This window comes from Squalius cephalus, assembly GCF_949319135.1.
Source record: "Squalius cephalus genome assembly, chromosome: 18".
NCBI classification, from domain to species: Eukaryota; Metazoa; Chordata; class Actinopteri; order Cypriniformes; family Leuciscidae; genus Squalius; species Squalius cephalus.
In genome coordinates, this window is record NC_137139.1 from 9,923,339 (window position 1) to 9,993,455 (window position 70,117).

A 70,117-nucleotide genomic window follows, 5' to 3' on the forward strand; every position below is an offset into this window, starting at 1 on the left:
CTGTCTGTTTGCTCTCGTGAATCAATCGTAGTGTCTGGTAGATGTAACCAGTGAGAGATCTTGTGGCAGGTGCGATGCTATAGTGGCTGGAGCGACGCGGTGTAAGACCGAGCCACGAGACGCGCTCCAATTCGGGCAAAAAGAGCGAATAAAATATAAGATAATATGACAAAAAGGTAAATAAGAGCAGGATTGCACTGTCTGTTTGCTGTCGTGTATCAGTCGTAGTGTCTCGTAGATGTAAACAGTGAGAGATCTTGTGGCAGGTGCGACTCTTAGGTGCCGAGACTGGTTATATCCGTGACTGGTCGAGTGGCAGGCGCATATAAGGGTGACCGGTCGAGTGGCAGGCGCATATAAGGGTGACCGGTCGAGTGGCAGGCGCATATAAGGGTGACTGGTCGAGTGGCAGGCGCATTTAACGGTGACGGGTCGAGTGGCAGCTACCCCTAGCGGTGACGGGTTGAGTGACAGGTGGAGCGGCAGCTCCCCCTGCCACGCAGAGATTTTACTCCTACTGTGTTTTTGTCGTGATTCACCTGTCACTTCTGCACTACAGTTCTGTAAGCTCGCACTCGATCGGCCCAAAGTCCGGCATCCGACCAGCGAGGAAGGTCTTTACGTGTTACTGTCTTTTCTCGAGGCAAAGTATTTTTTTGATTAAATGCAATACATTTGAATATGTATTATCTCGTTATTTCATCTGACTCCATAAATGAAAAGGTTTTAATGATATCTGTGCATCATTAAATGTGAGCGAATGTTTGACTATTCCTTTTAACTCTTTAATGAAAATAATGTCAAAGTCAGTTAGAATAATCAAATGTAACAATGTATTATGTCAAGTAAATGTATCATGCCAATTTCATAATCAATTCAAAGATAATCGATACAAAACATCAAATTCTCTGGAATAAAGAGAAGAGATGCAAAACCAACATTAAGATACATGATGCTAAGAGTTTACTCTTAAGTAAGAGTCACTCTTAGCATCATGGGCCAACTTGAGTTACAAAAAGGCCCCGAGCCCTTTGCTGCATTCCATTATATAGACAGAACCTGTTTCACATGGAAACATGTACTAACAATGGAAATTTGCATTCAGAGGTTACACCTTTTGGGGGTATGAGACCATTTGCCAGGAGACCACCTTCCTTTGTGTGCCAGTTATCTCTAAACTCTTAAAAACCTTATTACCTTTTGTTTTACTTATTTGGAAATGAGACATTTGTACCAGTCGCACTGTGACATTTCAAATGATACCAAACATGTATAATACTCTGTGATAATCATTCATATTAAACTATATATTTTCTTGGGTGAATTCAGGTGATCTAAGCATGAGAGAGAGAGGGTGAGGGAAGAGGGAATGAAATGTAGATTAGGATGACTCGGAGGTGAGACTTTCGTCTCGATAGTGCACAAGGGGGAGTTCAAATGTTAATTTCCAGAGAGGTCCTTTGTCCTCCCAGGGCCTCAAGTAGACTGCCTGGCATTTATCTAATTTCTCAAGTCTTACAGTTCCCATCATCCTCCCTGGCTCCCACCTGCACACACTCCACAATCACCCGCACCTGCCAGCAATCACCCTCATCTGTTCCACAACATAAAAACATGCAACACACACATCATCACTGTCTGGTCTATGACTAGGACTCTGAAGTATTGGATTACCTACCTACCGGTGGGGATTTCTTTAAGACTGCAAGGGATGCTCGGCTTCCCCTATAATGTCAAAAAATAATAATAATGGACAAATATGTACTATTGTGTTAACATTTTATTAACTAAAAATGTGTTAGAACACGTTTATCTCAAAGACGAGTTCATTCAGAATCAGCTACATATAGCAGGTCGGCTGACTCGATTTCCTTCTCACACATTCACGTAGCGTCACAGTGCATTTCCCTGTTGAAGCCCAGCATCCATTGACTTCAATGGGGCTGCTTTGAAGAGTTTTTTTCAGTGCTTCGAAAGTAGACGGTCATTGGATAAATGCTGCGATTATGTTCCGCCCACGGACGCTCAGCGTCTCTGGGAGTGAATGAGGAGTGGGCTGGCCTGGACTCCGGGCTTCTGCGTGATGATTGGAGGGTCTGTCGAAAGGCTGCATCTCCTTTTGATTGACAGCGATTTCAAAACAATAAAAAGTCGCTGATGCTGAAGCTAATCGAGCTCAGTCCCATCGCGGATTTTTCTAGTATAGTCAAAAGACAAACTGCTGCAACCTATTTCTTGGTATTTGCTTGTCGAAATTGCTAGCCAATTTTCATAATACATTTCACACAATTATACATTTATATCTTTATTATATTATTACTTATTATATTTTTTAATTATTAGTAATAATTAAAAAATAATTATTAAAATAATTAAAAAATATATTATTATTAGTAGTATTATTATACTTTATTATATTATTATTTATACCTTTATTTTATTATTACATTTATACAATTATACCTAACTCTGCTGGCCATTGAGAGGACACTAGTCAAGTCACTGGAAAAGACGCCTAGTTGGTGCGTCAGGGTCACAGAGCATTTTCTTGAAAAGGAACGTAGGGCAGAATTTACGTATAAATAAATGGACAATTTTTATGATGTTGGCCGAAAATGAGCTTCCCTCCTTTGAAAGACCAACAGCCGCCACTGCTACCTACCCACCCACAATCACCCGCACCTGCCAGCAATCACCCTCATCTGTTCCACAACATAAAAGCATGCAACACACACATCATCACTGTCTAGTCTATGACTAGGACCATGAAGTATTGGATTACCTACCTACCGGTGGGGATTTCTTTAAGACTGCAAGGGATGCTCGGCTTCCCCTATAATGTAAAAAAAAGTAATGGTCAAATATGTACTATTGTGTTAGTAACAATAACATTTTATTGACTAAAAATGCGTTAGAACACGTTCATCTCAAAGACGAGTTCGTTCAGAATCAGCTACATATAGCAGGTCGGCTGACTCGATTTCCTTCTCACACATTCACGTAGCGTCACAGTGCATTTCCCTGTTGAAGCCCAGCATCCATTGACTTCAATGGGGCTGCTTTGAACAGTTTTTTTCAGTGCTTCGAAACTAGACGGTTATTGGATAAATGCTGCGATTATGTCCCGCCCACGGACGCTCAGCGTCTCTGGGAGTGAATGAGGAGTGGGCTGGCCTGGACTCTGGGCTTCTGCGTGATGATTGGAGGGTCTGTTGAAAGACTGCATCTCCTTTTGATTGACAGTGATTTCATACAATAAAAAGTCGCTGATGCTGAAGCTAATCGAGCTCAGTCCCATCGCGGATTTTTCAAGTATAGTCAAAAGACAAACTGCTGCAACCTATTTTTTGGTATTTGCTTGTCGAAATTGCTAGCCAATTTTCATAATACATTTCACACAATTATACATTTATATCTTTATTATATTATTACTTATTATGTTTTTTAATTATTAGTAATAATTAAAAAATAATTATTAAAATAATTAAAAAATATATTATTAGTAGTAATATTATTATACTTCATTATATTATTATTTATATCTTTATTATATTATTACATTTATACAATTATACCTAACTCTGCTGGCCATTGAGAGGACACTGGTCAAGTCACTGGAAAAGACGCCTAGTTGGTACGACAGGATCACAGAGCATTTTCTTGAAAAGGAACATAGGGCAGAATTTACGTATTTAAATGGAACATTTTTATGATGTAGGCCGAAAATGAGCTTTGAAAGACCAGCAGCATCCACTGCTACCTACCCACCCACCTACCTACCCACCTACCTAACCCACCTACCTAACCACCCACCTACCTACCCACCAACCAACCTACCCACCCACCCACCAATCCACCCACCTACACATAGATCTGGAGTGCTTTACTCCCTACCCGGACTGGTCCAAGATACGCCTTACAGTGAACAGTCCAGAGAGGATTTCACCGCATTGTGGAGTGGGTGCTGGTGAACAATGGATTCCCGTCTGCCCCGCATTCGTTGGATCCTGCCAGATCCTCTGCTCCTCCTTGGTTTACTTCACTCTGCTCCGCAGATCTGTCTTGGGTCTTCCAGTCACCAGCTCCACCTAATCAAGAGGATCCCCTGGCTCTGCCTCCAGCTGTAGGGTCCATTGCTCTGTCTCAGCTTGTCGACCTGTCGGCTTCACCTTGGCTCCACTCTCCCTCGGCTCCACCTAGGACCTATGTCCTTATGGCTCTACAGCAGGCATGGACAAACTTGGTCCAGGAGGGCCTCTGTCCTGCAGAGTTTAGCTCCAGCCCTGATTAAACTCACCTGCCTGTAGCCTTCTAGTAATCCTGAAGACATTGATTAGCTGTTTTAGGTGTGTTTGATTAGGGTTGGAGCTAAACTCTGCAGGACAGCTTCCCTCCATGCCTGCTCTACAGGGCTCTCTCATCCCACCGGCTCTGCCTCAGTCCTCAACCTCTACCCTGGCTCCACCTCGGACGCTCGTCGCTGCGGCTTCGCCTCATTCTCCAAAGCATTGATGTTGCGTGGGCTCATTGGCTCTTTTCAGCTCTACCTGAGTCTCCACCTCCACATCTCTCCATCTTCGTTCCTTTGTCCGGTATCATCCAAGAAGTTAATGTGGTTGTTTTATTTATTCTCCTGCTGTCTCCTGAGTGTTTCGTTGTTTGTTTATGTTATGTCCAGAGATGTATTCTTTATTGTTTATAGTAACCAAAAGTCCAAATTACAGTCTCTGCTGCACCAACTTAATTGATATAAATACTAGTGTAGAACATTGCATAGAAACTGTGTCTATTCCTCGTTTAGTGAGATCAAATAATAAATCTACTGCAGGATCTAGGAAAAATCTAATTGTTATTAAAACAGAAAATCTCGCTATTAGTGAACAAAAACAATTTCTAAAGCTAGGTCTTCTAAACATTAGATCACTCACACCTAAGGCAGTTATTGTAAATGAAATAGTCACAGATAATAGCATCGATGTACTTTGCCTTACTGAAACCTGGCTTAAACCAAATGATTATTTTGGTCTAAATGAGTCTACACCATCAGGATACTGTTATAAGCATGAGCCCCGTCTGATTGGTCGTGGCGGTGGTGTTGCAACAATCTATAGAGATATTCTTAATGTTACCCAGAAAACAGGTCACAGGTTTAATTCGTTTGAAGTACGTGTACTAAATGTTACGCTCTCAGATGTAAGAAAAAAATCCCTATTATATCTAGCTTTGGCTACCGTATATAGACCGCCAGGGCCTTACGCTGATTTCCTAAAAGAGATTGCAGATTTTCTCTCAGATCTATTGGTCAACGTCGATAAAGCATTAATTGTTGGAGATTTTAACATACACGTAGATAATTCAAATGATGCGTTAGGGACTGCGTTTACAGATTTATTAAACTCCTTTGGGGTCAAGCAAAACGTCACTGGTCCCACTCATCGTCCTAATAATACACTCGATTTAATTATATCATATGGAACCGATCCAACCGATATAGATATTATACCGCAAAGTGATGATGTTACTGACCATTACATGGTAACTTGCATATTACGTACTGCTGTAATATGTCATGCTGCACTGCGTTATCGACCAGGCAGAACAATCCTCCCATCCACCATAGATAATTTCTCAAATTGCTTATCCGATCTGTCTCAGCTGCTGCCTGAACCCAAACAAACAGATGAACTAGAAGAACTAACTAGCACTATGAGCACCATTTTCTCCAGAACATTGGATATTGTTGCACCCGTTAAATTAAAAAAGGTCAGAGAGAAAATTAAAGCACCATCATCATTTTTTTTTTTCTCCATTAGGTCACCTGATGGAGCTTCAGGTCACCATTAGGTCACTTGATGGAGTTTTTCGGTTCCTTGCCACTGTTGTCTTTGGCTTGCTCAGTTGGGGATATTTTGTGGATATTTAATTTTAATTTTATCAATCAATAAATCCCACTACAAACAAACCTTGTTGTATTATTTTAATTTAATATTGTGAGGCTGCTTTGATACAATCTGTATTGTGAAAAGCGCTATACAAATATACTTGACTTGACATGACTTGATTGTTATGGGCCATCAGAAGAGCTGTGTTTTCTTGCATTTGTGTTTTGTGTGCTTTTTCTGTGTTTCAAGCTTATTATATCAAGCTTATTAGCCTCCTTAATGATTGCTTATTTGGAAGTTGTAGGGAGGTGAGCGGCATTTTTCTTTAACTCTGTTTTTTCCTGTTTTGTGGCCAGGAAGAGAGTTAGGGTACAATTCTGTTCAATTTTATTTTCTTTGTAGTTAAGTTAGAGGTTTTACTCCCCCAGGCAGATCGCTTTTTGTTTGCTATTTTGGCCTTGCCCCCTCCTGAAGCCATTGCTTCCCTTTTAAATTGTGTTCTTTTTTTCTAAATGCATTGTTTTTGTTGAAGGTAATTTGTTTGTTTATTGTGCTATGGCAGGGCTCAGAACAACGCTCTTCAAAACCTTTTTTTTTGTTGCGTCGGCCTATACATAGTTCGTAAAGGCCAATTAATGTCACGTGACCTCCCCGGAGACGCCATTTTTGATGGCATAAGCTGCTGTGTTTACAAAGTTTTACTTGTTATTTTACTGTTATTTACAGTTATAATGTTACGAAAATCATGAAGAGACAAAGTGACAGAGATTATAAAGAGACTCAAGACAGAGAGAGGTACAATGCGAAAATTTCAGTCATAAATGGTGTGGATCCGTATGCGCTAACGAAGGAAGCACTGAGCACTGATTATGCAGCTTTGCCTCAGATACAGTATTATCATGTGTACCATTATCTGGTATTGGCTAGGAGTTTTTACACATGTGAGCAATTCCGAGCCTGGAAATCACTGGAGGCATACAATCAGTTTGCCGAGGGTGGGGTTGGTGACGTTTGCTCAAGTACAATCAATGGAAAAGTAGTCATCATAGCGAAGGTATGTAGCGTGATGCTAGACTATCTGTCTATTAAAAAGTCATAGCCTGCACAACTTAATTCCTATGTTCCCCTTAAAACAGTCATCGGTGCTTTCTGTAATATGCATGTACTTATTTGTACACTGAAGAATAGGGGTGGAACGGTACATGTATTCGTATTGAACCGAAATGGCACGGTTCGGTGCATGAATATACACGGTATAAAAATAAATAAAACTCGCGTGCAAATTAATTAATGTAATGCGGAACTACTTTATACGCGGGTTCTTTAGGGACATAATCTGAGATTGCAATGCTGGAATGTGTGTGCGTGCGTGCATGCGTGCGTGTGTGTGTGTGTGTGTGTGAGTGAGAGAGAGGCGCGGGCGCAATCGAACAGTGGAAACAATGTTGTTTTTGTATGTTTTTAATACCTCGTCATTTTGTTCATACAGGACATCATTCAAACTGCAAAGTGTTAACTTATATTTGTGTACACTCGCAATAAAACACAACATTGTGCTTTTGTCAAACTGTAAACTACAACTGTCACCCAATCAAAATCTCTCTCTCTCTCTTTTAAATGCAATCAGGTACAATTACCAAACATATCTCAAGGTCTTTTAGTCTTTTTATTAAATTAATTAATTATATAAAACTATTGTCAATGCACTACAAATAAACTGGTTCTATGCCTTTACTTTTTTAATAAAATTTATTTAAAAAAAAAATTTATTTACAAGGCTTAAGACATTTATTTTCCTTTGGTGGTACAGCCTGAGACAGGCACAATAAAAAAGAATTTGCCTTCTGCATTTTTGTTTTGCTTTTTCCTCCATTGTACCGAACTCGTACCGAACCGTGATGTCTGAGCCGAGGTATGAACCGAACCGTGACTTCTGTGTACCGTTCCACCCCTACTGAAGAATATAATTAGAATCTGCATATCAGTCCATGTACAACAAGTAACTTGTACATCATGCATATAATATACCAATGACATTATATACACCCATTTGTTTTAATTAACCCAAATAAGTTCTTGAACTAAATAAAAATGTTCTTTGTTTAGGTCAAACATTCCCAAAGTGTCAATGACAAGCCACTGCGCCCCTGGGTCATCTGCGAGCCTGATGGTGCTGTCAACTCTGCCCACTGTACCTGCATGGCTGGGCTTGGCGAGGTGTGCTCACATGTTGGTGCGCTTCTGTTCTACTGTGAGGCTGCTGCTCGACTGAGTGCATCAACAACTTGCACTCAACAAAAGGCAAAATGGGTACTCCCAACCATCAACAAGGTGGACTATGCAGAAACAAGACACATAGATTTTTCCACACCAGCTACTAAAAAGAAGAGAATTGATAGTGTCATTGCTGGAACACAACTGACAACCCGAACAGCTACAAAACTCCCAAATGTTCGAATACCATCAGAGGAAGATATCAGTGCCTTTATGGACAAGCTTCATAATACTGGTGTCAAATCGGTCATTCTTTCTGTTACTGAAAAATATCAAGATAGTTTCATTCCAACAATTTTTCAAGAAGGTAGCCTACCCATCGCCTTGATTACCCTCAAAGAGGATAAATATATTAACATGGACAGGGACTCATTATTGGCTGAAGCACCATCCGTATTTACTAAGCTGGCAGTAATTGATAAGCAAGTGAAAAATACTGAGGAACTAACCCGGCCTCAGCGTAAAAGCAAGGAGTGGCATGCGCTGAGATATGGAAGAATCACTGCTAGCAATATGAAGCTAGTCATCAGCGGTAACTGCCAACAGCCAGCTCCCTCAACAGTTGCGGCAATCTGTGAGAAAAGTCACTTCTCATCGGTTGCCACTGATTGGGGAAAAAGTCATGAAGACAAGGCTTATAACGACTTTGAGAAGTATGCCAAAGAAAAACATTACAACTTTTGTCTATGTAAATCTGGACTTTGGATTAACAAGAACTACCCTTATATTGGTGCCACTCCTGACGGCATCCAGGAGTGTATTTGCTGTGGTAAAGGCATTTTAGAAATAAAATGTCCATATAATGCCAGAGAAAGCACACTTAATGAATCTCAGTTGCCTTTTCTGAATGAGGATGGCACTTTGAAGATAACTGACAAATACTTTTATCAAGTTCAGACCCAGCTGCTCGTGACAGAAACTGACTATGGTGATATTGTCATTTGGACTCCACATGAAATGAGCATTCAGAAGATCACCCCTGATCCTGATGTTTTCCAGGAAATAATAAGTAAAGCAGAGGACTACTATTTGAAAGTGGTGTTGCCAGAAGTCATGGTAAACCTCATTACCAGAGAAATTGAAGAGGAGAAAAACAGAAAACATCAAGATAAGCCTGATGTTGGGGAAGTGGTATGCCACTGCCAAAAATCCCATGTTGCCACTGACACAGTCATAAAATGTACCAGTGAAATGTGTATGGTAAAGTGGTTCCATCTACAATGTGTGAAGTTGAAGAGGATACCGAAGGCATAAACATGTAAGAAATGTAAAGGCAAAGGCAATGCCAAGATCAAGAGTAGTAAGCTCTAGTGACCTTGAATAGTATTCTCATTTGAATTTCACTGCATGTTGTTTCTCTTGATTGTGTAGTGTTACATATTATGGAATATCAGAGTGGATGCTCTTCAGAAACAATTTATTTATAGAGAAAAAATGCAAATGTATATGTTGTCTTGTTTGATAGAAAGTTTGGACATTACATTAATTTGGTCATTACATATGTTTGGTCATTGGTTTGACATTACATTTGTACATTACATCCTGGACATTACATTTGCTCCTTGTTTCACCGTTTGTTCTTTGTTTTCTGGTTTGAATTCTGTAAAGTCCTGTGAAATGACTTGTTGTGCTATTGGGCTATACAAAAATTTAAATTGAATTGAAATATGGCACTAAAACCAGGATTTGCAGAAATTAACAAATATTTAAAGTTGAAAAAATAAAGGGTTTTACAATATGCATGGATAACAATGTTCAGTCTTTTTAAACACTTAGACAAATAGTTTGTACAAGACATATCTTGTTGCACTGAGCTTTCCAGTTTCAGATGTTTAACCTCTTAATTGAAAGGAACAACAGAAACACATAAATTTGACAGGCAACATGCAACTCATGCAATTTGTCGACAACAGGAAGTTCTTGAAGCGGTGTGTTTAGCTTCATATGAGACAGTGTCATGACTAATCGTTCAAATTTACCCAGATCACTAAGCCTTGTTGGTGGCAAGTCTGGCTCAATGTCATAGTAAATCATCTTTAAGACATCAAATGAAGGCAATCCAGTGTAGTATGTTACCAAGTCTTGTCTATCAGCTAGTGCTTCCTGTGTCATCCTGAATGTTTTCAGTTGTAGTTTGAGCGATATGTTTTCAAACAACAAACGTTGAAATTCACCTTGAACATCAGGTGTAAATGGTTTAAAATGATCTGCATCTGTGCGTTTTGGTTTACATGTTGGTGGTTCCATTTTCCCAAGTTTGAGAAAAGAACAGTTGGGTCCTGCAGCAACATCTGTGTCGTCTTCTAATTCAATATCGCTTATGGTGGTAGCATGCAGCTCCAAAAACGCACTTGCAGCAGAATGTTTTGCTTTAGATGCTTTCCTCTTTTCTGCCCGTATATATCTAGAAATGAAAAAATAATAGAAACATATTTATATATAAACGTATGTACATTTAAATCTATATACCTAATAAGACAAACTTGTTACTTAGGACATTTTTACAAATAGTTTGGTGAATTATTAAAAGATATAATTGGATATGACTGCCTATTTAATACGTAAAAGTGATTCAAAATTCTGTGATTATCAGTGTGTTGTTTACCTGTTTGTGCAGCCTGTGGCTTGTTTCAAGTTGCTTTCCGATTTCCTTGGTGTCAAACATCCAGCCAACTTAAGGGAAGGTGCCCAATCTGGATTGGTTTGGTCAAATAGGTCTGATGGTTTGCCTACATTAATCAAATGTGTAAATTTCTTAGAATGCACAAAGGAAATCATGTCCTAATAATATGTTAAATCTACAGTACAGTAACCTAATCATATTGTTGATGTGATAATTGAGTGTAGATCTTCAGGGTTTCTACAGGTAGCAATTTTAATGCCCAAAAGCTATACTTTTAATGGCTCAAATGCAGAACAATTGTGATATTTATTTCTAAAGATTTGAAAAACATTCCGTCAAACAGAGGAATGAGAATAAATGTAGATATACAAACGCAAATTGGACACAAGGGACAACTTTTGAGCAAATAATTGTATAATAATACAATGGCACCACAGTTCAACGTGCTTTTGACATGTTTTGCATATTTGATGAAATTATGCCGCAAAAATTAACAAGCAATGCCAACATTTCTCAAGAACTTTAGATTTAAATCCAGTTGGAACTCAATTTAATGCTTTTTAATTATATTAACACAGTGACAAATGAACAAATTATAAATAACAAATGAATTTTAATGCCGCACGGACACCCTGGATCGCTGTTGTTATTTCCGTGAGGTTTGGTAAATGGTGGGCAAACAGCTGATTTTTCCAGGCGTAAAGAGCCATTTATTTAAGTCACAGATCTTTTACAGTGCAGATCTTTTTACAGAAGCAATGCTCTGTTTGTGAACATTGTTTTGGCCCACCATAGAACTATTATTATCTATTTAATACATTTGCGTTGCCCACGAGAGCCTCGGACGTGACGACACCGATCCCCCTCGTAATAAAGTAATCTAAATAATGAAACTCACAAGTTACCAGCTACCAGCATACACAAGATAGTACTGAGTAAATTATGTCTGTCAACACATTATAAGATACGCACCTGACACAAAGTGCTCTGAGCAAATGTTTCTTGTGTGTTTTGAGGGAGTTTCTTTCCTGTTTATCCTCGCCAGCCATAACCTCCGTCGTTGTTCTGACAAAAGCTTAGTCTTCTCACATTCATGAAGTATAATGACGGGTATACTGTAAAATCCAAATTTAACTGAACCTCCGGCACGATTTGAACATCCATTGACCCAGCAGGAGATTTTTTATCTTTTATTTTTCACTTTTTATCACGAAATTAACTCGTTTCAGCTTCTTCTTCTTCTAATGTTCTGCCCACAGCATGCCCACAGAAATGGCGCCGGGTCGGCAAATGCCCGTATGTTGTGACGTCATGTAGGAACTATGTATACCCCCAGACTCACGCGGGACGTAACGTTTAATTTAGACTGTATAAAACAATAGTGAATTTATGAAATAAGAATATTAAATTATTAAATATAAGTATTTTAAAGGTAAACATGCGTTGAACTTACCATTGGTGAAAGGAAGTTGTCTTAAAGCGCGCTCTTTGAATTGTTTTGCAGATTACACCCGTCCATATTATCTGTGTGAGGATGAAACGGGGGGCATACGTATATCCGGTTATTCCACAGAACTGCATCTATAGAGTTGATAACATGAACTGAAGAAAAGATGACACTCTACTTGTGTATCAACATACGGTACACGAAGAGGCTCAAACAGTGCTAAAGGCACATATGAGGCGGTCTCTCTGCGTCTATCTGGTTAACGTCCACAGCGCACTCTTTGAAATGTTTTGCAGATTACACCCGTCCATAATGTCTTTGTGAAAACGAATTATTTTTTGAGAAATAAAAAGCATTGCAGATAAATAAAACATATAAAATAAATGAAATAAGATGTTAAATTATCAAGTATATGCATTTTAAAGGTAGTCTTAATCTTTTAAACATGCGTTGAACTTACCTGAGATGATATGAGGCTGTCTTTTTTGTCTTTATCTGGTTAAAATCACAGATCCATGAATTTCTGAGCAAAGATGTGTGCTGTGCTGCTGCTAAACTGAAAATGAAGATTGATTCCATCATGGCAGGGGCACCGGCCCTCCCCTTCCTCTCTGTGTTGTTGTTGTGTATTAGCATTTGCATTTTGTTTCAGGAAACAAATAAAATATAAATAAAATAAAAAGAATAAAAAGATAGGATAGTCGCCTATAAAGTTTTATTATTGAATGATCGTAAACACATACAACTGTCATAATTTCAGGTACATAATTACAGGATCCATATTGTTAACTTCACTAAAAATATTCAGAAATCCAATGCAATATTGTGAACTTTACCGATAGGAAAAACTGTGGAAATTCTCTACATATTCTAAAATACTACAGCGCAAAAACACACAAACACAGTCTTTGACTGACAAAGTACAAGGAAGCACAATCTCTTCCTCATTGCTTTAAACCCATAATTGCAACTTAAATTTTATTTTTTCGGTAACATGCAAACTGTAACGATTAGAGGCCTTTCACACAGAACACGTTTTCCATTCCATTGTTTTTCTATGTATACACACGCTAAATTGATGTGTTTTGACATTTTAGGCTGCGTGTTCACCGAAGTGTTTTTCAGCCACTGAAAGACGGCAGGTGCTCAGCTAAAGACGCCCGGCTGCAGGCGCTTGAGTGCTTCAGTAGCAGTGTTGCCAGATTGGGACGGTGATTTCCAGCCCAAAAGCTCAGCAAAACCCGTCCACTACAAGGAAAAACCGCCCAAAATTTTACTGCCAAAATAATGTGCTATAATTTCATTACCATGTCATTCAAGGTTGATAAGCACAATTTGTATCTCCTTAAAACAAAATAACGATGATAAAATTAAATAAAAAATAAATGAATTTTCCAGGAAAACAGATCAAAACAGGGCAATAATTAAGGAGAATTAGCCAATATGACTAAAATGTCCAGGTGGACACTGTCAAAACGGCAATCAAGAAATGAACCGATGACTTTAACCCTCGGAAGTACACAGTGGAGAACATTACGCAGAATTTAGCAGTCAAAACTGATTCATCGTTGATTCAAACCTTTTTCAGCAGCTGTCAGGGTCGAGTAGAGTGCAGTCTGGATGGTGTAAAAGTTGCAGATGTCTGGTTAGGCTAGTGTACACATGACCATGGACAGAAGTCGTACCATATTTGATTTCAATTCAAGTCATTCAACTGTGCTCTCCTCTCAGAGTTATAGTCACCATCGAGTCATCTCCCTAATGATCGAGTCATTAGAGTTGCTCACTATCTCACTCTTTACTGTAGATACAACTATCTGTATAGTAGGCTATGTCACTTTGGCATTAGCGATCACTTGAATATACAGCTACAACTTATCGTGCTCAATCACAACTGCCTGCGGATCGCTGATTGGCTAAAAGTGCGTGCTCGTCGGTGATGTCAACACCAATGCCAGCTGACTCTGCATGGGCGTATGTGTACAGTAATGTCATGATGACTGATTTTATGGTCTACATGCACACTTTGGTTTAGTTTCTGACTAAACCTAAAGTTTCTTTAGTTTAGCTTCTGACCAAGGCTGTATCTCAATACTAGTTTTACTTGATCTAAGTGCTGCGTTCGATACTATAGATCACACAGTACTCTTAGATCGACTACAAAATTATATTGGTGTTCAAGGACAAGCATTAAGCTGGTTCAGATCATACTTATCTGACCACTACCATTTTGTCTATTTAAATGGAGAAAAATCGATCATAACTCCAGTAAACTATGGAGTGCCGCAAGGATCTGTGTTAGGCCCTCTATTATTCTCAATATATATGCTGCCACTTGGAAATATTATAAGGAAACATGGAATTAGTTTCCATTGTTATGCTGATGACACTCAAATCTATATTTCATCACGGCCAGATGAAAACGCTAAATTATCCAAATTGACAGAGTGTGTTAAAGATATAAAAGATTGGATGATGCGCAATTTTCTTTTATTAAATCCAGACAAGACAGAGGTAATACTTATCGGTTCAAAAAACCGCCCACAAAACCTCTCACAATACAACTTTAACATAGTAGGATGTCCTGTTACTTCATCCTCTACAGTAAAAGACCTGGGTGTTATACTAGACTGCAACCTGTCTTTTGAAAATCATATTTCATATGTTACAAGAACAGCCTTTTTCCACCTTAGAAACATTGCTAAGCTACGTAACATGCTATCAGTTTCTGATGCAGAAAAGTTAGTTCATGCATTCATGACCTCGAGACTAGATTACTGTAATGCTTTATTAGCCGGTTGTCCTGCATCCTCAATAAACAAGCTACAGTTAGTCCAAAATGCAGCCGCTAGAGTTCGTACTAGATCAAGAAAATATGATCATATAACACAGATTTTATCATCACTACATTGGTTACCTATAAAGTCCCGTATTAACTACAAGGTATTGCTACTGACTTATAAAGCCCTAAACGGCTTAGCTCCAGTCTATTTAACCGATCTTCTATCGCCCTATAATCCATCGCGCTCTTTAAGGTCACTAAATTCGAGGCTTTTGGTCATACCTAGGATATCTTGGTCCACCAAAGGAGGGAGATCATTTTCACATTTAGCTCCAAAACTCTGGAATAGTCTTCCAGATACCGTTCGTTGCTCAGACTCGCTCTCCCAGTTTAAAACTAGATTAAAGACGCATCTCTTCAGCCAGGCATTCATATAATACTTTTAATCTTACAGTTAAATCTGACCTCTAGTTCATAAACGCCAGAGGAGAACTGGCCCCCGACTGAGCCCGGGTTCTCCCAAGGTTTTTTTTTCTCCATTAGGTCACCTGATGGAGTTTTTCGGTTCCTTGCCACTGTTGCCTTTGGCTTGCTCAGTTGGGGATATTTAATTAAATTAATCAATCAATCAACAATACTATTGATCAGCATTACCAAACGTGGACGTTTTCCACTAGAAACAAACATTGATGTATTATTTTAATTTAATACTGTGAAGCAGCTTTGATACAATCTGTATTGTGAAAAGCGCTGTATAAATAAACTTGACTTGACTTGACTTGACTAGTTGTTTAAACAATTAGACTTTAAAATGTAGATGTTTGAAAACCGCCGAACTGACCCCAAACCAGCCTAAATTTTGTCCACCCGCCCAAACCCTTTTTTACCCGCACAATCAAATTCAAAACCGCCCAATTGGGCGGGAACCCTGACCCTAAAAATCTGGCAACACTGTTCAGCAGCAGGTTTTTTTTATTTTTTAGGCTAGCTAATTTCTGCCAAAACAAATTGCTCTAGAACAGATAATAGATTATTAAGATAAAATATTACCTGTCCAAAACTATTTATATCTCATGTGTGACCACCAAAGACACATTAGAAGCAGATTCTTGAAGGACTGTTCTCGGCGGGTACGCCCGATGACGGCCTGGAGCTCAGAAAACGTTGGAGCAATTTTTAAATGGGAGCTATCTTTACAAACAAACAGCATATATGAAGTTTATAAAGTTTATCAATTTTTACCGAAAAATATCTTTAAAGTACATTCCGTGACATAAAATTTGGAATATGTGTAAAATGATGTGCTCGTGCGACGTAGGCCTGTGACGGTTGGTCACTGTGAAAATTGTCTGTGGAACACGTGTTCTGAACCCGAGCAATTTATATTCTTTGTACAGTCAACAAACGGTTTATTGTAATAAATAGTGATACACAATATGAAATATTACTTACTATGCAAATCGGTGGACTTCAACTTGCACTGCATGAAGCTGTCTGGAAACAGCGGCAAATAATCTGTGCATTTACGCGCATGCGCAGAGAACCAACTTGTTTATTTTTTTAACTGACTTTAATTAATTCACATAGCTTGGTTCAAAACGCATGTAATTCCCATAAAAACTTTTTTTTTTATTACAGGGTTTCTGCAGGTTTGTGTTGTTTTAAGACATTTTAAGACCATAAATATTGAAATTTAAGACCTACATGACGCATTATCCAAGTTAGATAGATAGTTACCTCAGGATCATTAGAATATCTATCTATCTATCTATCTTTCCATCTATCTATATTAGGATTATCTGATGTGTGTGAGAGAGAGAGGGAGAGGTAGATTTTTTTTTATAGAAAATTGTACTTTTGCATATTATACTGTAAAAACACAATTATTGTTGATTTTAGTTGATCATAGTTGATCATAACTAGAGAGGAAATGATGAGATGATTAAAGTGACCAAAATTATCACCGTTATCACAGAATCCTGTTCAAAAAGTACTAATACTACAGAATGAAGTCAATTCAATTCAGTTTTATGTCGAAAAACAGCAAATAACAAATTGATTAGCATCAACATGCACTTTTTGTTTACGTAAACATTAAAATACCATTAAAAATGATGGCCAGATTTTAAAAGAGTGTCTTGCAACATGTTATCTACTAACATGTACAAGTTCAAATAAAGTTTTGACAAAAAAGGTTTTATACAAAGATAAACCTCATATTTCAGCCTTTAAATATTTTTTTATGAAAAGAATGAGTCAAAAAAGATAAATTACTGACATTTACACATTAGCTTATATTTATTAGTAGTGTTTGGGTGCACCCCCATCCTTCATGTTGACTGAGCTTTCAATGTTGTTATGGAAAGGGGTGATTGGTTGGTTCCTGTCACATGACCTACGGTGCATTTGCGGCATTCTGAAAAGTTTAGATTTTTTTTTCATCTCGTTGCGCCTGGTAAAAAAATTAGCGCGTTGCTTCAATTATGAGCGCGCTTGCCACGCGCCTACATTTGAACAAACTTGAGCGCGCAAAACACGCGATATGTGAACGGCCTCTGGCGAGCTAGCTTATATCAAGCCATGAGCTATTGGTAGCACGCGAACAACGTGTTGGAGACCCCTGATCTAGTGCTCCGCTTTGTAGGTTACAACTCGATACTGTTTTGCTACTTTGCAATAACTTTCTGCGGCCAGCGTTTCTGGAAATGAATGAGGGTAAACACTTTTTTAGACCTGACTAAATAAAAAAAAAGGATGAAAATCTGGCCATTTTTAAGACTTTTTAAGGTCTTAAATTTAAAGTTCAGAATTTTTTACTTTTTAAGACCCCGCGGAAACCCTGTATTAAAATCAACAACTAAATTTAAATGATTTAAGTGAGCAAAATGTCATTATGCTTAAGAAAATATGATCATATAACACCAATTTAATAATTTCTACACTGGTTACCTATTAAGTTCCATATCAATATAAAGTATTGCTACTGACCTATAAGGCCCTAAATGGTTTAGCTCCTGTGTATTTAACTAATCTTCTATCGCCTTAGAATCCATCATGCTCTTTAAGGTCACAAAACTCTGGGCTTCTAGGATATTTAAGTCCACTAAAGGAGGGAGAGCATTTTCACATTTGGCTCCTAATCTCTGGAATGGCCTTCCTGATAATGTATGGGGCTCAATTTTTAAATCTAGATTAAAGACGTATTTCTTTAGCCAAGCATTCACATAATGCATCTTATAACCTTATACTCCAGTTATATCAGATCAAATTCACATGATTACCCTTGCTTAATGTTATGAACAGCAGCTATGCTAATTATTTTCTATTTGCTTCTCTGTTTTATCTTGGGATGCCCATCCTGAGGTAACTAGAGAGTACGTCAGGTCCAGTTTGGATCCAGCCTCTTATGAAGACTTCAGATGCCCAACACCTGTGAAGAGACGACTCCAGAAGACGCAAACTCCTGCGAGAACTTCAAAGTTCTCAAACTCTAAGTTCAACAGGACGCAAACTCTGAATCAACATGCACCAATGCTACATTTTTCTATATATCCTAATCATTTGTTAACAAACATGTATTCATTACTTCAATGAGCTCATTGTATCTGCATTGATAAATTAATACATTATTAGCTAACTGTGTGATTGATTTGTACAGTATATACATTTCTGAAATACATAACTTAGACAGTCACCTCTGATAACAGATCACTCTAAATTGTAATGTCGACACATGCAGTTTTCTGTAAAGCTGCTTTGAAACGATATGTATTGTGAAAAAAGCTATACAAGTAAATGTGCATTGAATTGAATTGAATTGAATACGTTCATGCTGGTGTTTTTAGGAACCCAATCAAATTTAATAATAATAATTTTAGCATGAATTAAAAAAGACAGCTACATTACTGTTGTAAATTGCAATTGTACTGTTTTAAATTTACTGTTGTACTGTAAAAATGAATGTGACAAAATTTGCTTTACTACGGTGGCCGAGAGAGCTCAACGCGCTGCAACTGAAGAAAACACATGCAAATAGAAAAAACACCCGCAAATTAAGAAAACATCTTCATCCGTTTCACAACACATGTGTGCTCCAAATACTCACAACACAACCAAATACAGTAACGCGCTGCAAAAGTTCACAACACAAACAAATACAGAAACGCGCTGCAAATAGGACAGAACACAACGGAAATGTTTACGGGGAACCCAATAAGTGACGGACGGACGGCTGGGACGTGCTTATTGCTAGTGAGCTTTACCTATGCCCTACTCTCTTAAGAGGGTAGACGGCAGAGCCCTTGAATTGGGCACTTTGGAGGGAGCGGGGCACTTGTGTGCCATTATGTTGATGAAGGGAGCAACGAAAGACAACGTAATTTCCTCATTATTTTCACCTGGGATGTTCCCATGACAACGCAGCGCGTGTCCACAAAGTTTATATAAATTGTCTCTGGTGTCCATCAGCTGAATAGCTGTTCTTACCAGAAATATAGTATTATTGCTGTTAACATACCTGTTGCAAATAAATGTACATTTTATACAACAAAGTTTTTAAAATATGCGTTATATCTGTGTGTGAGTGTCTCAACTTTAAAACTTGCCGTCTCATATTTGGACCCTAGCTGCATTCTAACATTTCTTATGAAACTTATTTTAACATAACATGACAAAATGTGTACAATGTACTGATGATTAATGTCTTTTCCTCGTGTTCTTTTTCTCTATCTTTATTTATTTATTCATTTTAGTCTTCAGCTCATTGTTCTTTTTAGTATTCTTATGACATTGAACATATTGTAAATACATTTTGTATATTGTATACAAAGTTGTAGCCTATGTCATAAACGTGTCATCTCTGTATGTTTTTCAAATAAAATAAATAATAATAAAAGTAGACAGCTGTAAGCACGTCCCAGCCGGTCCGTCACTTATTGGGTTCCCCGGAAACATTTCCGTTGTGTTCTGTTCTATTTGCAGCGCGTTTCTGTATTTGTTTGTGTTGTGAACTTTTGCAGCGCGTTTCTGTATTTGGTTGTGTTGTGAGTAATTGGAGCACACATGTGTTGTGAAACTGATGAAGATGTTTTCTTAATTTGCAGGTGTTTTTCTATTTGCATGTGTTTTCTTCAGTTGCAGCGCGTTGAGCTCTCTCGGCCACCGTACTTTACACTTAAAGTTAAATTCGTAGTATTTATGTTTTAAATTCTTCACTTTTAAAAGTTCAAACCCTCAAGCTTTTAAAATGTTAAATTCAGACTGTTTTAGTTGAATACTGGTGAAATGCTGTAAACTTCTGTCCACAAAAATGGCATAAAATTATGTGAATGTAACTAGTGTGAACCACAAAAATTCCTGAATGTAAATTTTGCACAAGTATCGGTTTCCTCTGAAGAAGCGCTTCCTTCTACCACTGACAGCACAACAATACTGTGTCATGTATTACAACACATTCAAGTGCTGTGGGTTTATCCACATTAGTCAGGTAACATTTTGAAATATTTAATCTGTGTGTGATTGGCTAATGACATCCTTACGAAAAAGAAGTATCCATCAAGTTCATTTTATGAAGTATACTTAAGTAATGTTCAAGTATTTTTTTAAGTATACTCTATGCGGTAAGTATACTAATATCAATGTGTACTTGTAGTAAACTTGTAAGTGTACTATTTGAATACTGCTTGGGACTAAATTGGCCCACACTTAGTATATAAAAGTATACGTTTAAGTGTACTATAAGTGTAAGAGTAGTAAACTAAGTACACAACTAGATTTCTCATTTGTAATGCATCTGAACTATAAGTGAACTTATAAGTATACTAGTAGTTTACTATTTTAATACAAGTAGTACATTTTTTAGTTTATGAAAGTACACACAAGTGTACTCTCAGTAAACTACTAGTTTAGTACTTTATACTGCAAGTATATTTGTAAGTTTTCTTTAAGTGAACATAACATTATACTTATAGTTTACTATTTATATATTATTTCTACACTTGCAGTATACTACTATGTTCAAATGTAGATACTATTTTTTATCCTTGAAAAATACCTTTAACTGTACTTTAATTTTAAAAACATTTTATTAGCTTCATGCATCCTTTTTTAATCAACACTTGAATGTCGGCAAGTTTTTATAAAAAAAGGCAACATTTTAAAACAAAAAAGTTGAGACAATCATTTTTTGTCAAAGACTAGGCCTTGATCAGATTCAGAACGATGATCAAAACACAGATGGAGTAGATTGAGTCCAACACCCCCAAAGCTTCACAGTCATTTCTCTTCATGGGTATGCTTCATTTCATTTGGTAATATTAAGCAGTTTTGATTTACATGCTGTTTAATGTTTGATGATCACATTCTTTTACATTTGAGTGAGCAATCTTCTATCACTTGTTTCAGCTTCTTCTTCTCCTGTGTTTTGATCTGGAGATTCTGTACTAGAAGATGTGTCATAGCGTGTATAACAGTGAAAACATGGATAGCTGGAAAATTCAGTCAGTGGTGGGAAAAGTAGAATTAGAATAAATTCCTATACAATACCAGTGGACTAGCCTACACAAAAATTAAGATACGCAGAATTAGAAACATATCTGTTTTAAACCAATATTCTAATCAATATTTTCAGACAAGTTTCATAAGACTGTATTTGAAAATCTATGTAAAAAAAAGTATATTTAATACGTTACTCGATCAAAAGGGTTAACACAACTACAAGCCAAGTATACTTTGAATACTTAATTATACTTTTAAGTATATCTCGATCAAAAGATTGAGTACAAGTACAGGCCAAATATACTTGGACTTTTCTCACAGTATAAGTCAAGTACAATGAAGTGTAATTTTAAGTATATTTCTGAGAAGTATATAAGAATTATATAAAATGTAGACTGAAAGAGTCACATGTTACAATGTGGTGGTAGCAGCTCACGAAGAAGATGAATAAGTAAATAAACACTCACAAGAACAATACAAGAATAATCAAATGAACAAAAAACAACCGATAATCGACTACCGAAACTGAGGCTACATACACACAGTATGTATACACAATATATACACACAGGCATACAAGGAAATAAACGAGGCACATGTGAAAATCACAGGTTACTATCGAGACAAACAAGGGCATAATCACTTAAAAAGGAGTGATTATGAAAAATCACATGAAATCATATGAAAAATATTCAACAACCTAAGAGACTGTTAACACAACACCATTTTCAACAAAAACTTTTTATGCGGTTTGGCCACTCATTTACTGGACAGGGGCATTTTGGGGGCCTTTTTTGAGAACGATACCGTTATTGTCTCCATGTAAACTACAAAAACAAGAATTTGTGAAAACAGTGACGTCATGCGCATGTGTATTACGTATTCAGTCTATAGGCGTGTAGTGTTTCTTTACAAAGGGATATCGCCGTCTACTGGCCTGGCATGAATAACACAGCATTTTTAATTGTTTTCGTGGATCCGTGTGAACGGGGATCATTTTTACAACATTGTTGTCTGTACATGAAAAATGAAAAATTCAAAAGAAAGACTTTTCCATTTTTAGTACATCATTGTCATGTAAACGTACCCTAAATGTCCACCAAAAAGAACGAAAACCTAACATAAGTGTTACAGGTTAATGGATGTCAAATTAAAAAACATGTATCAACTGAATCATTAGATTCTTGTTTAATTTGTTTTGTAAAGTTTTCTCAAAACTGTCTGCTAAGTTTTAATAGCCTATGTTTTACAACTTAACTTATCAATATCCATGTTTTTTTTATTAATGTTACATCTCAACAACTGACATACTGTAACATCATCACACAGGTGACCAAATAAGGACTGCTATGGTCAAATTTGTAAAATACAAATAATGGGCTAACATAGACTCACTTAGCATGTGCTAACTTGCCAAGCCTGTTCTGTTCTCAGGAACCATGCAGTTATGTGCAGTAAAAGTGCATGCAGGCAATGCTCTGATGACACCCTCTGATAACATTGTCTGCTCATTGTTGGGAATTAGGTGTGCCTTTTGTCAGTTAATTTTCATCATTTACTGTTCGACAATGTTTCGAAAGAATTCTTATTAACCAGCTCCTCAAGGTAACAACAGCACATTTTACTAATTAATACTGTAGTAATAAACTAAAAAAGAAAGTCAGTTTCGGGTTTAAATCTGTTTTGTTCAGTTTTGTTTCATTTTCGCTTGACACCAGAGTGTTGATGAGCAGAACACATGCTGACTAGCTTTAATGACTGTTGTGGGGTTTATAATTTTTTTTTCTGGTGTTTTTTTTTTTTACTTTATTTTATTTATTTTTTTATAAAATAACAGAAAATAAGATGCATAACTAAAAAGCTTTTTTTTTTTCGAACTTGTCATTATGGTAAGTAAAATAAATTAAATGAAACTAAATTTAATTTTCACTTCAGTGAAAAGTCTACTTTCATATTATAGCTAATTTAGCTTTTGTTTATGGTGAAATTAAGAAATTAAGACCTCCGCACCAAGGGGTAAAACATTAATATTGGCATTTCACATGCATGCTTTGCTTTAGTAACTGTTGCTAGATTGTTGTTGGATTATGAAGCATGAATTATGAATTTGTAATCTGCCACATTGTACTAATTTGTTTTCTAATTTTAATTTAGTTAAACTGTGTCCATTATTTATTATTTATTTTATTTTTTACTAAATTAAAATGAGGGAATGAATTAGTACAATGTGGCAACGATTCAACTGAAAAGATGGAATTCTTAATTTATGGCTTTATTTATGTCATCTGCTCATCACCACCTACACTTAAAAGCACACACCTCACTCTGTCACTTTGTCCGGTCTCGTACATGAGTAAGGACTCACCTCATTGTCTTCTCCTACCTTCCATGCATCTTTAGACCAACATTAATGAGACAGTGATATTAAAAGATCAAATTCTGTACACACGTTATTACAGTTTTTTTCAATTGCTAAACGACAGTGAGCACAACTGGAGCTACATGTGCAAAACTCTAACTACAGTCTGCACTACCAACAGTCACCTGAGCTCAACAGTTCACATCACCTGCAAAACTCACTCCAAGCAACACAACTCTTAACACATGGCTCAAAACAGGCTCAGTGCAGCCAAACACTATACACAACCCTCACTGAGATAACACACACTGTCACTCAGAACACACTGAGAGTAAAAACACTAGCATCAAACACCAATACAGAAAATACAAACTTTTCATCTTTACAGTTTGAACAATTTCAGTGACTTCATACAAAGTAATATTTTCTTCAAAGAAAAGAGTGACATTCTTTCACATGATTTATTTACAGTTTTTTTCGATTGCTAAACGACAGTGGGCACAACTGGAGTCACATGTGCAAAACTCTAACTACAGTCTGCACAGCAGCAGTTCATGTGGACCAAACTCTAGTTCGTTTTTCATTGCTTGAACACAGTTTTCAAAACTCTACACACTTATCCCATGACTTTAACCACAACCTGCACAACACTGTGGATTTACAGCACTTTGTTCAAATGCTAACACACTGCTGTCAAAACTGTGAACCACACATTCAAAACAGAATAGATTTCAGCCCTGTGCCTTTCAAACACTGCTGACTGCAATTTCAGCTGAAAGGCTCCCATACACAAAAGAAATATATTTGAAATATATTTTTGGAATATATGCAAATATTCGAAATTGGCCCAATAAATATATTTTAGTTAAATATATTTCACACTTACTGTACATCATATATTTTTGTTATATTTCAGAATATATTTAAAAATGATAAATATAAGTAACCAACAATGCAAATATATTTCAATGTATTTGGAATATATGCCACATATATTTTCGACACTTCACGTAAAATATATTTCAATATATTGTTTTTCTGTATGGGTGGAGGTGGAAAGTGTTTGGTCACCACCCACATGACCAAAGGTCTCTTTTGGAAGCCATGCATGCCGGATGTGAGGACACGAGTCCAGAGGACTGGCAGGGATGGATAAGGCACTCCAGAAGGTTCTTCCCCAGGTGCATGGCAAGAGAGAACATTAGATGTGATGTTGATGAAAACCTGTGGCCTGATGCTAGAGAGAGGCAGGATTAGCCCCTCAATTATTTGTTCGAATTACATTACATTACATTACATTACATTACATGTTCGTATGTACTTTTAGTTTCTACCTTTTTTTTTTCTCATTACTGTAATTCCGTAAATTACTACAGACTATTGAAGCAAACTGCTAATTTTCATTTACCTTAAAGAATTGTTATGTTCTAAAAAATTAAATAAATCACGTGAAAGAATGTCACTCTTTTCTTTGAAGAAAATATTACTTTGTATGAAGTCACTAAAATTGTTCAAACTGTAAAGATGAAAAGTTTGTATTTTCTGTATTGGTGTTTGATGCGAGTGTTTTTCCTCTCAGTGTGTTCTGAGTGACAGTGTGTGTTATCTCAGTGAGGGTTGTGCATAGTGTTTGGCTGCACTGAGCCTGTTTTGAGCCATGTGTTAAGAGTTGTGTTGCTTGGAGTGAGTTTTGCAGGTGATGTGAACTGTTGAGCTCAGGGGACTGTTGGTAGTGCAGACTGTAGTTAGAGTTTTGCACATGTAGCTCCAGTTGTGCTCACTGTCGTTTAGCAATCGAAAAAAACTGTAAATGTTTAGAACATAACTATTCTTTAAAGTAAATGAAAATTAGCAGTTTGCTTCAATAGTCTATAGTAATTTACGGAATTACAGTAATGAGAAAAAAAGGTAGAAAGTAAAAGTACATACTGTAATTCGAACAAATAATTGAGGGGCTAATCCTGCCTCTCTCTAGCATCAGGCCACAGGTTTTCATCAACATCACATCTAATGTTCTCTCTTGCCATGCACCTGGGGAAGAACCTTCTGGAGTGCCTTATCCATCCCTGGCAGTCGTGTCCTTACATCCGGCACGCATGGCTTCCAAAAGATACATTTGGTCATGTGGGTGGTGACCAACACTTTCCACCTCCACCCATACAGAAAAAAATATATTGAAATATATTTTACAGTAAAGTGTAAAAAATGTATGTGGCATATATTCCAAATACATTGAAATATATTTGCATTGTTGGTCACTTATATTTATCATTTTGAAATATATTCTGAAATATAACAAAAATATATGATGTTACTGTAAGTGTGAAATATATTTACATATATTTACTGTAACTAAAATATATTTATTGGGCCAATTTCGAATATTTGCATATATTCCAAAAATATATTTCAAATATATTTCTTTTGTGTATGGGAGCCTTTCAGCTGAAATTGCAGTCAGCAGTGTTTGAAAGGCACAGGGCTGAAATCTATTCTGTTTTGAATGTGTGGTTCACAGTTTTGACAGCAGTGTGTTAGCATTTGAACAAAGTGCTGTAAATCCACAGTGTTGTGCAGGTTGTGGTTAAAGTCATGGGATAAGTGTGTAGAGTTTTGAAAACTGTGTTCAAGCAATGAAAAACGAACTAGAGTTTGGTCCACATGAACTGCTGCTGTGCAGACTGTAGTTAGAGTTTTGCACATGTAGCTCCAGTTGTGCTCACTGTCGTTTAGCAATTGAAAAAAACTGTAATAAACCATACTATGTACATAAAAGTAGATGAGCCCAGATTATGAATGCAACACATTTAATTACACGTTAAGCGTTTTCCTCCCATAGAAACCCGTTATTATAAAGAAAATGCTTAACATGGCTTTCTATGGGAGGATGGCATAGCGGTTTCCACAACAAATCCTTTAAATGGTATTCAATGAAAAATATAGGCTAAGTAGCCTATAAAATAAACACACATTATGTTTTTTTGAGTGGAAAAAATAATATGTATGTGGCAGCAATGCAACACCGTAGTTTCATATGTACAGTGCAAATATACGTTTGTACGTGCAAGTGTTTCACGTCTGCGCAAGTCTAATGTGAACACACGTCCCATCCAGCCTCCCATACTTTGAAGCTTCAGTGTCAAATGTAACATCACTATCTAGTCTCTCCTAGTCTCCAGTGTCTTCGTTGTCGTCTTCTTCGTCGTCCTGCAATCACTTACCTCTCTTCCCACACTGGTGTGTGCTTCCACCATCCTCCGCTCCATCATCCACGACTTCCTCAACCATCTAAACAGAAAAGACTGTCAGTATCTCTGTTCGTCATTACTCATAGACATTTACCTTTAAAGGTTCCCTCTACTGCTATATTTGCTTCATATTGTCAATAAACCTGTTTCTCATCTCTACCATTATTGTTTGGAGTCTCTGTTCCGTGACAGATGTGTATTTTTTCTTCCGCATGTCAAGTGCGGGGCTCCGTATTGGATAATCAGTATGACAAATGTATATATTTTTTTATTTGGTCGAATTTGCTCTTAATTTTGAAGTCATTATTCATACTTTTCTGGTATGGTACAGTAGTCAACATTTGAAGGATCAAAACCTTTCATTAAAGTTACATGAAATTTAAACAATACCTGTTCTTGTCTTAGGACAAGTTTGTCAAAGTTGTCCTAAGACAAGAACAGGTATTGTTCAAACTTCACGTATAACTGAAAGGTTTTGATCCACTTCAGATGTTGACTACTGTATAAAGTACTTAACATTTGCTGAATTTTTTAAACTATAGTTGCCAAAGCAATATTTCTCATTTTGGTTTACTTAGTAAAAGTAGCCTACAAAAATAACTAAAACTAAATAAACTAAAACTCAATAAAACTATAGACACACACACACAAATAATTCAAATTATGAACTAAAACTATAATAGTATATCAATGATAGTAAAATGGCACTGAGCCAGTCCCTGCCCTCCCTGATTTGAATATTCCCTCCCCTCTCCCATCAGTTATATAAGCAGCGGTGAACACTATTGCTCTGTGAGAAAGAAGGAAACTCAGACTCATTCACACTGGATTGCTTGACGATCTGCTTCAGCATGAAGACCCTTCCTGTCAGTTTGCTCCTAGTGCTGGTGAGTTCAAGGTCTGTGTGATGTGTTACAGATATAGCCATGTGTTTATGTTGCAGAAACTAAGTCTAGCACACTGTATAAAGTCAGGTGAAATCCAGGTTTATGTACAATGAGCTGAATAATGTTTGATTTCCATTGAATTATTAGCTGATGTGATTATTTGCCGTGTGTCTTATAGTAAAAACTGTATAGAGCATGCTTATTTAATTAGTTATGTTGACTTGGACACATGTTGTGTGGATGAAAAGTGTCTTTCATTCCTGTATGTCTTTGAGATCATGACACATGAAGCATGAGCATGCACTTCAAGAATGGTCCGTGTAATTTTGCGCTCATTCCTTTTTCCTTTTTTAACTCGTAATTGAAAAAACGAAAAACATGCTTTCTTCTTTATTCATTTTAGACTGGTGAAAAAATATTCACATACAAACTTATTTTCCTTATATACAATGCTTATTTAATTGAAAATCAAATAATTGACATACAACTTATTTTCCGTTTTACAAAAATGCTAAATTTGATTCCTGCATTTTATTTGCGCATTTCATGGTATGGTCGATGTATTGTCCAGAGGGCTCGTCCAACCCGACTTTCTGCGTCTCGAGTACCCTTTGCTGCCAATTAACCGGTCATCAACTTACGAGGTTGGTCCTGCCTGCAGAGTGGTGAGACACAATCCCAGCAGGTTCCAAATTAACTGGAACACAATGGCCTGGTTTCACAGACAAGATTAGGCCTTAGTTCAGTTAGGACATGTAAGTAGCTTTTATAAACGTGCCTTTGAAAAAAAAAAAAAAAAAAAAACATTACTGGTTTGCATCTTGAGACAACATATCTCAAGTCTCTATCTGACTTAAGATATCTCAGTGCAAGTTGCTTTCAGTTAAAACATGCAATTTAGTCTGGGACTAGCTTAAGCCTTATCTGTGAAACCGGGTGTATGTGGACTACAACAGACAAGCCATGGTTCAATCAGTGTTTTTAAGCAGAGGCAGATCTTTGAATGCTACTGCATTTAACTGTCAGTGTGAACAAAATAAGATGCGCGATATACTAACGTCTGCGTGCTCTGGTTACGGTGTAATCAGATTTGTTTAAAACTGCCATCTGGCAGACACATCAATGATCATTATTCAAGAATATATATATTATTATTATTATTATTTTTGCGCACTAAAAATTAGATTTTTGCTATTTATAAGACTCAAAGCAGAAACATTAAAATGCATGTCCATGGCTATATCATGAGAAAAATATGTCACAAAAGCACAGCATCAACTGCTGATATACAGTAAGCTATATATTTTTAACTTCTGGATAATGATTTTATGTAATTAATTAATTCAATTCATGAGAGTTGCATTTAGTAGGGACATGTCACACCCGAAAATGACAATGACTACCACCGTGATGCATACAGCTTTGTCGAGATAACACCAGAAGTCTCATAGCCTATACTCACGAATTCTTAAACTGTTCCCTCAGTTTAACAAATCGTCGGCACGGATTAATAAACTGTATCCACGAGTTCCTAATTCCTAATTATTATTAGGCTAGGCTACCTATTTGAAGACGCTTTTATCCAAAAAAGGAACAAAGCAATTCGTCAAATGTCAGTAGGTTAGACAATAATAATACAGGGCTAAGATTATCACAAATAAACACAAGAGTTTGACGCATATCCAAGGGTTTGTGCTGAGTGTGGAGTGCGCACTACATGGTACGGAGGTGCCGGCGCTTTCCTATCAACAGTAAAATATACTCTATAATTTTTGGTCATACAGAAAAGAATAATACATCATTCGCAACTACTTTTATTTGTGGAAACTCACAATAACAAGAAAACGTTGTGCTTTTGTAAAATAAAAGAAAACAATCAGGCGCGCTTTCATGATCTCCGTGAACTGGAGCGCGTCTCAAAAATGAACTGAAACAAAAGATAGCCTATACCTACATAAAGCTTGAAATGTCCAGTTTTAAACGAACAAAATCGAATTGAAAGAAAATACCGACTTATTATGTAATCCGTAAGGTGCATTTCTCTCTAAAGGCAAAGGCGCATCCGCTTTACAGTGGAGATGGAGATATTTTTGCAGCCGACACTGATTTAGAAAACACTATTGTTAATAAACAATTAAAATGGCTCGTTATTTTTTCATACACATTATCATTAGCCTATAATTCACCTCTCTGTTCCAGAGACATATGGCTCTTCTCATTCAGCACTGCGGGAAAAATATAATTTCCGGGTTCTAATTTTCCCTTAGAAAACTAGTAAAATCGTTTTTTTTGCCATATTAGTTTGTAAATATTTTAAATGTTTAATAAAGGGGCAAATAGTCATAAACAAAAATCGTCAATATTAATTTTATTGCGCAGCATTTGGTGTGTAGCCTACAGTTCAAATTCAAATTTTGGTGTTAAACTTTGCATTTTAAAAATACAACAACCGTTCATTTTTCGTTTTTCAATTACGTGTTAGAAAAGGAAAAACGAATGGACGCAAAAGTACACGGACCAAGAATTTTGAGTTCATGCCTTAAGGTACTCTCAAATATGCTTATTAGTAAAACTAATAATTATGTGAATTCAGTCAAATGTGCATTGGCTTTATCTGTTTAGTAGGCTATTCTATATAAGCTGTACAGTTGCGAGCTTAATTTTGAAGGTTTGACATGTCATTAAGGGAATGTCAAGCAGTGCAAGCGTATATGTCCTCAAGCAATGTTAGAAAGGGAAACATCACAGAAAGTTTGATTTATAAATGTGAATGCTGGCCAAAAAAAAACGTGAAATTATAAATAAGATCCCTGCCAAACTATATGAAGGGACTTTCAACTTGACATAATAAAGAATCCTTTATGCAACATCATTTACTCTTCACAAGTTCTCCTTTGGTGCAAATTATATTTTAATTACTATGACTATATGGCAATAAATTAAAATTATTTTAATAAGCTTGTCAAAATCTTCTCAGCAAAATGTTTATATTTAAAGTAGTCAAAGCAATTTGGGGACTGCATTACAAATTTAAAAGGGAGAGAGAGAGAGAGAGAGAGAGAGAGAGAGAGAGAGAGAGAGAGAGAGAGAATGTATTTGTATTAAGGTTTATGTAATCAGATTCCAAAAATGAAATCCTTGTAGAGGATTAGATTATATGGCATTTTAAAATAGTTACTTTTTTATTGATTACATGATTACATAATATTCACATAATAGCAGTAAATGATTAAAAATGCATTACTGTCCTTAATTATTCTTTTTATCTTTTAATTTTTCCTATCCAAAAAAAAAACTATTGCTTATATATGTTCAGAAAGTCTTCCAGTTTTACAGAATAAACACAGACCGGCCACTAGTCAGGCGAGTATAATTAAATGGACTTTTGAGAGTCCGAAAAAAATGCAGATAAAATATATATATTTTTTAGTTAGTGCTTCATTTTGATTGTTTTAATTTTAATATGTTTTATTTATTTTAATTTAGCATAAGATTTAATTTGTTATTAACTTTTCATCAGTTTACGAACCCCCTGCATTTTCTTCACAAATAGTTTGGGAAACCCTGCAATAATGTAATGTTTCATGCACTTAATGTTGTTGAAAACAGAAAATGTAATCATTTTTCTTTCTCTTTGTATTTTTTTTTTTTTTTTTTTTTATCAGCATGATAAAGGATTTTACTCAAATCAATGTGATAAACGAGTTAGGTCCAAAGTAACCTAAAAGTAATCAGATTATATTGCGTGTAATGTGATAGATTATGTTACTAACTAAAAAACAAATTTCATGTAATTTGTATTCAGTGATGGACTACAATTTGTAAGTAATCTACCCAGCACTGAAGGTAATGAAAATGTAGGTAAAATAGGACGTTATGGCCGGAATTCGTGAGATTCACGTATTGAAATAACCTTTATAACAACTTTCATAACATTATTTATAACTTCTTTATTCACTTCTTTTTAACTCAGTTTACCTGGACTGTGTGTGCGTGGGCTGACAGGGGAAGACAGAAGCGCGCATGGATCATTGAATCTTTCACTATTGAGGAAGAACACCCTGGACCATTTCCATATATCCTAGGCCAGGTGAGCGGAGTTAGAAACAGTTACCTGTTTTGTCGTTCAAATTCATTTCATTTTTATAGCGTTTTTCACATTACATATGTGTACAAGTACTGGACTAGCATGATTATGTGAACATTTAAGTGTGCATGTTGTTTGTGTTTCAGATTGAACTTGAAAGGTCTTATTTAGTCAAATACCATCTAAAAGGTCAGGGTGTGGATTTAGAGCCAACGGGTATTCTCAGTATTGATAAAGAAGGTAATGTTTTAGTACATGGAAAGGTGGACTTTGAAAATAAACAAGGAATTAAAGTTCTCAGAGTAAGTACTCCCTAATAAACAAACCACTCATTGCATAATAGCATTGAAATTCATGTAAATACACTGCAAAAAAGGCTTGTATATTGACATGCGCTGGCCTCAATTACAGTTGACATTTGAAGCAAAAGACAAATCAACCAATGAAGTGGATACAAGGCTCGGGGTTCATATCCAAATATTGGACATAAATGATCATGCTCCAAAATTTCAGCAGTCGGTCTATGAAGTGACTGTGGATGAGTCACATTCTCAAGGTAACCCAGTTTAGTTTGTCCTTCACTAATTTGTTTATGAAATTGTAAAATTAAATGATTAGTTCACCCACAACAAGGCATTTGACATTTTTTTAATGTCGTTGCAGACCACTATATAATATTGTCTCTTATTAGAGAAAATTTCTCTTTCAAATTATTAGAATTGTTACACATGACACATTTTTTTTTTTACTTATTATTTAAGTTATTACAAGATATGAGAGCAAGATTTTTAAAGGTGCCCTAGAATTTGAAATTGAATTTATCTTGGCATAGTTAAATAACTAGAGTTCAGTACATGGACATGACATACAGTGAGTCTCAAACACCATTGTTTTCTCCTTCTTATTTAAATCTCGTTTTTGAAAAACACCCCTGAAAAATAGGCGACTCTCCACATAACACCGACTGTGACGCAACAGTCGGGATCATTAATATGTACGCCTCCAAAAATGTGCACATGCCAGCCCATGTTCAATGCCAGGAGGAACTGCGCAGTCAACAGTCAAATGTCAACAGGCGTGGTTGATGTTTATCTATAATCGGATACCGCATGTTTATATATAATCGGATGAAAATAATCTTACTTAAACTGTGATTAATATACAGAAAGCGATCAAAGAACAATTCCTTTCCAGTCGCCCAAGCTGTCAATCACACAGTGCGAGTTTATCTGGACACTTGCCAAAACTCGTGAAATCTGACGCTGTTACACTGCACAACAAAGCTCTTACTGTACTTACCTCATGTTTGCAATAGGTGAAAGCATTAATGAGAGTACAGAAACTGCGTTGCAATGATAAGATCTTTTTTCACGCGATCAACAGGCTGTCATCTGCTCAGTGCTCATTACTGCAACCTTTTATGTGATGGGAATAGATCTAAATACTTAAAAAACTTCTCACGATTCGTTAATCCCGATAGCTGTAATAGTAAAAACGTATAATAGCTGTAATGGTAAAAGTTTTCCAGATAGTTTCACATGTAATGCTAGATATTTCATATGCAAGCATGTCAGCCAATCACAGCAGTGGGCGTTTACACTGAAGTCTCACAGCAGCCAATCATAGCAGTGGGCGTTTACACTGAAGTCTCACACAGACACGCCCCTTCAAACAGAATGTTCAAATCAGAGGCTAAAATCAGGCAAGGAAATATGCCTTTTATTTCTAAATTATTAAAAATTTTACTAACATTATAAGGGCACCCCAGGAAACATTATAAAATAATAAAATAATCCATGCAATGGCACCTTTAATGAATAGCCCCTAAACAACTTATTTTGGTCGGTTTCTCACGCCCAACTATTGTTAAAGATACTTATTATAAAGTGTAAAGTTCTATTTCCTAAGTTCAATGACCATGGTTATTAAACAGATAGGATTGGATTCTGTAATACAGCAGTAAAAACAGCATACAGGTTTGAAACAACATAAGGGTGAATAAATAAGGACTGGGTGAAATATTATTAAATATTGAATAAATTCTTTGAGGGTGAAGAAATTACAATACATTCATCTAGCACTTTTTTTCTAGGTAAAACAGTAATGACAGTACTGGCATCTGATGAAGATGATTCAACAACAAACAATGGAACATTTGATTTAACAATCAAGTCTGTCACACCAACACCAGATAATGTTAAATTTTATATTCAGCAGCAAAAAGATGTAAATCAGCAACAGCAACAATTCGGGCACGTTTATTTTAATGGGTGTTTGAACTATGAGGTATGAAACTAATTTATTTAATTGGTAATAATAAGCTACTTTTGTACCTTTACCTGTTATTCCTTTCAGATGGAACATGCATTGCTTTTTGTGCTTTATAAATATTTCACCATTCCTACACAAGAAATCTTCTACTAAATTAATCTTTTCCAGAAAGCTCAGAAATATACAATCCTGGTTGAAGCAAAGGACAAAGGGGAAAAGATACAATTATCAAATACAAGTACAGTGATAATCAATATTTTGGACAAAAACAACAATCTTCCAGAGTTCTCTGGCAAAACAGTAGGTTTCATATTGGACTGGAAGTTTCCAAGTTTTGATGCTTTTTAATGGTAGGCATATTGTTCTATAAAACCCAACCAAATATTTGACTTGTGTTTCAGGGACCTGGGAAGGTCAAGGAGCGTGAAACTGGGGTTGAAGTTCTGCGACTGCAAGTAACAGACAAAGACACCCGTGGTTCAAAAGCCTGGAAAGCCAAATACACTATCCATGGAGATAAAAAAGAGCAGTTCAAAATTGAAACAGACCCTGATACAAACGAGGGGATTTTAACAGTTGTTAAGGTAGGCATATGGTTGACGTTTGTATTGTGTAAGTCAGCCTGCCCAAAGGTTGAGTCAGTGTTGCTGGTTTAGGCTGGTTATGATGCTCAAACAAACAGAGAAAATGTTTTGATTGCGCCAGAACCAGTTTGCACTGAAATACCTTGTCGTTATATTGTTGCCTCTGCTGGGATTGGAGCTATTTTGACATAAAAAAAGATATGAAAATATGTATGCATACATTCATGTTGACACTTCTCTGATCTCTCTTTATTTTTCGGCTCATTCCAAACACCTAGCAAATGGACTACGAGGAGCAAACATACCAAAATCTATCCATCAGTGTGCAGAACGAACTTCCTTACTTTTCATGTAAGGTCAAAAAGCAAGTAGAGAATGCCAAGTGGGAGGTCGACGTTATACCCCAAAACTCTGGCATGAGTGTTGAGAACCTCTATAATACCATTCCAGTGACCATTTATGTTGAAGATGTCAACGACCCTCCGGTATTTATACCCCCTGTTAAACACGTTCACATAATGGAGAACATAGCAGCAGGAACAAGTCTCACAACCTTCACTGCTAAAGACATGGATGGAAGCCATATAAACACATTTAAGTATGAGAAGCTTATAATATGTGTAAAACTAATGCCACTGTAGTTTATTGGAGGTACAGGATCACATATACACAGGTGAATTCATCTGGTGTTTGTTTGGTTCTCAGATTTGTTAAAGGTGAAGATATTGATGGATGGATAACTGTTGACGCAAAGACTGGACGAGTATCCACGAATAAAATTCTGGACAGAGAGTCGCCGTTTGGGATAAACAGCACCTATAGAGCAACCCTATATGCTGTGGATGATGGTAAGATGATGTTTTTTTTTTATTCAGCAAAGATGCATTCAATTGATCCAAAGTGACAGTAAATACATTTTTGTTACAAAAGATTTCTATTTCAAATAAATGCTGTTCTTTTGAACTTTTCATCAAATAATCCTGAAAAAGTTATCACTGTTTCCACAAAAATATTAGGCAGCACAACGGTTTTCAACACTGATAATAATCAGAAATGTTTCATATTAGAATGATTTCTGAAGGATCATGTGACACTGAAGACTGGAGTAATGATGCTGCAATTACAGCTTTGCATCACAGGGATAAATTGGAATATTATTGCACAATGCTACTGCATTTACTGTATTTCTGATCGAATAAACGTAGCCTTGGTGAACATAACAGACTTAAGAGAAATCTGACTGACCACAAACTTTTGAACAGTAGTGTACTTATAACTATTATAGATATTCTCATATTCTGAAGTACTTGGACAAAGAAGTTATTTTACTTTATTTACAAACTTATTTACAAATTTAATTTAATTAAGTAATTAACCACACAGAGTCCAACATTAACATCTGTTTAGCGGAAAATGCATGAAAAAAATTAGCTAGCCAGTTAGTCTTGTGTAACCAGACTTATGATAATGGCAAGTCAGTGTCAGAAATGTTAGGGTGATAAAACTGTCCTCTTATCATAATGAAGAAAGCTAAACTCATGAATGATCATGGATGGCATTATCATGTTTTGTACTCCAAATGAATTTCTGTTTACCCCATGTCTCTGATTGGCAGGTGTCCCACCGCTGACAGGCACTGGAACTCTATTTATTCACCTGAATGATCAAAATGATAACGTACCAATGCTGGAAGTGAACACAGTCAACATGTGCCTGGATACAGAGCCAACAGAGGCCAATATCACAGCTGTAGACCTGGACCTTCCTCCATACAGTTCACCTTTCCACTATGAGCTTTTAGGAGATGTTAAGGACAAATGGAGAGTTGAACCAACCCATGGTAATGTCACCTTCTACTTCACTCATCCCAGTCCACTCTACACAATTCCTCACTTAATGTCCTGTTTCAATCTGGAAAACACATCACAGAAGAAAAATAAGTTATGAACAGTGTTATGTTATGTTACTCTAGGCAAATAATGCCAGAGATCTCTTAGAAAGACAACACTCTTCCACCACCTCTTTGAGGTTGTGTTTCTGAATCTTTTAGCAGTAATACTAACACATCTTTTTCTCTTGAAGGCACAACGGTGAGTCTTGTAAAAGAACACAGTGTGTATTCAGGTCATCACCTCCTCCAGATCAAAATATCAGACCAGCAGGGATTGTCCTCCATCCAAAACCTGTCGGTCACAGTGTGTGACTGCTCTATCGCTCACAACTGCCATGTCAGGATGGCTCGGATGGCTCAAATGGGACCTGCTGCAGCCTGGATCGTTGTTCTTACAGTTCTGATCTTCATAGGTAATGCAGTGATTTACAATGTTTTGATGGTATTAACAGTCCTAATAGATGATGAAGGATTTCATAATACTAAAAAAACATATCCTTCTGTACAAGTCAATCCAACCATTAAAGGTGTGGTAAAACAACAACAAAAAATTCTGTGGAAACCTATTGAAACTGGTTTTTGAATGACATATGCTTTTGAGAATTACACTACCATTTTATTGTTTCAGACCACCAAAGATGGTGAATCATAGTGGAAAAGTTTGTGCACTAGCGTACACTTATGAGAGTCTCATGTTGATCCAGTTCTCTCTAATCATTGACTCTAATCAATGACATACCTCATACCTGTCACACTTTGGCTGACGAAGCAGACGGACAAAGCTTGATTCCAAAATATGAAAAAACTTTAATGTACACAGGGGCAGGTGAACAGGACGCAACAGCATTTATAACATAGACACAACATGTCTGCTTTGTCATTCTCAAAAAATGATCTTGCTCGATTGAGCACAGATTGTTCGGCAATCCCCGCGGGGTTTCATCTGCATGGATTAATCTGACTTAAAGGACTGATTTGTTATTCAGGGTCTCTCATCATCTCAATATCCAACAGTATTGAGGTGAATATTAGCAGAACTTATAAGTTAACCAGGGTACTCATTACCATCTTACTAGGTCGCATGGTGTTTGTATGTGATTTCTAGGCCTAATCTTAAGAACACTCACTGGTTTACTAGAGTATTTTGTTTGGTTGCGGTGATAACATTTGGACCTCCCTGTCAAGTGGTAATTCTTGTTTCTTGTTCCTTCTAATACATGTGTTCATGTATATAAGAGAACTGCCCCTCGCCACCGTTGATGCCGCAGGGTCTGTGACAGTCCATTTTTCAGTCTCTCATATACAACATTGGAGGGACATTACAAACAATGTGCGGCTCCTCGATACACTAGAAAACGGTTATTGTCTTCAAGTCCGTAACGGACCCCTGTTGTGTACCTGTATTGGCCCACTGTAGTTTGGGACCTTTGGCAAGCTCTTGCTTCAGATCCACCCCAGGGGCTTCCATTCAAAATACTTTCTTGTTCAGTAACAGGATGGGAATTTCAGACCAGTCCTCGGCCTCAGATGCTTGAACAGTCACCTCAAACATCTTCCTTTCTGCATATTATGTTGTGTGGTAGATGTATTACGTGCTGTTGAACCTGGCATGTGGTTCACCTTCTAAACCTAAAGGATGCATATTTGCACATCCAGATTACATTCAGACATTCCAGGGCAGAACATACCAATACTGTGTCCTTCCCTTTGGACTTTCTCTCTCCCCATGTGTGATCACACAATGTATTCAGGTAGCATTGGAAGTTAGCAATGCAGTGGGACAGCCTGTTGATTCTACACATCGACAAGCAGCCAACAACAACACACTGCACCTACTGAAGCATGTTGCAGCCTCAGGGCTGAAGATGAATCTGCAGAAAAGCTGTTTGTTCTTCATCAGTCAATGTGTTTTCTGGGTATGCACCTGGATTCCAGGTCAATGAGGGCAAATCACACAGTGAACAAAAGGTGGTAGCAAGGTTCCAAGTTTCCAGAAACCCTACATCGAATTCACATGACTGAACTGCTGCCTCAGCAGTCATTCATCTACTGTGGTTACACCTGCAGCCATTTCAATGCTGGTTAATAGCATTGAAGTTACTAGTGAAAACAGACAATACCACATTAGTGTTTCTCATCGATCTTCAGCATTTTTTGCTTCTTGCAGACAGACACCTCCTGTCAATTAGAGCAATGCACATTCCTGGTCAGAGCAAGAGTGTGGCGGATTCCCTTTCTCGCTGCAGCCTGAGCTCAGTGGATGGGTGTCTCCACAGACCAGTGGTTTGATCAATTTGGGAGAGATATGGGATGGTGTCAGTGGACCTCTTTGCCAGCAGGACAATAACATATTGTTCCCTATAGTTGAGCAGAATCAAGTACTAGTTCAAGTACAAGCCCTAGCTCACGTGTGGCCAGATCTCCTGCTATATGCTTATCCTCCTCTTCCACTGATCTGGGCGGTCCTGAGACGTGTGCAGGAGAGACAGCACAGGCTAATACTAATAGCTTCCTACTGTCCAACAATGTTTTTGTTCAGTCTCCTGTTAACCCTTACAACTGCTCCACCTCATCCATTGCTGGTTCAGAGACCTATTGTCTCAGATGGATGGGACAATATGGCACCCATTTCTGGAGAGATTGAAGTTGTGTGTATGGACCTTGGGGCTCCGGTACTGACTAAATCAATGCAAGATTCTCTGTTTGGTCCATAAACACTCAACCTTTCCACTATGACTAACCATTTCTGGCGGTCTTTAACTGTTAATCGAACCACGGTTGAACCAAGGTAGACATAAATTCTCTCTTTTTTCAGCAATGTGCTTGATGGTCCTTCTGATCTCCTGCAACGCAGAAAGAAAAATGATTGAAATGGACGATGGCATTGGTCATCTCATCAAAACAAATACGGAAAATCCAGGAACAGACTGCGTGGTAATTTCATCACACAACCCACAGTAGCGGCCCTTCAGTAATATTTGAATTGGTGCATTTTATTCAGTTTTAGGCAACACTTTACAACAAGGTTCTATGTGTCAATATTATGTAATAACATGAAATAATGAACCGTTCTTTTACAGCATTTGTTCATTTAATGGTATTTTTTCTTTGCTATTGTTATATACTTTACTATGTAATTTTTTCCTGTGATCAAAGCTGAATTTTCAGCATCATTACTCCAGTCTTCAGTGTCACATGATCCTTCAGAAATCATTCTAATATGCTGATTTGATGCTCAAGAAACATCAATGCATTGTGAGACATATTTACATATTATTTATTAATGAAAAGAAAACATTTATTTGAAATAGAAAGATTTTGTAACATTGTAAAGTTTTTTGTCATTTTTGGTCAATTTAATATGTCCTTGCTGAATAAAAGTAGTAATTTCTTTCAAATGAACCCAAAACTTTTGAAAAGTACATGTACTTGATGTGACATTTTTTGACAAGATTGAAATTATGCACAGTTATTGTTATTTGAAGAATGTCATTACAGTAACGTGTTGTGTAAGAAACACTGTAAAATAAAATGTTACCACATTAACTTTATAGATTTGTAAATGCTGTAAAAACTATTGTTCATAGTGCATGCTACCTAATTAATTAACAAATAATAATTAACCGAACCTTATTGTAAAGTTGTAGGCAATATAAGTGTAACTCATATTTATAGAAAACTTTTATTGTTGATTGTTTTAATTTAAATCATCAGGATGTCTTCACAAAGGGTCCTTCCAGTATAGGCATTCAGAAAACAGGTTCGTCCAATGTAAATGCCAGCTTAAAGTTGTCTACAAATGTAAATTCAAGCCACAAGGTCACATCACAAACCGTGAGTAACAAAAAAAACTCTTCATGTTTGTCTTTGGGGTTAATTAGAGCATTCTGGGAAATAATCTTTATCTTTCAAAATTATTTCAAACATAAATAATATCATCTAACATTTCTGGAAATTTTTCTGCATGTTATGTGTATGATTAATTGTTCATGAGTAATTCAAACTGAAAAATTATTTACAGAATATATATTCAGTAATTATTTTATAGTTTTATTAAAAAAATACTGTTAAAAGCAGTTCAATTGTATTTCTACTCCTTTCAAGTGAAATTCTGCATCCTGTTTGCTATCATATACAGGAGATGTAACTTTTTTTTAAATGATCTTTTTGCTTAAAAATATCCAGGTGATACATAAAACACGGGAGGCTCCACAGCTAGTCTTCCCCAACCAGATGTTCATACGCTCAATAGATAGGGTGAGTATTACAACCACAGCAAGTTTCCAATGTTTTGGTCATTTCATTGGTTTTGTGATGGACTGTTTCTGCTATGTGTGTTTTCTAGAGTTCCACAAGATCATACAGAGAAAATTTCAAAGTAAGAATGAAGTGACGGTAATAATTAATAAAATATGCAAACATCAGCTCAGCTCAGCCTCAATTACATCATAATCTGTGTTTTTTTAAGCAGCGTTCGAGTATCAGATCAAGTGCTTTTTACGGCAATGCAGCTTACGTGAGCAACAGCCTTGCTGTTATCATCAACAAGGTGATTTTATGCTTCTTTCAACATAAACTACTAATCAGAGGATTGAACACATCTACTCATTCTTTATCATTAATAATTTAGAAGCATTTAGAACCTTTAGATCATTAGAAACATGTCCAAATGTTTGACAGGATGGTCAACCATTTTCATTGCGCTTTCCTTCCCCTCTTCTTCTCTTCAGAAACTACTTGCTCTCCAAACCCGTGATGAGGAGTTTGTTGTTTATGAGCCGCACTGCTACACGGATGAAGGACAAGCTATGAAAAATGCCGAACTGGATGCACTCTCTATTCCAGAGAATGACTTTCATCCAGAGATGCTTAGCAATCTGGACAACAGGTTCTGTCAACTAGCAATAATTTCCAGACCTGACCTAATGCAAAGGTAATAGTTATCTCAAGAAGTGTAGCAGATTTTTTGAAAACTAGATACTGAATGAAAAATTTCAATAAAAAATATTGATACAGAATATTGGATGATCAGCGATGCTGAGTCAAACATTCAGGACAAATGGAACGAGGGTCTTCAAAGATGTTTCTACTGTTTAATAGTATTAATGTTTTAGGTGAGCTCAGGTTTTTGGTTTTGGGTCAGTGTAAATCAATTTTTTGTCTTGTTTTCTGTTGGCTGCAGGAGAAAATATATAATTCAGAAAGAAATATTATGTTCCGAAATATTATGATGATGTCATCGCTGTTTTTGAATATTGTACATTCTATGTTGAATTTTTTAAAACTTGAATTTTATAGTATAAATCATACATTTGAATGGAGTCTGTACGTTAAATGTGTTTAAATAATTGCAGATATTTAACATAAAAATAAAAAATTTCAGTAATGCTTTTATCTGAAATAAAACTCTAAAAATGCATGGGCGGATGTGATAATGCAGTTTTTGTTGCTGATAAGCATGTTTGAAAAGAATATATACTGTGACTGTGTTATGCAAAAACCTGTGACATATCTGGGTCTGTTGTTCCTTTGAGTGCAACATTTGTCAGCTAGAAAACTAGCGCTGCTGGTTTAGGTGTTTTTTTTTTTTAGACATTGTTGTAAAAATGTTTAACTGTGACAATTTATTTGTAAATGTACATTGACATATGCTAGACAATAAATCCTTAATAAAACTCAGTATTTCATCTACTAAAAGCAGAATGAATGGTTTTATTCTTTGGGAACTGCAAAAGTTATGTTTTATTTTGTATGTGTTAAGTCCCTTACCTGTTCAACCTGTTTTTCAACCTGTTTATTCCCAACATGCAGCACTTTTAACCACTAAGTGTCACAGTTGTGTTCTGTTTAGTTTGTTTTCATTGGACTTGTCTGCCTGTCTTCATGTCACGTATCATCATCATTATCAGTTCATCTTTATCACCTGGGTTTAGTTCATCATCATCATCATCTACATCACCTGTGTTCTGTTAAAGGGATAGTTCACTTTGAAATTAAATTTTGGTATGTTTTAGCTTACCTCAAGGGCATCCAAGATGTAGGTGTCTTTGTTTCCGCAGTAGTTTCAATTTTGATATTTTTAGGTCAAACCGTTCTTGTCTGTCAGTCGTATAATGCAGGTCTATGGTCACAATTTGAAAGAACATGCACAGAGAAGTCCAAATTAAACAATTCCCCATCGTAAGTACACATTGATGGCCTAAGACACGAAACGAGCGGCTTGTGTGAGAAAACGAACAGTATTTATATCGTTTTTACCTCTTGTACACAACCACATCCAAGTGATCTGAGGGCGCGCGCGCTTCCGGCGCTTTCTTCTTGTTTTTTTTTAAGGCGGATCGCAAACAAATATGTGCATTACCGCCACCTATCTCAGAAATGGACCATTGACACTTTCCTATACTTCTTTAACCTATCAACCGACATAAATTCCCCTTATTTACCCGCAGAGAGGCTTCATAGAATTTCATCCGGCGCTGCGGAAAAATGACCATTTCCCCCCATAACAGGAAAAAAAAAAACTCATTTAATTCGGGTGCTTTCCGGCGCTTGCACAGCGCGCACACGTCACACACCAGGAAGCGCGCGCGCTCTCAGATCACTTGGACGCTTGGACGTGGGTATTTTTTCCTGTCATGGGGGCTGAGAGTGGACGGAGGGACTGAACACGCAGCGCCAGATGAAATTCTATTAAGCCTCTATGCAGGTAAATAAGGGGAATTTATGTTGGTTGATAGGTTAAAGAAGTATAGGAAAGTGTCAATGGTCCATTTCTGAGATAGGTGGCGGTAATGCACATATTTGTTTGCGATCCACCGTAAAAAAAACAAAAACAAGAAGAAGAAAGCGCCGGAAGCGCGCGCGCCCTCAGATCACTTGGATGTGGTTGTGTACAAGAGGTAAAAACGATATAAATACTGTTCGTTTTCTCACACAAGCCGCTCGTTTCGTGTCTTAGGCCATCAATGTGTACTTACGATGGGGAATTGTTTAATTTGGACTTCTCTGTGCATGCTCTTTCAAATTGTGACCATAGACCTGCATTATACGACTGACAGACAAGAACGGTTTGACCTAAAAATATCAAAATTGAAACTACTGCGGAAACAAAGACACGTACATCTTGGATGCCCTTGAGGTAAGCTAAAACATACCAAAATTTAATTTCAAAGTGAACTATCCCTTTAATCTGTGTTCGTCTGTGTTAGTATTTAAGTTCCTTTAGTTCAGTCAGTCTTTGTCTGTTCTCCGTTGTATTTAAATGTGTGTGAGAGAAACTTCTGCCTGTCTGTACATGTTTTAATTATATTATTAGTAAACATTTTGCATTGGAACTTTTGACTCCTCATCTTCTTCTGCCTGCACCGCACCTTGACAGAAGAACGGACTGCCAAAAATGAACGATAGGGTCAGAATGATCGTCCTTGCTCAGGAGAGCCAAAACTTTCTTACTTTTGCCCTGGATTTTTGCTGCCTTGCCGTCATCAGCGCCCTCGACGACGAGAGCTTGTGCATCTTGTTCCGGATCGGGGTCACATTTAACCATCAAATCGACCTCCCAGACATCACCGGACTGGAGGGAGACCGTCATCCAGTGTCTGGAGAGCATTGTGCCTTGATCCGGAACACAGCTAGACCCAGGGAATCCTCACGTCATGCCTGACCAGCCTGAGCCTGTTCACGTCATGCCTGCCGAACCTGAGTCTCGTCCCGTCGAGACCGCCCGTCCAGAATCCAGAGGAAATAGACTTAATAGACTTTGACACCGATGTACCCTGTCTTCCTCCAGATGTTCAATCTGTCTGCCCGGAACTATCCATCAGTCCTGCTGAGCCTGAGTTCCTTCACGTCATGTCTACTGAGCCAGAGATGCTTCACGTCAGTCCTGCCGAGCCAGAGACGCTTCACGTCACTCCAGCCGAGCCAGAGATGCTTCACATCACGTCACTCCAGACTGTCCGTGAGTCTGTCTCCGAATTCCCTCCCAGCCTCCCTCTCCCACCTCCTCCCATCTACCACCTCTCAACCCTTCTTCCACCACTGCCTGTTAGCCCCTCAGCTCCTCTAACCACCTTCAGGGAGGTGGAGTCGTCGTGGGTCTGCCGGCATACAGACTCCGCCTCAGCCTGACGGTCCATTAACGTCTCCTTGGCTCCTTCCTCTCTCAGCTCCACCATGGCCCATCAGGTCATCAATTCCGCCAGGCTCCCTCCTCCCCCCGGATCCTCCTTGGTCATTCGTCGGCCTTCCCTCACCTCTGGACTGCACTCCTCTGGCTATGCCTCGTACCCCCGGCTCCATTGGACTCCTCACTCCCTTCAGTTCATCCTTGGCGTCACCTGGACTCGTCGGCTCTCCGGCTCCACCCTGGTCTCCTCTTCCACCTGCTTCGCCCCCGTCAGTCAGTCGGCCCCCTGGAGTCGTCAGCCCTGCCTCCTCCATGGCTCCCCCCTCCGTCGGCTCCGCCCTGGCCGCCTACACAGCCTTCTGCGCCCTGGCCGCCTGCTCCACCCTGGCCACCTGCATCGTCTGCTCCACCCTGGTCCCTCCTGCTCTTCGTCCTCCTCCTGAGTCCCCTCCCCCCCTCCGCAGTTGATATATCTACGGCGCGAGGACGGAGTAATGTCACAGATGTGTTCTGTTTAGTTTGTTTTCAATGGACTTGTCTGCCTGTCTTCATGTCATGTATTATCATCATCAGTTCATCTGTATCACCTGGGTTTAGATCATCATCACTGGGTTTGACTCCTCATCTTCTTCTGCCTGCACCACACCCTGACACTAAGCTGACAACACTTCACATAATCTAGTGCTAGCTTTAAAGTGCCACTTAACCAGGTTCTATCCAGCCTCATACTAAGGCCCGTTAACAAAAAAGTGTACCAGACATTTTGCAGGAAGACAACACAGGCATGGGTTAAAATCATGCCAATGAAAACATAAACCTGAATGAAAAAAAAAAAAACCTGCTGGATATACAGTGCTGGGAAAAGTGTTTGTCTCTGAATTTCTTTTTTTTTTTTTTTTTTTTTTGTCATAACATCTTCTAACATCTTCAATTAAATGGGCAGTCATGGCCTAGTGGTTAGGGAGTTGGACTGGTAACCCAAAGGTTGCTGGTTCGATTCCAGAACTGGTGGGAAATGACTGAGGTGCCCTTGAGCAAGGCACCTAACCCCTAATCGCTCCCCGGGCGCCACACAAAAGGCTGCCCGCTGCTCTGGGTGTGTATCCACGTTTGCAGTGTGTGTGTGTTAACTACTCACTACTCTGCTCCTAATGTGTGTGCATTAACTTGGATGGGTTAAATGCAGAGGTCAAATTCCAAGTATGGGTTACCATACTTGGCCGTCACGTGTCACTTTCACTTTCACTTCACTAAAACCTATGAAATGGTCACACTTTATATTAGGTATTTTAAAGTAGTATATACTTACAGTACATGAGAAAATTTGTTCAGTTCAAAGTGCTTATTGCTTTATTGTATTGCAGAACAATTGTGCTGCCATTGAGGCGGGATACGGGTAAGGTTAGGGACAGGTTTGTTGATATGGGTAGGTTTAGGGGTGGGTTAAGGTGTAAGGGAAGGGTCAACAGTGTAATAATAGATGTACTAATATAAATGAATTACAGCTGTAAATACATGCAGGTATTTTTTAATATATAAGTATAAAGTAAAACATGTACAAACTCCTGCAATTAGCTTTAAATTAAGTTATTTGGCACATTTTCGCGTTATTTTTCTTGGTGTGTGCTCTAACACTTCTTCTTTGACTATTGCTGAGCAAAATGGCTGCTAAACCCAAATCTAGCGGCCTGCTGCGCACGCTACATCCTCGCCTGGTAGTGATTCCTTCTCCCCTTGCGACGGTGCTGCCCACTGGCCACAATGCCCACTGTCCCACCCGATTTCAAGGAGGAGCTGCTCTCATCACTTCGTAAAGAGATGGCGGCTATTTTCAAAACCGAGCTCCAGACTGCCCTAAGCGAAAATTTTACGTCTATCAAGACGGAGCTACAGGCAGTTAAATCTGAATTGACTGGTACTATTACAAACATCCAGGCTAAATTGAGCGCCCTGGAGAGCACTGTAGTTGAAATGGAAACTTCACTTGCAGTGATGACATTGCTTCGCTACAGTCTAAAGTGGAACATCTGTCTGCCGAGCTGCTAAGAGTGGACAATAAATGTGAGGATCTCGAGGCCAGATTGCGTCGCAATAATATAAGGATCATAGGTGTGCCTGAAGACTCAACCAGCCCTTCCATGATGTCGGCTGTTTCCACTCTGCTCAAAGAGGCCTTTCAGCTGGATAAAGAGCTCATTTTGGACCACGCTCACCGCACCCTGCAGACCAAGCCCAAACCCGGGGAACGCCCACGTCCCATAATCGCCCGACTGCACTATCATATAGACTGTGTGGACATTCGGTGAGCTAGAGCCCAACAAAGAATAAAGGTCGGCGATATGGCTATACATATCTTCCCTGACCATACCGCGAAGACTGCCCGTGCCCATGCCGCCTTCAATGACATCCGCCGCCAGCTCCGTGAGATACCGGGGTTACGGTATGGCCTTCTTTACCCGGCTCGTCTCCGTGTTACATATGACGGTACCGAGAGAGAGTTCTAATCACCGGAGGACGCCAGAGCATACTTTAAGACTTTAACCAAGTAAGAGATCTGATACATTTTCAGGCAGTTTTATCACTGTGGAAGTGGTATGGACAATTACGATCTTTTTACTCAACACTCTAAGTTCTTTGTTACAGCTGATATGTTCATGGGTGCCTTGTTCTTTACTGTTGTAAGTTGCAGGAGCCTGTCTTAAGCTTAACTGTTACCATTAGGCAAAAGCCGGTAGCCTTGTCCTTAGGGAATTTACTCCTAGTGGAGTTAGCACTGGGTTCTCCATCGTTTGGGGATGGGGTCGATGTAAGTGCTTTGGTGAGGGTGGCAGGGGTGTGGTTAATGTTCGGCCTGTTTGGCCAATGTGTGTGTGTGTGTGTGTGTGTGTGTGTGTGTGTGTTTATCGTTATGTCTCCACCCCCTTTTTTTTCTTTTTTCTCTCCTTCTCTCCAGGGTGGGGTTCTACATTCATCTACGGCTCTTAGTTAATACTCCATAAATGTCTACTAACACTGGCAATTCAGGACCCACTATTAGAGGTTCACATATTAGGCTTGTGAGTTGGAACATCAAGGGTTTGGGAAGCCCCATTAAAAGATCTAGGGTATTTACTCACTTGAAAAGGCTTAATGCGGACATAGTGTTTCTACAAGAAACCCACATGTGCACCACAGACCAGGTCAGGCTAAAATGCCCGTGGGTCTCTGAGGTGTTTCACTCCAACTTTAACTCTAAAGCCAGAGGAGTTGCTATTTTAATTGGTAAATCACCTCAATTTTCTAGTTCTAAATTGATTTCTGACGAAAATGGCAGATATTTAATCACTTGACCCCATCATTAATGTCCAGGACGCTCTCTGACTTCATGGCTAAGAATGGTTGCATTGATCCCTGGAGATTCTACAACCCTACCATCAAGGAGTATTCCTTTTTTTCACATATGCATAAATCCTTCTTCTTGGATTGATTATTTTTTCATTGATGCTAAACTTATCTCCAAGGTGTCAATGATTAAATATCATCCTATAATTATCTCTGACCATGCCCCACTCTCTTTGGATATTCAGCTCTCTTCGCAACCCCGATACTCCTCACCATGGAGGTTAAATACTCTGCTCTTATCAGATGATAAATTTAACTCTTTTATTGCATCTTAAATTGATGATTTTATCATGATCAATCAAAAAGGCTGATCCTATTTCTTGTTCACTGCTATGGGAATCACTCAAGGTATACTTACGATGTCAAATAATTTCCTACTCAAACTTTCCTACCCTGTGCATTTAAATAAAACTCGTATAGCCAAACTTCAAGAGCTTTCAACTAGATTGGACAAATTAGATCAACAACTAGCCACTTACCCCTCCCCTAGCTTGCTCAAAGACCGTGTTGATTTACAAACTGAATTTGACCTCATTACGACTACTGAGGCAGAGCGCCTTCTTTTGCGCTCGCGTTCCACATATTATGAGCATGGCGATAAGGCAAGCCGGCTCCTAGCCCATCAGTTGCGTCGCCAGGCTGCCTCACGTATGATTCTTCAAATCAAGGATCCCTCGGGCACACTACATACTGACCCTAATACCATTAACTCCGTATTCCGCTCATTCTATTCTTCTCTGTATAAGTCCGAGTCCTCACCTGACGCTTCTGAAATGGGTGCTTTTTTAGATTGCCTCTACTTTCCTACTGTTAGTACACGTTACCAAAGATCTTGATCTGCCACAAACAGTTGATGAAATCAACAATGCTATAAACAACATGCAAAATTCTAAAGCTCCTGGCCCTGATGGATTCCCAGTGGAATTTTTTAAAAGATTGCAATCTAAATTGGCCCCGATATTGCTTTCTGTATAAGGAATCTCTGCAGGTTGGCTCTCTCCCTCTTACTTTAAGACAAGCCTCCATAAGTCTGCTGTTAAAGAAAGACAAGGATCCTGACCTCTGCCGTTCTTACAGACCCCTATCCTTACCCCTATCCGTGGATGCTAAAATCCTTGCTAAGGCTCTGGCCAGCCGCTTGGAAAGATTTCTCCCGGCCATGATTTCAGAAGAGCAAACTGGCTTTATAAAGGGCCATCAGTTATCTTACAACGTCCGCACCCTTTTAAATATAATATATAAGAAAAATTCCACTATAACCCCTGAAGTGGTCATCTCAGTTGATGCTGAAAAGGCATTTGACAGTTTGACATTATACTTTTTAGAGGAAAATATTATTTTATAATTTTTTATTGACAAATACTAGATTATATGTTATATTATGAACTTTTAGAATGAAAACCAATTATTTTATTACCAATTACTTTTGAATCATTAAAAGTGTGTGCGTCGACTTTTTTTGGTCAGAACTCATTTTTTTTAAGGTGCACTCTTGTCATAAATTCATCTATTACTGTTCCTACATAATTTGTAACAGAAAACAGTGCTAAAATATATATTTAGGAGTCTTAGACCTTTCCAACGATATATAGTTTGTCATGATTAGATTAGGATTTAATTGTAATATTGAAGTAAACTTAGGCGCCCCGCTAGCGGGACGGTGACAGCAAAAAAGTGACAACTTGTCTTAGATGATGTCTGCTGTGATGTCAGCTACTTTTAAAATATATTGAGAGGAACTTATCATGCCAAACATTGTAACTCTGAACAGCCCATCGATGTCCTCTTTAGGATGTATTCAAAACATAAGAAGACATTTAATTTCAGAGAAATTCAGAAAAAAAAAAAAATCCTCTGAGAATAAAGATGAATGGGTGGGAAGGAGGAAAATTTGACCATACATACTTTCAGGATGAACACCCTGTGGTATAGTTGATTAAACTGGATGAGCTTCATTACTGCAGGGATCCAGAAACTGATTAATCCAAGATAACTTCCTCCTGTAACTACATACATGCTATAAATCTGTCAGTGCAGCTGGATGACATCATGACATATTACCATTATTTAAAGATCTCAAACTCAAGATACAAAAACCCTGTTGTTCTTCTACGGTGCCACCCACAGATTTCACACACTGTAATATCTTAAAACAACATGACTACTAGATAAAATAATTCAGTAATCTTATTTTGCACAAGTACACAACAAATAATAAATTAGTTAGGCTTAAATGCTAAAACTAAAGGGGGAAAAAAACATAAATTTTCATATTGTCATCATTTGCAAAGGATACTAGTTGTTAGATGCTATTACGCTTAGTGCAAATACTATTTGCACCTCAGTGTATTGTAGTATATTATAAAACAGTATGCATAGACAACATATTTAATATTATTATATTTATTAAAATCATAAATGGATGCTGCTTTATTGGAACATTAATTGTACTTGACATTACCTTCCTTACACCAACTCCTAACCAGTGGTGGAAAGAGTACTGAAAAAACATACTCAAGTAAAAGTACCATTACATTCCAAAAAATGTAGTGTGAGTAGAGTAAAAAGTACTTGTCCAAAAAACTACTTGAGTAAGAGTAAAAAAATAGCTTATTTAAAACGGATTCTACCCCCTTATAATAAACACTATGCACTTCAATAAAAAAATAAAATAAAATAAAAACATTGTACATACTGTAATTCACATTATATTTTGTTCTTTGTCAGAAAGATTGAAGAATATCTATCATCTATCTTTTAAAAATGCATCAAATCAGTACACTCATCACCATTTAAATCATATTATTTGAGAAAAAAAAAAGCATTTAAAATTAGGCAAAAGGCCACTGAGCCTGAGCAGCTGTTGTTGCACATAAAATATCAATGTTCATAACTGTGCAAAGAATTCAAAAATCTTTAGAAACTCATATGATAGATCAGCATCACACAACATGAGATGGGTTAAATAGAGATTAAAAAATACCAAATTTCTCTCCAAAACGGTACCTCACCTAATGCACTGAAAAAAGGCTAAGATAGTGAGCTAACACTAATTACACTGTAATTCCATGCCATTAAATATATTACAATTTAAACGTAAATGCACATTGTTCTAGAAGGGTGGCAACATCCCTTACATTTTACACGGCTACATTTACTCACATTGTAATGCTGATAATATAATTTGTAAGGAAAATTGTGCATTAAATAGGGAAGTTATATCCGGGAAACTTTTACATAAGAAACAAACACACACACACACACACACACACACACACACAAATGCATGTCTCTTTGTAGTCTCAGCGAAGCTGTTTTATCAGCAGAATCCACACAAAAAAAAAAAAAAAAAAAAGAGCGGAGCGTAGGTGGAAGGAGGATAAATTACAGGTGTTGTTTGAAATATTACGGGAATCTTTAGTTACTTATCAGACTGCAGTTAAGACATCTAAGAGAAATTATTTTGCTGATTTACTCATAAAAGTACAGTGGTAATTCTAAAGTGCTGTTCAATACTATCAGTTCAGTGGTTAACCCAACTGCCACATGTCTTGTTTTGCTTGCTACTGCCTGTGATGATCTGTTAAACTTTTACACCCTAAACCTACAAACTATCCCAGTCAAAGAGGAGTACCCTGGGTTAGGGCCAAATTCAGAGTTTGGAGCCCTCCCCTGGACAGCACGCCAAATAAGCATAATTTACTATATCTGATTTTATGTATGTGTGAACTGAAAAGGACTATATACTTACCTTATGAGCACACTATAGAATGAGGTGGACTAGTGCCAAACTGATAAACCTCATTCCATGGCCTGCCAATTCCACAGATACAAATAGCAGAAGTTACCACACTGCCAAGCGTTCTGTAAGAGGCATCAACCTCTCATTATAGACTGCATATCGTAGGGAAAAACGTCTGTTCGGTGCCCTAAAACAGCTAGCTGGCAGGGAACAACTGAATGCATTGACCAGGGGACTCACTGTGAGGGTATACACAACACTGTTTAGGGAGGGGTGTTGCCCTGACAGCCTATGTCCCAAAACCCTCTGTAGGTGGGTGCGGGTGCCATAATCTGGTAGCATAGCTGAACGGAGATAGGGCAAAATCTCTGCTGGAAACTGGAAACATCCTCTAAGTAGGCTATAACACGATCTGGGTGATGGGTTTTGCTATAATTATAACCAGTATCCAAGTACTCAAAGTTAGACACCATCTGTCACGGTTCATGAATTCACTGTCTCTCTCTCGTCTACGTGCTGTTGTGTGTGTGTGTATGTGTCTGTGGGCGTGGTCACTAATCATCAGTGATCAGTAGCGCCAGCTGGTTTCAATTGTATGTCCCTTTATAAGCTCAGTAACTGGTGTCTCATGTTGTCAGATCGTTGTGGTTTTCCTGGTGTGTTTCCCGTGCTTGTTCCTGTGTTCCCTGTGCCGTTTGGATCTTCCTGTCTTCGTCGTGTCTTCCTGGATTTCTGCATTCTTCACTGATTCATCTAGCACTTCACGAGGGATTACCACTGGATCACTGCACCAGCACCTGTTGCCCACCGAGGTCCCTGCGTCACCACACCATCAGCGTTTGTGTCCGCCCACCTGTCCCGCTGAGTTGGCGATCATCTGTGTGCTGTGTTTCTGACCATCTGTGTGTTTTCAATAAAGAGCGTTGTTGCATATACATCCTGTCTGTTACACCATCAGAAAATGTCCCATGTGTACCAAAATATTCAAACAAGGTTTTTGGGTAGCATGAGATCACGGAATGAGTCGGAATAGCAAGAGAAAGGGGGACACCAGTCTCAAGCTCCACTTAATCAACTCAAACTGCAATCCCCACGATCAAAGCCGCAGCATCACCTAAAGGCAAACACGAGACTGGAACCATGGGGCGCCAACATTTCTAACAAGCATATATTGTGTGAGTCGTCCACCGTAAAAAAAACAGGAGCATGGCATCACACACTTTCTATACTTTAGACCTGACATTTTAACAGACTAACTCCTGGTCTAATGATTTTCCACACACACAATACAATTTTTTTTATTTCACAAAGTGCTCAACAAACATGTGACTTCTGAAGACAAAGAAGCTGATGACGTGCATTTCAGGCACTGCATTGCTTTTTTTTATGGTCTCTGTGATGCGATGCGCTACATCGCCATGTCCATATGTTCGGCCAATAAGATTGACATGTTAAGACGTGCTTCAGACAATGGCTCATGCAGGAGCGTTCCCATAACATCCTTTTAGATAGACTTTAAGAGAAGTTTAGACTAAAAATCTATTATGTCTGTGGGAGATGTGTGGGAGATGATTGTAACACATTTTGCTAAACCACAAACGGGAGTGTTTTCTTTCAGATCCAATACATTTCCAAGGTATCTGCCTACCACAATGTGAGTCATTTTAAGATAATGCTAAGAAATGATCATTTTGCATTTGGCAAGAAACACATTTTGTTTCCTAATAATGTGGTAAACTGTATATTTGCTTTAATGTTCAAACAGAAGAAGAGCATGACTGTGTGTGAATGTGTCACAGTGGTAAGTTGTGCCACTTAGTTGCAATTAAGTTGCACTTCAGACAAGATGAAGAAGAGATTAAGGGGAACTAGAATGCTCTGTTATATTTCACAATGTTTCCTATCAACTGGGATTAGAATAAAAAACAACATTACACAACGTGGACATTGAGTCATTGGGGAATACCTGAACTGTTCACATTTGTGATGAATACTGAAATCACATTTTAATATAGCAATAAACCAACTAAGAAAAGTTTAACATTCAGAATATTTTAAAGCAGTGAAATCCCTTTGTTTTTTAATTTTTAGAAACAGGTTAGTTTTTCAATGAGACACGCCACAAGTGCATAGTAATAGTAAATGCTGCTAGGGATAAACCGATACATGTTTTACCCTTTTTATGGATAAACCGATACCGATACCGATATCTGTAGTTTTTTTTTTATGTGGCAGTTTTCCAAGTACAACAAAGTGAGACTGATGATTTTAGGACAACTTCCTATATTTTCCTATTAAATATTTTTTGTCCAAAAGCTCCAAACAAATATCACAGAACAAATGTTTATAGCATAACACTGTGTAACAATGACAACAGTTACAGTACATTACATACAACAGTGTATACTGTTTAATCATGGTGAGCAACAATATAACTGTAGGAGTAATGTTCATACGAAATAAGCTAAGCTATGGATGTTCCTCACAGCATTTGTACAGTACATTTTTTAAGATTAAAATTCTAAAAGACAATTAGAATTTTAGTCAATTAGAATTATTTTCACAAGAAACTGGCCGTTTTTTTTTAAGGAACAGAGGCATCTCTGCATGTTCAGCTAAGCCTGCTTCTGTTTTCATTCAGAATGTGTGACACTGATCTGAACAATCTTTCACTTTCCACTCTACTGCATGGGGCTGAATGATATGTTTGAGTCATTTGAGCCAGACCTGGAAATCACAGATTTTAAACTGTCTAGTACTAGAAAGGCTTGTCTGAATAATGCACAGTGGCCTCTCCAAGGTATGTTTCCAGCTATATAGCAGAGGCCATTGGAGCTCTGCTCTTGCAATTTCTTCAAAAACACTGTCCAGACTGGTTGCGGTGTGCTACGACTAGCGCTAGCAGCAAATTATCAAATAGCGGCAGTTTCAATGTTTTATCAGATTACTCGTATTATACAAAACATTTTTTGTGCCTCCTCTTGATACTTTTGAAGTACAACGTTTGCAGTCTGCCATGCGTAGGTTGTCATCATTAATTTAGAAATATTTCCACACCACGGAGACTGACATTTTGTCTGCTGTTGTGTTTCTGTGCACTGAAAGTTGTCAGTTATGTCACGAACTATCGATCTTTGGTATCAGAGTATTTTTATGAGTAGGCTACGAGTACAAGTACGTACGCTCAGTATCGGGCCATCCCTATTCACCTTATTTTTAACGGAAATACGGACACAGCCAGTTGACGTTTTTTTGTACGAGACTTCCGGTCAGGCACTTCCAGTCACTCACTTTTCACCGTAGCTCGGTTAATCAAACAAGTCTTCGTAACAACTAACTCATCGTTATGGCTTCGAGGAAGACCGGGATTGTTTGTGCAGTTAGAGGTTGTCATAATAACTGGTACAAAAGAAAGATTTACTTGGAGAAATGTTTTAATCATCGAACGCGTACGAGAGCTGAATGTAATTGCGAGGTGCCCTATGACCTTTACCCCCCACCGAAGAATTGAGGAATCCCTTCGCCTGTGGTTAAAAGCTTTAAATTTGAAGAAACCACCGAAGCGACCGTATGTTTGTTCTTTTCATTTCGTGAACACAAGACCTGATCTGGCAAATATATGTTTTAGTAATGAAAATGATATACATAAAAAAATCTTGAGCTCAAACTTGACTTTTGACCACTATTTTTAAGTTACTGTACTCTGCCTTTGTATTGTCAGCAAAAAGTGAGAATTCATGCCAAGGCAAAAGGCAGTAACTTCCACATTATTTGGTTGCTGATCACCATTAACAAAAGCATTATAGTAACACCTATACAATCTAGTGATCATGGCATTTATTTTGTATGATTTACACTTATTTATAGCCATCTACTTATTGCTATCCTGTGCTTTGTTTGCATTCTGATGGCATTATTAATGCATTTGACATGACAAAATACCTCCATAGATGTATTAGTCCAGCGTTGGCTCGACCGTGTTTAGGGCGGTGCTGAAGGCGCCGACGAAGTTTTGGCACTCTGCCAGCTAGATGCATGAGTGTTTCAACCAGGTCCGGTACTTGAACTGGGTGAGGCGGGGCTTTAGTTCTTTGTTGTATTCATCTGCTCAACTCTGCATAATCCTTTGCGATCGATATCGTTAGCCCAGTGAAGCGAGGAAACAGAAGTGCCGCACAAAAACCGGAAACTGGACCCATATTTACTTCCGCGTTCGAAAATAAGGTGGATATGCTGAATTTGGAACCACTGTCACAACTTACCCTGAAGAATCTGACACACTAGCAGTGGTATTCTTGGTTCCATCCGGACCGCGGGACATAATTGCGCCATTTTACCGTTTCTACAAATTAAAGTGAGCAGCGCGTCAAAACAACTGAGCGGTTCACACCACAAGCACTTGGGTTGTTTATGGTAATGATCTTTCGGAGCTATATGTATAATATTTTTATCTAGAGCCAAAAGTGCTTCATTCAAGCCCTTCCCGCTCCGTGCGTGTTGCTTCTCTCGCTCCCTTGCTAAAAACGTAAAGCACCACATTAAGAGCTGCAGACGACGCTTTTTTTTTTTTAACAACAGTGGCAGAAACGCAGTGAGCAGCAAAATAGATACTTTCTCTAAAACACTGCAGAAAACGAGAATGCCGCTAATACAATTATATTTATCAATCATACAGATGACTCCGACCGTTTAACTAAACCAGGTTAGAGACCAGTTAAGGTTAATCTACATTTAGCATTATTAATCAACATATAACGAGCATTTCATAATTAACAATGTTAGAATTTGGAAAATTATTTACAGATAGGGTGAGTTTTGATTATTAGATTATGTACATTGTTTGTTTTAGCAGTTTATTGCTTTGAGCAAAATATAAAAATGGTCCATACTTTTGTTATTATGTTTTCTCAGTCACAAGGCCTTCTAAATGTAAAATAAAAAAATAGCCTGTTAAAACATCTAATCTAACCTTTTTATGTTCATATCCAGTTGAAAAAAAGCTTAACTTTTTTAGGTAAGTTTTTGGTAAACATTGTCACTGTTTTGGCTCTCTGGGCCCAGGATTCTCATCTTTGATGACTATTTTGAGTGTTTAGATTTTTATTCTTTTACAAAGTACTACTTTGTAAATGTATTACTGTTCCAAAAAAGTATTGTCCTACCTCCACTGGGAAGGAAATATAGAGACCGGACCTCTTGAAACTTTAATTAAATACCCCTGCCTGCACTATGTTGATAAAAATAAAAATCTTATATGCTCTCACTATTCTTATTCCCTCCCTGTTCTAGCTTGCACTGTTCTGAACAATGTCTGAAACATTATATTGCTAGCTCTTCTTGTGTTTAAAAGTCGATTTGGATAAAAGTGTCTGCTAAATTAATAAATGAAGACCTCTGATGCAAAAGCCTCTAAAAGCCACCTATGTCAAAAATGTAGTGAATGAAAAGTGAATGCTCTCCGCACAGAGTATACACTCATCAAATACTTTCACTTCAAACTCACTAAATCCCAGCCTCAGCCCATTCAGAAATGCCGGTACTTAGGTAGAAACCTATACATAGGAGCCTGATAAAAATGTTCATAATAAAGAAAAATGTTAGACGGACTTAGAGGCTTTTGCATCTGAAGTCTTCCAATGTAAATGTAATGTGTTTGCGTGTGTGTGCTTGTACATATGCATGGTTTACAAAGACAATTGCATATACGCTATAAATCCATGGCATTATTACTATGTAATAATACTACATACATACTATGTAATTCAAACATCTTTAAAAAAAAACATACCAAAGAATGATTTATGGAAATTCAAAAAATCCCTAAAGTTTTCCATGAGGGTTATGTTTAGGGGTTGTGTTAGGGTTAGGGGATAGAAAATATGTCAATATGTCACTTCAATGTTATGTGGTATTTTAACGTTGTTTCTTCTGCATATTTCTGAGTTTATGGTGGTGGATTATATTAAAGATTCAAATTGTGCATTGTGAAAAGCATTGCGCGCTCTTCACACACCAACTACGTGACGTGAGAGGTTTTGTAAGATTTTATTAAGATAAAATGAAAGGTTTTTTTATTGTAAAAATGTATAAAGTCTTCTGTTATGATTAGGGTTATGGTTAAGTTAACGTATTTATAGCTGAATATGAAAACATTAGACGTTTATGGAATGTCCCCATTGTCCCCATTAAATGTGTGTCTTTTACAGCTCACTTCTTCCCTGTCAGGTCTTGTATTGTTGGCTGTTGAATGGTTGTATGACATTTTCATGATTGCCATCAACATGTACTTTTTCATGAAATTCGAATTAAATTAAAATGTAAAACATGCATGCTAATTATTGCATGCTAACAATTGTATTACAATACAAACCAGTGTACATCATTACAGATGGTCATGACTGTTAAAATCAGGCAACACTGACCTCTAGTGTTTAGCAGGTGACTTGTTCATGTCTTGTGTTCACCATGTGGGGAACATAAATTTGTCTTGGTTACATTTGAAATCTGATTAACATTACGCAAAAAGAGGAACTCGCAACAGTCAGAAAAGTCTCTTGTTTCCATTGAAAATCCATGGAGACACAGCGCAGAGGAATGCAAAATCGTGTTCTGTGTGAAAGGACCCTCAGTGTACTGGAATGTGGGTCAACAGTAAGAGTTCTATATGGGGTATATTTCTATAAATAAATATAGTTCTATATTTCCAGTACAAGGAAGTAAACTACACTCTTAGAAAAATGGTTCCAAACAGTACCAAATGAGGGTTCTTCGGCTTGCAACAATAGCAGAACCCTTTTTGGTGCTAAAAAGAACCCTTTTTAGAAGGTTCCATAAAGAACCATGCTTTGAAAGTGCTATATAGGACCTTTATGGTGTTATAAATAACCTTTAATATTATTTTTTATAAATTATTTACTAATATTGGTTTTTTTTAGCCCTCTATCTGCCTGGTCTTATATCTTTTTGCCTCTATTTGGGATTTACATTTAAAAAAAAAAAAAGCATGTTGTGTCAATTAGGTACTTTTATTTTGTATTGACATGGCAGATTGTAAAAATGACAGTGCTTTAACAACAGAGGTTAGCTGAATAAATTAATAAATAACAATTGACATTGAACACGATTTAGATGTAATGAAGACCAAGTTCCAGTGAAATATCTTCACAATCCCCATGATGTCTTTACGTCCTTCATTATGTGTGTATTCTGAGTGACAGTTTCTCTCTGCAGATGATGAGGTTATGATGCGTGAGTGACAGCATCTGAAATAAACAATTGAGTTTAGAGTTACATTGTGTCTCTTCCATTTGTTCATGAAGGCCAAAATTAGCATAAATGGACAGAATGAGCCCTTTACCATGTTAAAAGGAAAAAGTGATATAAAGTCATGGTATAGCTTTAATGTGGTTTTTTTTTTTTTTTTTTTTTTTTTTTTTGTGACTGGGTATGTTTAGGTATGGCATATGTCATAATTAAAAAAAAAAAAAAAAAAAAATCAAACAATATAGATCATAAATTCCATCTCTCTTACTTACTTTGTGGAGAAGATGAGTATCCTTTAACTGAACGGTGCTGCTCACACTTACATGTTCTGTTAAATTAAAAAGAGAAAAAGACATGATTGTTAGCAAATGATTGTTAAAATTTTTAAAGTTATAATTTATAGACATTTTAAGAAAGAAATCATTAACCTGTTGAGAGTTGACAGTCTGTGTAGTAACTAATCTTAAAAGAAATGGTTCTATTTAGAACCAGAAATGGTTCTATCACCCGCTTCATATATGGAACTCCAAAATGGTTCTATATAGAACCACTTTAATGGGTTCCATAAAAAGAACCCCAAATGGTTCTTTGAATCCAAGTTAGATGGTTCTATATAGAACCATTTAAGGGTTCTTTATTATTAAACAAGTTAATTATTATTGAATAAGAAAATATAAACAATCCAGAAAATTCAAAATGTTTAAATTTATTCAATTGATTATACAAAAATATTAGTGTCATATTTAAAATTGCACCTCTGTATACTCTGTATTAGACAGCAAATTTCACATTTACTTGTAAAGGGGTTATATAATGGTACATAAACTTTTACAGGTTGATTGTACTGAAATGTGTGTTGGCATTGCCTGTACACAACCATCATAAAATGATAAAAATCCATCCAGTGTTTTTTTTTAAATCTTCTTATATGTTTCCTCCCATCTCAAATCAAGCTGTTCGATTTTGTGATGTCACAAAATCGACGCCCCTCCCACGATGGTTGATTGACAGCAGCGTTTCAACACAGACCCGCCCTCGCACCCTCGTGAGCGAGCTGTCAATCATAGCCCGCGCGGACCGGCGCGTTCATTGTTGGTAGCTGGAGGAACACTCACTGTCTATGAGCAGAATGGCGTCTAAGCGATTGTGGTGTTCTGTTCTTGGGTGTAATAACGAACACAGCATCATTTTGATGTTCCTAAATCCGAACCACTGAAGACGCAGTGGCTGAGTTTGTTTTTCGAAGGGAATATTCCCCACGATCAACGTCATTGCTTTCATGTTTGCACAAATCATTTCACACACCAGACTGCTTTACACACGGGGGTCAGTATAAAGCTGGTTTTGCTAAGAAGCTGCTCCTGAAAAAAGGATCAATACCAACTATTTGTGTTCCTGCTGCACCTCCAGAAGAAGAAGTGAGTGTAACGTTTTATTAACCTTTATATTAATCTTTATATTAATCTTTGAAAATCGCTTGCTGCACGCTTCACGATGAATGTGGCTAAGGTTTACACTCAGGGTACATTACGGCATGTTTTCTATGTACGACGTTCTCAATATAATTCATAATCCCACGTTTATAATGAACAACGCGTTATGGTTATTGTGTTACAAACGGTGTATGCACAGAACAGAGGGGCGGGGTGAGCAAAGCTCATTATCATTTAAAGACACATGCACTGAAACGGCGTGCTGAAAACAGAGCTGTTTTTGACCAGGTAAAATGAGTGTTTTCTTACAATACTAATGAGAATTTTTAAGTAAAGTATATTACAAACTTTTCATTTAGACCCTAAAGAATCATATTAGCTTGTACAAAAATGGCATTATATGACCCCTTTAAGATGTTTAATTACATTTAACCATTTACATTTAACCATTTAGTTTGTATTATTTCATTTAAGCATTTTCACTTTAAACATACATAAGCTGTTTATGTACTTCACTTTTACATGTATCTCTGAAATGAGGAAAAACTATTTTTTTATATTTGACAATGCAGATAAAAATCAATACATGAACAATTAAAACATCTATTAAATAGCACTACAATTTACACAAGTTGACTGTACATTTTCAGTACAGGTCTTGGTGTTCTTGTGTCATGCTCTTGTCTAAGTTTAAGCATATATTTTTGAATAAAAGTCATTGTGTGCTTAATGTCAACCGGGTATTGCACACTGAAAAGAAAATAGACTGCAAACAGGCATTCCACAGCCTGGGTCATGTCAATGTCTGCCTCTCTTATGATGTTCACATTGTCCATTATAATGCTGACGCTTTCAGCCTTGAGGGGATCAGGAGAGCCATTAAACACTATGGTTGGTGTTGGACCTTTGGGTTCCTGTAAAACAAACATTTCACCTTTTGAGTGCTTTTCACCAATTAACAGAAGTCATCAAATAGACTTACAATTACCCCATAATTTACTCACCAACAAGCCAGCCAATGTGTATGACTTTGTTTCTTCAGTTTAACACAATCTGAGATATATTTAATAATAAAAAGCTTTGTAATGTGTTTGAATGTCAACATTACTGATGACTGAAGAACATTCAACATGCTACCACGTCAGCTCCACTTTGATTACTTTGAATCTCATTGGTTCTTCGGTTCTTGTAACTGAATCGTTCATGACAACACAGATATGACAGCTAAGCATGTGACACGCAAGAACCAACAAGACTCATAATTATTGATGTGGAGCTGATGTGCCACTCCATTGGATGTTATTCCCTTATCTATACATAGTCTAATTATAGCAACCTATCTTGGCAAATTTAATCTTTTTACCTCACTAACGTACCATTTGTATGTACCATTTTGCTTTAGAAGACAAGTTACCCCCTGGAGTTGTACAGATTTCCTTTATGATTTAAATTGGGGTGCTATTCAATGACATGACAAAGCAGTGCAAACAGTACAAAGCTTATGACTAAGCAAGAGAGTGAGTAAATTATAGGGTAAATTTAATTTAAAAAAAATTGTTACACATTTGGCATAAGGGTGAGTAAACTGACTAATATTTTTATATTTGCATGAACAGTTCCTTTAATTCAAGTCAAGTGCATCAAATGTTAATGAAACTACAGAAGACTATACTTACACTATCTACACAGTAGTGGAAGCTGGCGTTTTCTTTAAATAGTGCTAAATAGTTAAAATGAGTGCAGCATTCCTAACGAGACCTACAAACAGATACAAATTATTGTATATTAGGTACAGAAATCAATTAAAGGCATAGTTTACCCAAAAATGAAAATTCTGTCATCATTAACTCACTCTTGTCATTTTAAACCTATATGGCTTTCCTTCTTCAGCATAAAACAAAAAAATATATATTTTGAAGAATGTTGGTAACCGAACAATGCTGGTACCCATTCACTTCTATTATATGGACACCAAACCAATGCAGGTCAATGCGCACCGTCGTTGTTCGGTTACCATACTTCTTCAAAATATCTTCTTCTGTGTTCTGAAGAAGAAAGTCATAAAGATTTGAAATGACAAGAGGTGAGTAAATGATGACAATTTTTATTTTGGGGTAAACTATTCCTTTAATATTTGCATTATTTTAATACGTGTTTTCACTCATACAATTTATAGGAGATACAAACTTTACATTGACAATGCAAACAATGCAACTTTACACAGGGCATGGAACAGATAGGTTGGATGGGGAAGTTTGGGGAAGTAGAGTTTTTTTTTTTTTTTGACTTCCTTCTTTTGCACTCCTGATGATGTTTGGGGCCATTTCATTCAGAGATGTTTCCATGTTCTTCGCCAAGTCTTTTCCAAACCTCATTGTCATTTCATGCAGCATCTTACTACAAAACAGTACAATTACTTCAGGTGCTTATATCCAAATTACACACTTTCAGCCAAACAAGTTCCTTAAAGTCAGTATGAACTGGAGGTTGCAACTGACTACCATATAGTGATGTTTTTCCGAGACAGAATAATAAGTTCAATAAGAAAAATAGTGGGTGTGATAAAGTAATCAAAATGACTACAGGCGTTGAATCGCATTTGATTAAAATAACACGAACTTGATTAGAAATACAGATCATATTTTCTATTCAATTTGCAATTCATTTGTTGTAAAATTTCATTAAAACATTGACATTTCTACCAGAAATGATTCTGTGTCATTATGGTTGCAATCGAGACGCGGATGAGTGAACGCCGGCGTCAGTTTCTGCGAACGCAGTAATGGGTGTCAACCAGTGTTAAATACTCCATATGTCGAGTGGTGATGAATGACATGATATTAGAGTCTTCCCGGTAGAATTTGCGCTAGAGCTCCCATTTCTACTGTAAATGACCTCATTTTTTAACAGCAGTATATATCTAAAATTAAAATAATAAAATTAGAATAATAATAAAAAAAAAAAAAACTTTATATCAAACAAAATACTTCAAATTTGGCAGATGCTTTTATCGAAAAGGGAATTGCATTGCGTTTAATCTATACATTTATCAGTATGTGTTCCCTGGGATACCCTTTTACATTGCTAACACATTGCTCTACCAAATGAGCTATAGGAATTCACAGAAATATAATTACACTGATTTTTCTTATCTGCCTGGCACAAAATGTAACAATGTTTACTCACAAGCTGTGGCACTCCAAGAAAAGGAAACTGCTCCATTACTTCAGCTGCAGTCCATAAGCTGTACTCTTTTGAAAAGAGTGCGCTTCATCCGGTTCTTGGATCGCTTTTACGCAACTCCAGGGTGATGGAATTAATGAGTTCCTGGAAACTTGTCTCATCCTCACCCATTACTTCCAGGTCCAACACAATCTGAGGTAGGAAGACAGTAAATATGAATCAAAGTCACAGAATAAAATATTTACGATTGAAACATCAATCTTAAAAAACTGATGTATCACTTAAGGAACACTAAACCAAATACCTCCTGTGAACAAGCAGAATCTTTATATGCCATTATATCCAATGGTTCTCTTCTACATTTTGCACTCTGAAATAATTGTCAGCATGTGTTTCATGTTAAGACAAATTTAATCTGCCTTCGACATCAAATTTATTGAACTGAACTTGCCTCTTGTTGTTGACTAAGTCCCTCAGAATCTGTTTGTCCAGCACACTTCCTTTTAATCCCATACTCCTCCTTCATTTGCAGGACGATCGATGAGCTAACCAAGGTAATCCTTTCTTTTTTAAATTTGTTTCTAAGGCATTCCAACAAGGTATCCTGTAGACACATTTATACTTTCTTTTTAAAATAGATTTTTTTCTGTGTGAGATTTTTTAATGAGCAATGATCTCAATATTTTCACAATATTAAAAGAACTGCAATATGTTCATACATAACCAGAGGAGCTGCCATCCTTCAAAAATGGAAAGCGGGTGATCAAACTCCCCAGAACATCTCCATACATTTTATGATTTGGGTACCTAAGAAATATAATCAAATATATTATTTCAGTACCCAACAACCAACAAGTTTAACATAAAATACATTTATTATAAAATACAATGAAATACAATACTGAACCAGGTGTGCTTAGTGATGCTGTCAAACAACACTTGAATCAGTAATGCACGGATGTGAGACTTGTCCTTCTTCTTAAAACTGCTTGCAGTTCAGGGGGAAAGACAGGCAGGCTGTATACTGCTGGCCAAGGTTGGGCAACAAATGAGCCCTCATTCTCATAGGGTTCTTGTCTGTAAACATGAATACAATGTTGAAGTCTTTTATACAGGATTTCATTTTACTTGCCACAATACAGTCTGTTTAAACTTCAAAACAATGATACATACTGAGTACAAGATATTTGAGGCACTTCAGTTTCCAGGCTGTTTGAAGAAATATAAAACATATAAATTAAGATAAGGATTTTAAGCTTGGTTAGCATGCGTTTGTTTTATATTTAACAACAATGTTTAGATAGGCACATACTGAAATGTGTCCTCCTTCCCCTGGCTATTGGTTCCAAGAATGTGCTTAACTGGCTCCACTAAATGTAGATGATCTTTGCAATATTTGAAAAGTTGATATTCTGACTGAATATAGGCAAACACACTTTCAATAAGTGTCTGATTATTTAGCAAGTTATCCAAGTCTTCCTGGTCATCTAGTCTAAATCCAGAAGTGGAATTTTATGATTTCAAAATAATTTTGTTGGAAAATTTTCAAGATGAACTCCAAGCTGGAAACAATGGTACCCTGTGTTGCTTTAGGAAGTAAATGTTTTTCTTGAAGATGTAATATAAAGAGGGCTACATGCTGTCTCAGTCCCAATAATAGGCAAGGCAAGGCAAGTTTATTTATATAGCACATTTCATACACAATGGCAATTCAAAGTGCTTTACATAGAAGAAATTAAAATAATAAAAAGAAATAAGAATAATTAAAACAGTTTAGAAAAATAAAATAGAATACAGTACAGTACAAACAGTTGGACGAACAGTGGCACAGTGCTCATTCAGTAAATGCATAGCTAAACAGATTTGTTTTGAGTCTGGATTTGAAAGTGACTACAGTAGGAGCACATTTGATCTCTTCTGGAAGCTGGTTCCAGCTGCGGCTGGCATAATAGCTAAAAGCGGACTCGCCATGCTTAGAGTGAACTCTTGGTATTTCTAGCTGATATGATCCTAATGATCTGAATGATCTGTTGGGTTTATATTCAGTGAGCATATCTGCAATATATTGAGGTACTAGGCCATTGAATGATTTATATACCAGTAATAATACTTTAAAATCAATCCTGAATCTAACTGGGAGCCAGTGTAAAGACCTGAGGACTGGTGTTATATGTTCATATTTTCTGGTTCTGCTCAGAATCCTGGCGGCAGCGTTCTGTATGAGCTGCAACTGTCTTATGGTCTTTTTGGGAAGGCCAGTGAGGAGTCCATTACAATAATCCACCCTGCTGGTGATGAAAGCATGCACAAGTTTCTCTAAGTCTTGTCTGGAAACAAAGCATCTAATTCTTGCAATATTTTTCAGATGATAGTATGCTGATTTAGTTATTGGTTTGACATGACTACTGAAACTAAGGTCTGTGTCACACCAAGATTCCTGACTTGATGTTTAGTTGTTTGACCCCTAGAGTGAAGGTATGGAAGGCACAGGAAGTCAATGGGGCTGTAATCGTTAGGCGATAGGGCTAAGTAAATCCGTGTGTCGTCTGCATAGCTGTGGTAAGCAATTTGGTTCTTTCTCATTATTTGGCTCATTGGGAGCATATACAGGTTGAACAGGAGTGGCGCAAGAATTGAGCCTTGAGGGACTCCGCATGTCATGGATGTCCACTCAGACTTATGGTCTCCTATACTCACAAAATAACCTCTCCCATCTAAGTATGACCTGAACCATTTTAGGACTATCCCAGAAAGCCCCACCCAGTTTTCCAGCCTGTCAAGAAGTATGTTATGATCGACAGTGTCAAATGCAGCACTGAGGTCGAGTAGCACCAGCACTGATAATTTGCCTGAATCAGTATTTAAGCAAATATCTTTTATTATCATTATGAGCGCTGTCTCTGTGCGGTGGTGCGGTCGGAAACCAGATTGAAAATTGTCAAAGTATCCATTCGAGCATAAGAATTTGTTCAGCTGATTGAAGACAACTTTTTCAATGATCTTGCCTATGAAAGGAAGATTTGAAATCGGCCTATAGTTGCTTAATATGGTCTTATCCAGCTTGCTCTTTTTCAAGATGGGCTTGACAACTGCAGTTTTCAGGGAGTTTGGAAAACTCCCAGAGAGAAGTGAGGCATTTACCACTTCTAGGAGATCTGCTTCTAAACTGTTTAACACACTTTTGAAAAAAGATGTGGGAAGTGTGTCAAGAGTGCAGGTTGGTGTTTTAAGGTGCTGTACGGTTTCTTCCAAAATTTTGCCATTAATTTCTTTGAAATCAGAGATAGTAACTACTTTCTCAGGTGGTCTGATCTGTCTGACCTCAGTGCAACTCAAGGATGTGCTGATCACCTTTCTGATATTATTGATTTTCTCAGAGAAGAAAGAAGCAAACTCACTGCACTTGTTTTCTGAGAGCATTTCACTGGGAATCTGGCTTGGGGGGTTTGTCAGTCTCTCTACAGTAGCAAAAAGAGAGTGTGTGTGTTGTTTAAATTGCTGTTTATAATATTTGAGAAGAAAGTCTGTCTAGCTTTGCCTAGTTCCATATTGAAAGCATGAAGGCTGTCTTTGTAGATGTTATAATGGACTACAAGTTTTGTCTTCCGCCACATGTGCTCTGCTTTTCTGCATTGTCTTTTCATATTTTGCACTGCTGTTGAGTTTCTCCAAGGTGCTTTTTGTCTGCCACTCTTCTTCCTGACTTTAACAGGAGCAATATCATCAATTACACTTTTAACTTTTTAAAAGTTTTAAAAGAATCAAGGAGAAAATCAACAGAGTCTGCAGATATGCTTGGTGTTAAGGATATAGCCTTCATAAATAGTACACTAGTGTTCTCATTTAAGCATCTCTTCTTGACAGACACAGATCTAGCTTCAGTGGCAGGAGATATCAATATATCAAAGAAAATACAGAAATGATCAGACAGTGCTACATCCTTAATAACAATCGATTAAATGTTTAGACCCTTACTGATAAGTAAATCTAGAGTGTGTCCACGATTGTGTGTGTGGGTCCATGTACATGCTGAGTCAGATCAAAAGTTTTTAAAACAGTTTTGATTTCTTTTGCCATGCTGGTCATAAAATTAGAATATCATCAAAAAGTTGATTTATTTCAAGAATTCAACTTAACAGGTGAAACTAATATACTATATAGACTCATTACATGCAAAGTGAGATATTTCAAGCCTTTATTTGTTATAATTTTGATGATTATGGCTTACAGCTTACGAAACCCACGAAATCAAAATCCCAGAAAATTAGAATATTACATGAAATCACACAGTAATTAGACAGTGATACCATGGTCATTGAACCAGGTTTTGGTTCTTTTGGCAGTGTGGGCAGGTGCAAATCCTGCTGGAAAATGAAGGAAGCATGAAGTGCTCTGAAAATGTCCTGGTAGACGGCTGCGTTGACTCTGGATTTAATAAAGCACAGTGGACCAAAGTCCTCTTTTCTGAAGAGAGCAAATTTTGCATCTCATTTGGAAACCAAGGTCCCAGAGTCTGGAGGAAGAATGGAGAGGCACACAATCCAAGATGCTTGAAGTCCAGTGTGAAGTTTCCACAGACTGTGTTGGTTTGGGGAGCCATGTCATCGGCTGGTGGTGGTCCACTGTGCTGTCCACTCAACGCAGCCGTCTACCAGGACATTTCCAGAGCACTTCATGCTTCCTTCAGCAGACAAGCTTTATGGAGATGCTGACTTCATTTTCCAGCAGGATTTGCACCTGCCCACACTACCAAAAGAACCAAAGCCTGGTTCAATGACCATGGTATCACTGTGTAATTACTATGTGATTTCATGTAATATTCTAATTTTCTGGGATTTTGATTTTGTGGGTTTCATAAGCTGTAAACCATAATCATCAAAATTATAACAAATAAAGGCTTGAAATATCTCACTTTGCATGTAATGAGTCTATATAATATATTAGTTTCACCTGTTAAGTTAAATTCTTCAAATAAATCAACTTTTTGATGATATTCTAATTTTATGACCAGTACCTGTATGTGGATGTTAAAATCTCCAGCAATGGCAAAACAGTCAAACTTTGAGGTAATTGTTGATAACAGTTCTGTAAAGTCCTGAGCAAAGGCTGGAGAGTATTTTGGAGGCCTGTAAATAATGATAAGTAAAATGCGTGGAGCACCTTTTAACACAGTACCCAGATATTCGAAAGACGGGTAATTCCCAAATGATATTTGCTTACATTGATAGATATCTTTAAAAAGAGCAGCTAGACCCCCACCTCTCTTAACAGCTCTGCAGACACTCATAAAAGTAAAGTTAGGAGGGGCTGTTTCATTGAGGACTGTTGCACTGCAGCTGTCTTCTAGCCAGGTTTAATTTAGAAACATAAAGTCCAGGTTGTTTGTGGTTATTAAGTCATTGACTAGAAGTGAGCGAATGTTTAAAAGTGCTAACTTAACAGTCTTACTTTTTGTCCCCACAGCAATCTTAGTGTGACGCATTCTACGCCTGCTGTTTCCATTCTATCACCATTAGAGGTCACCCGTTCACTATTAAGACTTTTTCACTGCACACACAGTTACAGGTTACTTTGGACTACATTTCCCATACTCCATTGCTTTGATTATTTCCACACCTGTAGTCAGTATCAGGGACTATAAATCACTGAGACATGAGCTCACTGATTGCGGAGAATTGGTTAACTATTGTGAACTTTACTGAGTGTTCATTTCTGTGTCTGCCTGCTCGTTTTGTGACCCTTTTGTTTTGGATATCTCCCTGTCTGCTGCCTGCCTCTGATACCTCTGCTTTGTCCTCCGACTCTTGAGTGTTTGCTGCCTGTCCTGATTATCTGCCTGGTTTTGTACTACGTTTTGGCACAGTCTTCACGTCTGTTTCTGCTGGTTGTGACCTTTGCCTGTTTGTTCATGACTAAGTCTCTGCCTGTTTTGAACGCATCTCGCTGATTAAAAGCTTTGCACATGGATCCGCACGCCTCTTGCATCTGTCCCTCCGTAACACTTAGTTTGACATGTAATAGGTACCAGATTAGTTGGGTTTGCTGTACGGCTATTGAAGGCCTTAGACTTTCTATCTTGTAATAGAACAGCAATAGAGAAAGATACAGGCACACTGGGGACCCAACACATATCACTGAGAGCTGGTATCTGTTGTTT

General features: G+C 37.5%; 1 protein-coding gene across 7 annotated transcripts; it reads left to right on the top strand.

Annotated features, from left to right (window-relative positions):
* Positions 1 to 27,904: 27,904 nt before the first annotated feature.
* On the top strand, positions 27,905 to 42,531 carry LOC307145413 (cadherin-like protein 26). Of its 7 annotated transcripts, none has more exons than XM_079848519.1 (18): positions 27,905 to 27,997; positions 28,569 to 28,641; positions 31,971 to 32,087; positions 32,231 to 32,386; positions 32,496 to 32,640; positions 34,177 to 34,370; positions 34,524 to 34,655; positions 34,757 to 34,939; positions 35,218 to 35,537; positions 35,645 to 35,787; positions 36,555 to 36,779; positions 37,022 to 37,243; positions 39,646 to 39,764; positions 40,545 to 40,664; positions 41,016 to 41,087; positions 41,176 to 41,208; positions 41,302 to 41,379; positions 41,561 to 42,531. In XM_079848519.1, exons 6-18 carry the CDS (start codon positions 34,188 to 34,190, stop codon positions 41,765 to 41,767), a joined length of 2,037 nt encoding a protein of 678 aa, XP_079704645.1. In that variant the 5' UTR covers positions 27,905 to 27,997; positions 28,569 to 28,641; positions 31,971 to 32,087; positions 32,231 to 32,386; positions 32,496 to 32,640; positions 34,177 to 34,187; the 3' UTR covers positions 41,768 to 42,531. The 7 variants fall into 7 exon arrangements, 5 of the variants coding, with proteins under 5 accessions (XP_079704645.1, XP_079704642.1, XP_079704644.1 ...); XR_013818954.1 differs by lacking the exon at positions 28,569 to 28,641 and adding an exon at positions 39,987 to 40,085 and having other exon boundaries at positions 27,909 to 27,997; positions 41,299 to 41,379; positions 41,561 to 42,523; XR_013818955.1 differs by lacking the exon at positions 28,569 to 28,641 and adding an exon at positions 39,987 to 40,085 and having other exon boundaries at positions 27,909 to 27,997; positions 41,561 to 42,523.
* The last annotated feature ends 27,586 nt before the right edge of the window (positions 42,532 to 70,117 follow it).

Bases quoted from the DNA above. Each gene is read 5' to 3' on its own strand.
- LOC307145413 (XM_079848515.1), top strand. From the start codon at position 27,962: ATGAAGACCCTTCCTGTCAGTTTGCTCCTAGTGCTG. The intron at 27,998-31,970 runs GTGAGTTCAAGG...TTTTTAACTCAG, and splicing joins TCAGTTTGCTCCTAGTGCTG to TTTACCTGGACTGTGTGTGC. The intron at 32,641-34,176 runs GTAACCCAGTTT...CTTTTTTTCTAG, and splicing joins GGATGAGTCACATTCTCAAG to GTAAAACAGTAATGACAGTA.